This window comes from Macrobrachium nipponense, chromosome 2, assembly GCF_015104395.2.
Source record: "Macrobrachium nipponense isolate FS-2020 chromosome 2, ASM1510439v2, whole genome shotgun sequence".
In the NCBI taxonomy this organism is placed as follows: Eukaryota; Metazoa; Arthropoda; class Malacostraca; order Decapoda; family Palaemonidae; genus Macrobrachium; species Macrobrachium nipponense.
In genome coordinates this window covers 12,408,375-12,467,640 of record NC_087201.1, presented here as the reverse complement: position 1 = coordinate 12,467,640, position 59,266 = coordinate 12,408,375, and the positions used below count along the sequence as shown (strand labels likewise).

General features: G+C 35.7%; 1 protein-coding gene across 1 annotated transcript; it reads right to left on the bottom strand.

Annotated features, from left to right (window-relative positions):
* Positions 1–4,926: 4,926 nt before the first annotated feature.
* LOC135220470 (uncharacterized) lies at positions 4,927–34,622 on the bottom strand. The gene is made up of 3 exons (XM_064257599.1): positions 34,546–34,622; positions 5,866–6,067; positions 4,927–5,724 (listed from the first exon to the last, which is right to left on the bottom strand). Exons 1-3 carry the CDS (start codon positions 34,620–34,622, stop codon positions 4,927–4,929), a joined length of 1,077 nt encoding a protein of 358 aa, XP_064113669.1.
* Positions 34,623–59,266: the final 24,644 nt, after the last annotated feature.

The window sequence follows — 59,266 nt, the reverse complement described above, 5'->3', positions numbered from 1 at the left end:
AGGCAGTTCCAGATTTCGGAAGAAAGATCTGATATAACTTGTCTCGGCAGCATCAAAGGGTGTTCTTCGGAGATGGAATTCTCTTTGATTCAAACAGAAGTAAAACCTTTTGGGGGTCTCTGAGTTTGCAATAAAATGGAAGCTTTGTTTCTCTGGACTTGCTTCCAAGTTCATGACTCAAAATTCTCTCGGGAAAACAGAGATGATGTCTTACACCTTCTTAATTTACGGCTTTGTTGATAATATTAGGTAAGTAAGGTGGAACGTTTATGATGTTAAGTACTTAAGACAATCTTGACGTTGCCCAGCCTACATGACAAAATATAAGTTTATTGCATACAAATACATTACTTTCTCAATCAATAGCTTATAAATTAATACCCAGTACTCCAAATAATGCAGGGTGTCCATAAAGTCCTAGTACCATTCTGAGCAATAAATGTTTGTAATGGTACTGGGACTTTATGGACACCCTGTATGATGCCCTTATAATTGTCATAATCACTAAAGTCAACCCACCCCCTTCCCCCCCACCCAACTTCTTGTAAATAATTACACCGTGGTCAACCACTTAATCACACTTGCAAACACGAGTCACTCAAAATTGTTTATATAGCTATTTATGACGGGAAAACTAATTAGAAATATTGTGAACATAAAACTGATGTCTTTATTATGAGGGTTTGATCTTAGGTTTTGCTCGCATATATACGTGCAGGAATCCATGAATGAAGGATTCTTCGGTTATTAGTTACAGTTGAATGTCAGGAAAACGTCTTTAATAGATGCAGTGAAATCCATGTAGTTTTCATCATTTCAATAACACAATGGTAGACTGGCCTAGGTACGGATTGGTAAGATTTACCATTAGCAATATAATTGGGATTTTCTTTCACTATATTAAGGTTGCATATTTTACCTTAAGTTCATTTTATTGAAGGTCAATGAAATCTGGCTTAAATATTCAACCTAAGCCCTACACCGGCGTTTTACATCATCCACCATATCACTGTATAAAAATAATTCCGTTATGAAAGAGAAGATAACTGAAACAATAAAAGTCAAATAAACGAAAAATAAAAAATATAAACAAAATCTTAAGGAATAGTGATGAACATGAAAATGATCAATTCGAGTTACTTTTCTGCTAGAATAACTTTAAGCTTAATCGTTCACTGGATTTAATGTTTAGAGATGTGATTGATTTCATACGCTACTGAAGGTAATTCCAATGGTATTATCGTCATATTTTGATATTCATTATGCATATAATATCCGAGTGTTCGTGAACATTTCAAATGAGTAATGTTTACTTACTAAAATCACATTTTCACAACTAGTGTACCGGGACATAAGTGTCCAGATTATTGCAACATTGAATTCCCAATTCGGTTAGAGCGAGTAATGCGGAAAATTTTAATTGTATAATATTTGCGGTGTAATTGTATCGCCAAATTGCAAAGAGATCAAAGCCATTATTCTTTGGGTAATAAGCTAAGCCAGCAAAGAGTTACCTTTTCCCCCAATTGTGATAAAATGCGTTTGTTTTTAATGGAAACAGCCAATGCTCAGTCATAAAATGTATTTCTTTTTGCAGAAAGATTAAACGAATCTGTTTTACTCTCATTGGTCAGGAGAGAAGCACAAATAAATGGATAAATTTTCACATAAAGTAACATTAGGATTTTGAAGCTGTAGATATGAATGGTATAAAATCATTTTAAAAAAGGGGGAGGGGGGGATGTCTAGTTACTTACTCCCATTTGCCCATTATTTCCTCTGGCGTTCGGTAGCTCCAGATGTGGTTGTTTGGCGCCAATAATCTAGTTTACGAAAGTTGCGCCATGAATATGCATCGCCTTTACTTCTTTTCCGAAACTTTTCTCTTTATTCAAATCTAGTCTCACGTGGCAGCGATGCTGTTACATGCTGCTTTATTTTCTCTAGCAATTCCGAGTGGTTAAAGCTTCAGTCTGTGCTTTGCTTTCTCTCTGGCCGGAAGGAGCAGAGAAAATAGTACGCACGCTTATGCATCCAGAAATGCGTTAACATATGGGTGCAAATATATGTCTGCCCGTTTGCATTAGAAGCTTTTAGTATATTTGTATAGTTTTGTGCGAGACTTTGTACATCAGTATTTGTATTTCAGGTGATTGTAATCTAAGTTTAATAAGTTTCCTAAAATGGGTCATAAAACAAACAAATATATTTGTATAAACCACTAAATTTCGGCGAATATACGTTGGCCTTCAACTCTGTGGGAGATAAGTAGAGTCTTTACAGAAACACTATATATATATATGTGTGTGTGATTCTTTTTTTTTTCTTGCAGAATCCCTTCGTTCTCTGCAATCCCCTTTCTTGTACCTCCGTTCATAGTCTCTTTCTTCCATCTGACTTTCCACCCTCTTCTAACAATTGATTCAAAGTGCAACTGCTTTGAGGTTTTCCTCCTGTTACACCTTTCAAACCTTCCTACTGCCAATTTCCCTTTCAGTGCTGAATGACCCCATAGATCCCAGCGCTTTGCCTTTGGCTTAAATTCTATATTCATTCCTTCCTTCCTTCCTTCCTTTATTTTCAATAGGCAGGCACTTTTAAATAGTTAGGATGGCTCTTTTACAATGAAGTTAATGAAGTGCCCTAAATCTCGGAAGTGATCGAAAACGCCCAGATATTTTTGGCTATAGTTACGTTTACAGATATTTTGTGTCGTGCTATTTAAGTTTGTTAAACATGAGATTTTAAATTTCTGCACATGGTGCTTCGTAAACGCAATTTCATTTTTAGTTTTCTGCAAAAGAAAGTTTTGAGGTGGCCATTTGTTTGTCCTTCCGCGCTTTTTGGGTCCGTCCTCAGATCCTAAAATCCACTGAGGCTAGAGGGCTGCAAATTGGTAAATTGATTATTCACTCTCCAATCATCAAACATACCAAATTGTAACCCTCTAACCTCCGTAGTTTTTTATTATTTTATTCTATTTAAGGTTATTGTTAGCCATGATTCGTGCATATGGCACTTAGGATCGTGCATATGGCACCGCTCTAAGTGCCATATACATACACAGGCCACCACCGGGCCGGGGCTGATAGTTTCGAGGGACGCGGCTGAGATTATCCTGCGCCGTGGCTGAGAGTTTCATATAGCATCATAGGCTGTACAGAAAACTCGATTGCATTTTTATTTGTTATTCTGAGAGCCACTAATGAGAGCATTCCCTCTCGCACTTGGATAATCAAAAGACGATGGATTTTCATGTTCACTGTTCTTAATTTACATTTTTAGTCCCCTATATTCATCAGAGTTCTACGTCGCTTGTAAATCCTATTTCGTTGCTATTCATGTGACCTGGAAAATATATCTTATTGGGCATATCAATAAAATCTAAAAGACATAGGGTAGTGTAGCTCGCTTTTTTTTTTTTTTTTTTTTTTCTAAGACGATGTCGAATTCCTTGTCGAAGTAAGCTCGAGAACAGCCTCTTCGTCTTCCAAGAAAAAGATTGCAATCTACCCCAGTATTTGCTGTTATGTCATGAGAGGTGAGGAATGATGGTTTCCTATACACGGTGAAACTTAATGTTGCTTTTTCACTTATTGCTAATGATACACTAATGTCTCGTCTTCCACTTCTTTCCGTCCAGGTTTTGAATAATGTACTACGAACTAGCGGACGGAATATGATACAACAGAGGTCAAATCTCCCAGCTACCATCCCACAGCGTGAAAAGGTCATGGAAAATATCGATGCCCAAATTACGTCTTTAGAATTCGTAAGAGTCAGAATTTGGCTTCCAAACTCTTCCTTATACGGATCGGTTCCAAGGGGAGGGCAGCTAGTGGTTCCAGGGGATGGAAGGGGGAGGGGAGTAGTGGGCTACTCAGGCTGCAAACGAATATTCCACTGTAAAAATTTCCCATTGAAAGGGAGTCACTTCTTAATTCCATAGAGCTCAATTAACTTAATTGACTTACCTAAAAAGTCAATTAATCACGAAGGAATTTCGGGACCTCGTTTATGACAACCTTTGTGAAATAATGGTTTCGCGTTCTGACCAAGAACTTTCATACTATGTAATGGAATTTTTAAAGTATTATATTTCTCAATAAAGTCGCTGGCGTGTTTTATGGCATAGAAGCGAAGGTACAAAGTTGGCGGCAAATCGACTGATCATTTTTATACATTCCAAGTGGAGTAACCATTATTTGAAGTGAATGAATCTGTTTATGTCAAATAAATGTCTTCCTACCTAGAAACCCCCTCACTGGACTCATATTTCCAAATCCGGCAAGTCCTTATGCGAATATCAAAATGCATAAACAAAAATAAGATAATGTTATAAAACACTGCCTTGCTCTAATGACACTGCCTATAAGATCATTTTGTATAACAAACAATCGAAAATGTATCTGTCAAAAAATAATAGGCTGAGACGTTGATTGTCTGAATATGTGCTAAGTTAAATTTTTATAACCCTCGAAAACAATTCTAATTATTTTTGTTTACCCCAGGCTACCTGCGTATCATAATGCAACTGTTGCATAATTGTATAATTCAAGTAGGTGGTAGAGCCTTTTACTGCGCACAGGGACGTGCAGAGAACTTTTTCAGGGCAGGTGCTCAAGTGAAAAAAAGGGCAAAAATATAGAAATGAATGAGGCTAAATATATACCGGCTCAATATTCTTTCAAATTTATTTAATCTAGCCATTAATAATTCATGAAAGAGATAAACATGACTGATATCATAGGTACCAGTGGGCTAATGTTTTATATGAACATAAAATCTTCAGTACTGACTATCAGTAGAACTAGGAAATTTAACAAAAGAAAATTTTTATATATTACTTTTACATAAATGACTGCAAGAAAATCAATCAGTATGATCAATACACTTGGCTAATAATCAGACATTATCATTTTATATTTATAAGAAAACCCTTCTGTGTGCCATTTCTTTGAATATGCTGATAACTTCACTGTTGTTGATTGTGATATCCTTTTCAACTGCTAGCAACAAAAGATCAGATTCTAACCTCTCCTCACTGGACAGGCAGCTTAGCTTTGTCTTCACCAGCTTGAGTTTGGAGAAGGTCCTTTCCACTGTTGCAGTTATGACGGGTAGAGTGGCATAAATTGTTAAGAGTTCAAGCATAAGTGGCAATATCTCCTGGACATTGTTTTCTTTCATCAGGTTGAGCATTGTAGCTGCAGTGTTCTGTGGCAGGCAAGGAAATGAGGAATAGAAGATCTTTAATTCCAACCGTAGCTTGTCTACTTCTTCTAACTCATAAAACTGGCATAATTTTTGCAATGACTTGAATGCCTCTTCATTCACAGGTTCTTTCCAGTTATCTTGGACTGTCATACAATGAAAGGCATTTAGGATACCCCATGTTGTGTTGTCTCCACCTTTAAATCTTCTTTGTAGCTCTTGTGATATTGTATCTAAAAACACATAAAATACTCTCACACGGTAGTACTCATCCAAGGACTGATATTGCTGGTCCTCAGTAGCAGATGTAGCACTATACTTGTATCTTTCAGGCATTTTTCTTCTTCTACCTTGTCCAGGCATCCCAGAGGGGAGGTCGATGGCCATGGATTCAGCTCTCTCTTTAACATTTGTAAAAATCTCCAGAAACTTCTCATCGTTTCTTAATTCTCTCAAACTTTGTAGCACTCCATCCACAATTCTGTAGGAGGTAGCCAAATCAAAGTCTTTCTGTTATAGGGCATTAGAGGCATAGGCAGTTTCTTGAAAAACTGGGGTGGCAATCTCAAGATAAACAAGAAATTTAAAGTTAATACTTTGCAGCAATATTGAGGCATCCCCTGCTGATGCATCAGGAGGATGTTTTTGTACTATCTCTTCTAAAAATTGCTTCAGAGCTGGGATGACCTTCCTGATGGTTCTTAGAGCTGACTCTCTGCAAGCCCATCTTGTGTCTGATAGCTTCTTAAGTTCAAGTAGGCGGTCTTCTGGATACATTGCTTTCTGGATCTCCATGAAAGCAGCATGCCGTTTTGATGAGTTAGCAATAAAAGCATACAGTTTCTCCACCAAACTGAAAAAAAGTTACAAACTGAGTACTTGATTTTGCACTTTCGACTAATACTAGATTTAGGCTGTGTGCATGGCAGTGTACATAGAGCGCCTTTGGGTTCTGTCTTTGGAGTCTGGACTGTAATCCATTGTATATTCCACTCATATTTGCTGCCCCATCATATCCTTGTCCACGCATATCATCTATGTTCAGGTTATTTGTATTAAGCATAGAGATCACTTCTTTCTCCAGTGCTTCACCAGTTGTTGATTGCACATTGAATACTTGTATGAAATGTTCTTTTATTTTGAAGTCATGTACATATCTCACAACAAAAGAGACTTGTTCTGTATGTGATACATCAGCTGTTTCATCTATGAGGATGGAAAAGATCTTTACTCGACTCACTTGGTCCACTGTCTCTCTCCCTCTTTTCGTTATTACACTTTTTATAGCTAAAAAAGGAGTCAAAGCCTTAATGCAGAGGAAATACCAGTTAAAATAACTAGGAAAGCTTACCTGGCCTGTTGTCAGTCTAGCTCAGCTGAGCTTGCCTTGGCCCCAGTGTTACCAGACAGTGGGTGACCCAGTGTTGCCAAGATATAATACCCATTTCTACAAGCTCCTGTTTATTATTATTATTATTATTATTATTATTATTATTATTATTATTATTATTATTATTATTATTATTATTATTATTGACACAGATAGGCGGCATAGGCGGCGGGCCTATAATACATCCCTCTCAAAAGGGCACTTTTAATACAGTAGCAAAAGGGGCAGGTGCTTGGGCACCCCTAGCAACCCCCCTCTGCACGTCCTTGTGTAACTGCGAAGTGCATAATCGCAGAGAGAGAAAGAGAGAGAGACGTGGCGATTAGGAACTTCTTAAGCATCCACATTATAGAAACTGTTTAGCTTCAGATTCAAGCTAATTAAGAATTCAATTTTGCATTCCACGTAAACTATGCTTTCCCCCACCCTCTCTCTCTCTCTCTCTCTCTCTCTCTCTCTCTCTCTCTCTCTCTCTCTCAAACGAACCGGAATTAATGAAAAAAAAAAGAATCCATTGCCGGTAAAAAGCAAACACCAGGATTCTGGGAATTCTGCATCGCCGGTGTTTCCTGCCAGCATTTGCATTAGATGTTAGGCCATGCAGTTATTAATCTAGTTTGAATTAGATGTTTGAATTAGATGTTTGGCCATGTAGTTATTGAGCCAGCATTTGAATTAGATGTTTGAATGAGATGTTTGGCCATTTAGTTATTGATCCAGCATTTGAGTCAGAAGTTTGAACTAAATGTTTGGCTATGAAGTTACTATCCAGCACTTGAATCCGATGTTTGAATTAGATGTTCGGCCATGAAGTTATTGATCCAACATTTGAATTAGATGTTTGGCCATGAACTTATTATCCAACATTTGAATTAGATGTTTGAATTAGATATTTGGCCATGTAGTTAATGTTCCAGCGAAGGGTATTGATATTGACCCAGTAGGCAGGGCACCATTACTAAGCAAAGATGTGAACATTCATTCACTAGTTGATATAGGTAAAACTCTTAACAGACGGACAAAGAAAAAGACAACATTGTAATTCCAGCCTTTTTACTAAGACTATAATGTTAGTTTTGAAAGGCTTCCACTTCCATACAAGATTCATAGACAGATAAAGGATAACAGATTAGCATTGCTTTAGAAGTCTGAGTGGCAGTGAATATTCTTCTTCCTGTTTAAATCAGTTATTTTTTTTTTCTTTTTTTTTTTTTTGTAACTCACATCAGAAGAGAATTGCCGTTTTCGTTCATTCTTATCAATCGTTTTGTGACTTTCCTTAGCTCAAAGTATGACGTCAGCTGTTAAAATAAGGGATGTAATTAGAACCCTAATAAAGATCGCTTAGCTTTATTCAAGTTTTTTTTCTTGCATTCAAAATTTACACTTCTTTTTCATAGACGAGAAATATAGTTAACATACACACAAGAAGTACACACACGTGTGTGTACCTGTGCGTGGCGCGTGTGTATGTTATCATTTGATCTATGCAATATATGTATATGTATATGTATATATGTAAGTGATTACATAATAAAAATATGGAATGTTATTCCATATATATAAAAGACTAAAACTAAAGAGGTCAACCAGATTGCTTGCAGGAATGTGATCAGACCAGAGACGATAAAGTATGTAGGCTAAGTTGACATGCTGTCACCTGTGGTCATTCATTTGTTTTGAAACATTAGTCCAAGCTCCCTGCTTGAGACAACTACCGCGACCTATAATTCAAACGGCCTACGTGATCTGTAGTGTGTCTCATTTTGTATGTATGTTCATATGTTCGAGCTACTGTCCTGCTTTCCTTTATGACTTGTAACCGGAGATGGTAGGACAGAACAGAAACAGAAATTAGCCATCATCATTGGCAGAAGCGATCAAGCCATCGTCATTAGAAGACCTGTACAATCCTACCTGATCTTCACCATGTAATCTCAGAGAATATAAGTATTTTTTTATACTTCGTGGTTTCTACTAGAACCTCACATCATTGCCGAATCATCATGAGTTTAACGCATCGTCGTCATAACCACAGAAGATAATACCGACTTTGTAAGTGATCTACAAACCCCAAGACACTCCAATGTGTATGGAAGTGTATTACCAACCGACTTAGCGTAAGATTACCGCAAGTCTAACATTACCTCATAGGGCGCCTTATTATACAAGGTAACAGTCCTAATATTGGTGGCAGACTAATAGAAGAACTCTACAACGTCTTCCGAAGGCAAACCAGAATAATGAATAATGTATCATCAGAAGTCAACGACGACGAAAGCAACAGATTCTTCAAGCAACTTAGTATCATCATTTAGTGAGCGACTTCAGAAACAACGAGAACTCTTCAACGTCTTCCGAAGAATAACGAATAATGTATCATCAGAAGTCAACGACGACGAAAGCAAGAGATTCTTCAAGCAACTTATCATCATCGTTTAGTGAGCAATTTCAGTAGTAAATAACTTCAAGAAACAAACCCGACGTGTCTTTTTCCTACGGCAACGCAAGCTTCGTCTCTCATTAGAATCATTCAAGAAAAAAACATCCGCATTATTGTGCGTTTCCGGCACTTCAAGGGAAAAAACCGAAACCGAACGTCTGCAGCAATCGGATCGTCCAAGGACTGGAAGCCCGAATCATTTTTTTCCAAACAACGCGCACGGGGGAAACTCAAGCCAAACCAGGTCATCCGCAAGGGCACATCGTTATCGGAACACCGTGACTTCCCACAAAAGCAAGCTAAGTACAACCTTTTTATTCATTTGGAGTAACTGAAGTGTTTCCTTTGCAGGTCGAATTTCGTTATTCCTGTGGCTGAAGTTACGAGACATTCTTAATCTTACTTTTTTACAGAAATTATCCACATCAATGGGATTTCGCTACTGCGAGTTTTTATCTTTGAGTTTCTGTTTCCAGAAGTTCTCCTGAAATATCATAATCATATACTGTGTTAATTTTATCATTTTGGGTGATTATTAATCCTTTACGTAACAAATCATATCAAACAGTGAATATGCGTTTACGCAGTGGACGTCTGTATTTATACACCGTAGTGATTAGAAAACACACAAAAACAAGTGGAACACCCGTACAAATCTAGATAAATTAGAGGTAACACTATTTCGGGTCATGACAATAAATGCTCCTTTGCAAAGTCCTGATCGCAGTTTCAGCCTTTAGTTAAGCGTAAAAAAATCTAACCTCAATGACTCAACTTAACTTTAAAAATACGGCTGGATTGCAAGGAATAACATGTCTATAAAAAACTTTCATAAGGCTAAATGCGCTGACCAGGATCCCTCACTATTTCAAATTTTAGCAAAGAATGAAGTAAACAACAGCAAGTACAAAAAGTTAATGTTGAATGCAGTAGAGATAACTTGTCTTAATAGTAATCGCTCAATTCCTAATAGTTCGTCATTCATACATTCGTTGCTTTATACGTAACCAACAACAGAATGCTAAAAACACACAATACGTTGCCGATGGTAAACAGTAGCCCTAAAATACAGATACAAACAAATTGTGCTTAAGTGAACTTGGTTACTGTGTCATCTAGTCAACGGTCAGGGTCAGTCAAATCTGCCAAGTGTAGCAAGCAAAGCACATACCACATAAGCGACTTCAGCGGAGAGAAGAAAAGTGATGTTGGATCATTTATGCCATAACTTTTATTTTTATGCCAATACCTTTTTGAATTAAAAAGGAATTTCCTATGAATCACACGACCGTATCAAGTAATCAGAGCAGGTTTTCGTAATTTTAATACATAAGTTATTATAAGTAATGGTGGGTTAAGCCCGACTGTACGCGCCGTAAAAATTAGAATATCTTGTTTTATTCCTTTAGTACACGTAATATCCTGTATTTACGGATTCACCGTCTGTTGTTCGAACTTCCCTATTGAGAAGTCCGGATAAGCGAGCGCTTACAGATACCTCTATAGTTATAAAAAACATTGATCTGTATCTAGCGTAATTGTTAGATACCCATCTAGGGGTATACAAAATATTATCTTACCTCCTGCAAAATAAGGCGTGTTTATCAAAGGAAAATTCTATAAACCTTCAAACATATTAAGATCCGTTTTGAACAAAAAAAAAGAGACAGTTAATCAAATAATTACTTAAATAGAGGAACTATACATTTGTCTCATAAATCGTAACATTGTTCAAATGACCCAACAGAATTCTCCCACAACCGCAGTCGCAGTTTGCACGCAAAAATCTCGAGACGCATGCACCCTCGAATGTCTTAGTGCGTGTAAAAAGACTTTGCTGGGATCTGAAATTTTAATTCTTCCCGACACTCTGAAATATAACGATTTCCGCGAACAAAGCCCTAGACATGGTTGACTCGCAGCAACAAGTTAATCTAGTAATCCACAAAACCTATACATATAAATATCGCATTTTTTTTTATTGTTGCTAATTTTTAATCACGCCCAATCAGTTGTAGATGAATCTCTCTTATACTCTATCTAAAGTAATATCCGTAAAGTCATTCAAGCAGAGGTGATTCAGCAGAAAAATTTTTTTTATCTTTTATCCCTGAATACCAGGGAAGTTTTCTCCGCTAGCGGGTGATCTCTGGGAGAAAAACGGATGTCATTGAAAACAAAATACGGTCTAAGGACAAACATAAAGCTATATACGTACCTTCGCATAGACTCCCAATGAAATTTCAAAATAGAGATAAATGACGAAGTTGATGATGTTAGTAATAGGAGTCATTAGGAAATCAAATAAGCCCATATAATTTTTCCCTCAAACGTCATGCCATAAAAGATCGGACTTGGCGTATCTGCGTAGATTTCTGTCGCTTAAACAAGGAAACGACACCCGATAGTTTCCAGTGCCATGTACCAACGACATCTTATCTCTGTTAGGTTAGAATAAATTTTTCACCAGCTTGGACTTACTTAAAAGCTTTTACCAGATACCATTACCTAAGTGATTGTACCTCATACCCCGTTTTCAGCACACTCAGGGGACATTATCAATTTTTACGTATGTCTCTGGCTTACGTTGCGCCCCAATTACAATATAGTGTTTGGAGACTTTTAGGGGATACACTACATGCTTATATGGTTGGTCTTGTAATCTTTTCTAATACCTTAGAAGTACATTCACATAAAGTAGAGCTAGTGCTACAGAGACAAAGACAAATAATCTCAGAGTAAAATTTCTAAATGTGAGTTTTTAAAAACCGAACATGTTTATTTACGTTTTATGTGTCTAGTCAAGGTCTTAAGTAGTCCATGGTAAGGTGTCGGCTATTCATAACTTCCGGTACCTATTAACATAAAAAGGGGATACAGCACTTTTGCGCTGTAGTGGGTATTACAATCGTATGTAAATATGTAACTCTTCAATCATGACAGCTCCTTTAACAGATCTTACGAAGAAGGGCGTAGATTTATTATGGTCTGAAAAGCATCAACAGGTGTTCGATATCTTAAAAGCGGAATAATGCAGCTCACCTAACTTAATAATCCCTGATATAAATAACGATTTTTTTTCTCTATTTGCAACAGACGCCTCAGACCAAGGGGTAAGAGGGGTACTACTTCAGCAATATGATAAACAGGTCTTCCCTATAGTTTTTATGCACGCAAACTAAAGCCCTCTGAAAGTAAATATGCAGTAATAGGCAACGGCCCTAATATTGGTGGCAGTGTAAGAAGTCGGAAGGGTTACAAATTATAACAAAAAAGGAATCACGATAAAATCAATAAGCAAAAACATAACCATAGGTTAATTAAATATCCAAATATATATGCGTAAAGATTTGAACTCTAACTTAACGCTTTAGTAATGACAAATAAGCTAAAAGTTCAAATACGTATCAAAACCTACTGACATATTGTCTGTCCCGGTGATTTATATTCGTAGTCAAAAAAATAAAATAAAATAAATAAATAAATAAAATAAAATAAAATAGATTTTAAAGTCAGGAAGTCTAGAAGTGAAAATGTATATCTATGGAATAATCCTATATGGATCTTACAGGGCAAATAATATATACAGAATTTGTATGGAAACCTTTTTTTCATTAGTATGAATAAGGAATATCTAATTTAACATAATTATATTTATTTACAATCATGCAGATTTCCAATATGAAACTAATATATTGTTCAATTTTGGTACTGTTTTTTTTTTCAGACATTCTTCTCATGTGGGTGGAGAATTAAAAAAAAAAAATATATATTATATATATATATATATATATATATAATATATATATATATCATTTGAAAATACTAAAGTCGTATCTTTTACAGCAGGTAACGTAACTCTTAAGCTGGTGACGACGTCATCAGTCTAGAAGGTGCCTGTTGCGTTTGCCGTATCAGCATTGTTCCTTTTAACCTCAATAATCTGCTTGCATAGGCTTCATCTGTGTGTGTCTTCTCCCGCTTGCAAAGCAGGTTAACTGGAGAAAGGAATGCTTAGCTCATGAACTTCACATGTGGTTCATGGGTCATGATGACACGACATAGCCATAACCTATTTTTATCCGTGTGTGCAATACAACTTTAGTCAAGGAACCGCAATCATTTTAAAATTAAGGAACAAAATAAGCAAATAGAATTTCTATAACATCAAAATGAATTATTTTTTTCTGAACATCATAGACAATTAGAGTCAATAATTCAACTTATGATATTGGTAAACGGACATTTATAAGTATCAAGACATGTATATGAAAAATTTACTTGCAACATTAGCCTATTACAATTCAAGTAAATCACATTCATAGGAAAATGTCACATTTTCTTGAAAAACCCAAAGTTTATATAGAAATTAGATACATAGTGGGTTCTTGCGTTGCATCTCCTACCTATTAAAAAAGTTTTTAAAAATTAACCACAGAGGATGCGCGCGAGAAATTTGAATATGAAACCTTTGTTAGGGGCACATAGGATCGGATTGTATCACAGCTTAATTTCAGTTAGCATAGAGAAATACAGAATCATGATTAATATTCTCTTTGACTCTTATGTTGCCTGGCAATCTTAAAAACAGTTCCATTTTCCACTTCTTTGTCTAGTAACTTACTACCAGTAATATCGAATTTTCTTTGATATTCGTATTGATATCTGTTTATTGTTTATAATTATGGATATTTTTACGGTCATCATAGACCTGGATAGGTTCACTCATTGTTAATGCCATGAATAAAAAAGTTTGTACAGCTGACTCTTTTGAATTCCATAAAATATCAGTGAATTCATGTAGGTTAAGTCTGTTCTGAATGAATTCTCCTTCCCGTATTTGATGTTGTCTGAATTCACTTTGCCCTTGTGACAAGTATAATTTCACTTGCAGGCTGATTAATGGAACCTGGTTACAGTATCCTGCAGTACGAGAGTTTCACATCGCAACTTCAAAAAATCGTTCGTCGCTGCGGACGATTGCAGTCAAGTAACAACTGCCTACAATGTGAAAGGAATAAGCACCATCATAAGTGAACAAGATTATTTCATGGACTTCTTCGACCGACACCCGCATCCCGTCGTTAATCTCATTTTAATGCGGAACACTCTGCCGGCTGTCGGAAATCGACTACAAAAGGGACATACTTCCGACAATTACGACCAGAAGGATATTCAACTCTACGTTGCTGGCGAAGGACTCGTGCTGGGGATGATTTTATTCATCGTGAACGTATTCGTGTGGCTTAGGATGCAGAGAACAAGTATGAGCGCAAAATAGAACGTTGGACCCCGCCCAGGCAAATTTTCCCCTTGTTTTAACCATTTGGAATTGGCCATTTCATTTGGCTATAGGTGGTTGTCTGGAACTGTGTAATGGACAAAAAGTTGTTCGAACGCTAGTTAAATTTGAAGTAGTATAACCTCGGTCATGTATCCTATATATAAAGTATCATGTATCCTATATATAAATGATCATAAATAACAGAGTCGAAATATATCTTTGTGTCTACGCACTAGGAATCTATATATAAATGATCATAGTAAATAACAGAGTCGAAATATATCTTTGCGTGTACGCACTAGGAATCTATTTAAAGTGCACATATATTAATCATAATTATATGAATCCATATACATATGTATAAATAAATCAGGTAGCCTATAATCAATCTGTTACCTTTTATCTTACCAATAACTGCAGATATATAACAGTTAGCATAAAAATCAACGAATCAATCAGCATAAACATTAATAATTTTTATCAATTCATATATGAAATTTTTATCAGTTAAAATATGATTTTATCATGTTAATCTTTATTCTATGCGATTATCAGAGTACATTAGTATTTTCTGTAGCATATGTATCTTAAAGAGATGAAGTGAAAAACTGTATCAGTATATATCACATGATCACTATTATTTACAAATATCACCCCATATGCATATATATGTATATATATGCACTTTTTTATCCATGGCATTTACAATGAGTGAACCTATCCAGGTCTATGATGACCGTAAAAATATCCATAATTATAAAAAATAAACAGATATCAATACGAATTCCAAAGAAAATTCGATATTACTGGTAGTAAGTTACTAGACAAAGAAGTGGAAAATGGAACTGTTTTTAAGATTGCCAGGCAACATAAGAGTCAAAGAGAATATTAATCATGATTCTGTATTTCTCTATGCTAACTGAAATTAAGCTGTGATACAATCCGATCCTATGTGCCCCTAACAAAGGTTTCATATTCAAATTTCTCGCGCGCCTCCTCTGTGGTTAATTTTTAAAAACTTTTTTAATAGGTAGGAGATGCAACGCAAGAACCCACTATGTATCTAATTTCTATATAAACTTTGGGTTTTTCAAGAAAATGTGACATTTTCCTATGAATGTGATTTACTTGAATTGTAATAGGCTAATGTTGCAAGTAAATTTTTCATATACATGTCTTGATACTTCTAAATGTCCGTTTACCAATGTCATAAGCTGAATTATTGACTCTAATTGTCTATGATGTTCAGAAAAAATTAATTCATTTTGATGTTATAGAAATTCTATTTGCTTATTTTGTTCATTAATTTTAAAATGATTGCAGTTCCTTGACTAAAGTTGTATTGCACACACGGATAAAAATAGGTTATGGCTATGTCGTGTCATCATGACCCATGAACCACATGTGAAGTTCATGAGCTAAGCATTCCTTTCTCCAGTCAACCTGCTTTGCAAGCGGGAGACGACACACACAGATGAAGCCTATGCAAGCAGATTATTGAGGTTAAAAGGAACAATGCTGATACGGCAAACGCGACAGGCACCTTCTAGACTGATGACCTCGTCACCAGCTTAAGAGTTACGTTACCTGCTGTAAAAGATACTACTTTAGTATTTTCAAATGATATATATATATTTTTTTTTTTAATTCTCCACCCACGTGAGAAGAATGTCTGAAAAAAAAACAGTACCAAAATTGAACAATATATTAGTTTCATATTGGAAATCTGCATGATTGTAAATAAATGTAATTATGTTAAATTAGATATTCCTTATTCAAACTAATGAAAAAAAGGTTTCCATACAAATTCTATATATATTATTTGCCCTGTAAGATCCATATAGGATTATTCCATAGATATACATTTTCACTTCTAGACTTCCTGACTTTAAAATCTATTTTATTTTATTTTATTTATTTATTTATTTTATTTTATTTTATTTTTTTATTTTATTTTTTACTACGAATATAAATCACCGGGACAGACAATATGTCAGTAGGTTTTGATACGTATTTGAACTTTTAGCTTATTTGTCATTACTAAAGCGTTAAGTTAGAGTTCAAATCTTTACGCATATATATTTGGATATTTAACCCAATAACCATTTTCTATGGGAAGCAGGTTTGGTGCCCCAGCTGTCAGCTAAGAGTGCGGGCAGCAAAAATTTACGCTACCCAGATTGTCAGCAAAAAGTAAAAAACACAACATGGCAACTGCCCTCCCGTGTGCGCTATCTTTTAAATGCAGGGGGGCTACATTCGGCTTTTTTATTTTTCAGTTTCTGTATCTTCTCCATATAATTCAACTCATAATAAGTGCAGTAAACATACATACTGCGGTTCCCTTTAACCACTGTCACATATTTATATGTCCTGCTCTTTCCAGCCATGAAATAGTAATAATAATAATTCATCCCTTGGGTTATAGAATTTATCATTCTCTTAGACCAGACACAGTGCATTGTTTCATGTAAGGAAGTTTATTCGTTGTACATAAAACCCTTTTCTTTTGTCGCTCTAGAATTTATAAATAATAGGATACAACAATTGGCCATTCGAATTATTGTTAATACTAATCATCAGATTTTTCTTTGACAAGCCATGATAATAGTATGTAATAAAGTTGGTTCGAAAAGATCTCGCATATTGTAGTCCGTATAATCCAGTCTTTGGGCTAAAGCTAGTTTTGTTATGAATTCTACATCATCCACGATGCATGTCCGTTTTGGACGGAAAAAAATGAAATAAAAGTAAACTGTATAGAATTTCTAAGTGATATATATATATATATATATATATATATATATATATATATATATATATATATATATATATATATATATCTAATAAAAGGAGCCCATAAAAAACACCAAAATGTAGAGAGAAAAGTACTATATTTCAGAGACTGCTGTCTCTCTCTTCAGGTATATGAATGAGAAAAGTTTACAGAAAGGTGGTATTTATACCCAAGAGATTCGTCCACAAGTAAGCCAATTTAGGTCACCCCCCGCTGATAATCTTCCTTTAATCTTCTTAAGCGTTGGTTGAATGAACACTGCGTCGACGATGCTGATGTCCAATTCCCTTTTGAGATGTTCATTACCTGCTTCTCTTTTATTAAGGCCGATTCCATCATTTGACTCTTGTACCGGCAGTTGCTGCTATAAATTACACCGTGACTTATTCCAGTTTATTCTATGGTTATGTTCATTTATATGATTGAAAATAGCCGAGTTCTGTTGTCCATACCTAACTGACCGTTTGTGTTGTATTAATCTCTGGGGAAGTGATTTACCTGTAATCCGATGTAAGATTGGTCACAGTCCTGGCATGGGATCTCATATACCCCCGAGTCTTTGGGCGATGTCTTTTGTTGGACGTTAATCAGGGATTTGGCTAAGGTATTTGGGTAGGTAAATGCAAAAGGGTTGGATTTCCCAAGGGTGTGAGTTACTCTCTTAATCGTCTCCAGGTGGGGAATTTTATTTTATTGTTGGGTGTGTCTCTGGTCTTGTCTTTAGGGGGTCGGTAGAAAATTACGTTTGCTTTTTGAATTGCTTTCTCAATTATATGGTCAGGATACTTTAAAGATGAGAGTTGCTTGCGAATTAGTTCAAATTCTTTTTCCAGGATCTGGGGAACAAATTCGTAAGGCTCTTAAGAATAGGTTGCTAGCTAGACTTATCTTGATAGTATTGTCATGATAGCTAAAGTAGTGAATATATGAAAGTGAGAACGTTGGTTTTCTGTATATGGTAAATTTGTATTCTGTCGTGTCTCTGATTATTAAAACATCAAGAAAAGGAATTTTGTTGTGTTTTTCCATTCAACTTTAAATTTGATGCTGGGCACTAATGCGTTTAATTTTGAGAGGAATTCATTAAAATTACCCCACTTATTATCCCAAAACAAAATGTTAGTATGTCATCCACGTATCTCATCCACAGCATGTTTTTGGGTTTTATTGCATTTATTACTGGTAGTTTCAAAGTATTCCATGTACAGATTGGCTAAAATAGGACTTAAAGGACTACCCTACTACACCGAATTTTTTGCTTGTAGAATATTCCCCGAATGAAAATACGTTATTAGGATGCACTAATCAACTAACTTTATTTTTATTTTGTCAAGTGCCAAAGGGAAATGATCTGAATAGGGGGGATAATTTTTCCCTTAAAAACTGAAGAACGTCTGTACTGGTACTTTTGTGAATAGGGAGTCTACGTCAAGGTTAGGTATGGACAACAGAACTCGGCTATTTTTTCAATCATATAAATGAAACATAACCATAGAATAAACTGGAATGTGTCACGTGTAATTTATAGCAGCAACTGCCGGTACAAGAGTGAAATGATGGAATCGGCCTTAATAAAAGAGAAGCAGGTAATGAACATCTCAAAAGGGAATTGGACATCAGACATCGTCGACGCAGTGTTCATTCAACCAACGCTTAAGAAGATTAAAGGAAGATTATCAGCGGGGGTGACCTAAATTGGCTTACTTGTGGACGAATCTCTTGGTATAAATACCACCTTTTTCTGTAAACTTTTCTCATTCATATACCTGAAGAGAGAGACAGCAGTCTCTGAAATATAGTACTTTTGTCTCTACATTTTGGTGTTTTTATGGGCTCCTTTTATTAGATGGAATTCTGTTGTTACAGAAACACCTTTACCAGTCATATATATATATAGATATATATATATATATATATATATATATATATATATATATATATATATATATATATATATATCTATCTATATACATAATATATATATATCAGATATATATCTATATATATATATATATATATAGTATATATATATATATATATATATATATATATCGCTTAGAAAATAATCTATACAGTTTACTTGTTTTATTTCATTTTTTTCCGTCCAAAACGACATGCATCGTGGATGATGTAGAATTCATAACAAAACTAGCTTTAGCCCAAAGACTGGTTTTACGGACTACAATATGCGAGATCTTTTCGAACCAACTTTATTACATACTATTATCATGGCTTGTCAAAGAAAAATCTGATGATTAGTATTAACAATAATTCGAATGGCCAATTGTTGTATCCTATTATTTATAAATTCTAGAGCGACAAAAGAAAAGGGTTTTATGTACAACGAATAAACTCCACTTACATGATTATATATATATATTTTATATATATATAATACATATATATATATATATCTATATATATATATATATATATATATAATATATATATATAGATATATATATATTATATATATATATATATATATATATATTATATATATATAGATAGATAGATAGATAGATAGATATATAGATATATATACATAGATATTATATATATATATATATATATATATATTTTTTATCTATATGTCTATCTATCTATCTATCTATCTATCTATCTCTATCTATCTATATATCATATAATATATATATATATTTATGATATATATATATAGATATATATATATATAATATATAAATATATAATATATATAGAGATAGATAGATATAGATAATTATGATATATCCTAACATATAATATATATTTTATTATATTAATATATTTTTATTTTTCTATTGTCTATCTATCTTATCGATATACTATTCATCTTCTATCTAATCTATATAATATATATAGTATATATATATATATATATATATATATTTATATTATATATATAATATTAGAATAGATAGATAAGATAAGATAGATATAGATATATATATATATATCTAATATATATGAGACTAGATAGATAGATATATAGATAGAAAAAAAAAAATATATATATATATATATATATATATATATATATTATATATATATATATATAATATATCAGAGAGAGACAGACAGACAGACAGACATAGAGAGAGAGAGAGAGAGAGAGGAGAGCGAGCGAGAGAGAGAGAGAGAGAGAGAGAGAGAGAAAAAAAAAAGGCATATCCAAGGTAATGATCAGTGTTGTTTTTTGTTGTCATCTCTTCGTTCCTTCCACCTGCATCGAGTTTGGTGGGTGGAACCATTCGAACATTAGCAAGAGAATGGTGCTCGATTATCCCTAGTCTTTTGACCTATTCCAATTCCTTGTTTCATGACAATGGCGGATTTAGTGATCTCCCTTGTGTACAGGCAAACGAATTTTACTTTCCCCGTGACATTTGACCGTCGACAAGGGAATTCCGAAACTGGCCATCATCAATGAAAAGAACTGAATCTTTGAAAAGGACTCGTTATAATTCCAAAACCCTCATGCCAAGCGCATCAAATTCGTCACGGTGGGAGTAACGGGAGCAGTAAACAAAAATAACCAATCATTTCGTTCAATATCAACTAAGGTGCTATCGTACAAATTTCTGTATTCGCCAGTTATCCCTCAGCTCCGGCGCTTGGCTATGTGCCAAAAATTTTATAATCTAATCTAATCTAATCTCTCCTTTCATAGTCAAACCAAAATGACCATGCACATGTAGTGCGTTTTAGACGTTGCCACTTTTCCAGGATTTGATTCATAAAACCTTGAACTAAGCTTGGATGTCGTGTAGATGCGGCACCACCCTGCCACACCTTTCCATGCTAGGTTCTGGTATCTAACCATGAAGACGTAAAATTGTCTGAAATCTGAAGAATTTAAATCATTTAGTAAACTGCTTTGATAAAAAAAGTAGGGTGAAGATAATCTAGTTTCTAATCACCTAAATAAATCATACTAACTCCCAATGTCTAGCCCAGACTCACCGATGAAAATAAATGAAACAGTGCGATAAGAAAAAAAAACTGTTATTGGTTCCTCAAGTGATGGCAGATTAACTCGGCCTTGTCCCGGAACGGCCTCTTTCTTCTGGATAGCCCTGGGGAGGGATAAGTAGGATTTTATGACCGGATTAAAGAACCCCGAATTGTGGGTAGAAGTTTGGAAGCGTAGCTAATGACACCCATATTGTGTACAGTGTTTCTGTGTGCACTATAAGTCAAATTATATACATGACACTCATCATACTCATATATATATTGTTCTTTTTCTGTAGTGTTGTTAGAGTTCTCTAACGTTATTTTTTATCATTGTCAAAATTGTTAGGTTTGAATTTCTGTATATGGCATCAGTGTTCAAAGGAGCGTAAAGCAGAATACAAACAAAAGTTCTCTCTCTCTCTCTCTCTCTCTCTCTCTCTTCTCTCTATCTCTCTCTCTCTCTGTACACGACTTAGACTCAAGGGTAATTTGATTAAGAAAATGGTGATAGAGATAATTTCATCATCTGTTTTTATAGATTTTCCTTTATAGATGTGATGAAACTGCCACCGTTGTCAAATACGAAATCTTAGGACCGGAAATTACTGGCAGCCCTTTCCGAATCATTACACATATTCATACTTTATTGTCTTTACCTTGTTTACCCTCTGTTTTCGTTTTCATCACTATAACTGTCAGATGAATTTTCAGCAATGTTTGTTGTGTAAGAATTTTGTACATAACTTTCGTTTAGAATATGGTATCTGGTGCATTGTTTTCATAAATGAAGTTTGCGCGTTCTACATCTAACATCTTGTTCTGTAACATTCCAGTACATTTTTTTTTTTATATTTCAGTGGGAAAAATGTCAATAAATTACAATTACGTACTTATCGTTTTTCATTTGCGCTAGAGCTGGAAAGGAAACAGAAGAAAACAACCCACGACCGATGGTAAGTATGCTTAGAAGGATTATAGCCCCTCTACCTCTTGCGTTGAAAGACCAAAATTCCGTGTAAATGAACGACCAGCCAGCAGCGTGTTGTCTCGCTACATAGCGACTCCGCCAAGTGATTGGCGAATTCCCGCATTAGATATAGAAAATCAGGAAAATTATGATAAAAGGGGTTCGGGAGGAAGTGTTTTTGTTTGGATAAGGTCGACAACATTTCCTCGGACCTAGAGAGAATACATTAGAGAGGATTTACCTTAAAAGAAAGGCAGGAAAAATCAATCGTATATATACGTACTAAACGTCATGTTGAAAACATCCGCTCCCCGTATATATACGTACTAAACGGCTCAGGTAGCGTTGGCGTGCTACGTATATATACGTACTAAACGGTTAAAGAGTTAATTAACCTATGGTTATGTTTTTGCTTATTGATTTTATCGTGATTCCTTTTTTGTTATAATTTGTAACCCTTCCGACTTCTTACACTGCCACCAATATTAGGGCCGTTGCCTATTACTGCATATTTACTTTCAGAGGGCTTTAGTTTGCGTTCATAAAAACTATAGGGAAGAACTGTTTATCATATTGCTGAAGTAGTACCCCTCTTACCCCTTTGTCTGAGGCGTCTGTTGCAAATAGAGAAAAAAAAATCCTTATTTAAATCAGGGATTTTTAAGTTAGGTGAGCTGCATTATTCCGCTTTTAAGATATCGAACACCTGTTGATGCTTTTCAGACCATAATAAATCTACGCCCTTCTTCGTAAGATCTGTTAAAGGAGCTGTCATGATTGAAGAGTTACATATTTACATACGATTGTAATACCCACTACAGCGCAAAAGTGCTGTATCCCCTTTTTATGTTAATAGGTACCGGAAGTTATGAATAGCCGACACCTTACCATGGACTACTTAAGACCTTGACTAGACACATAAACGTAAAAATAAACATGTTTCGGTTTTAAAAACTCACATTTAGAAATTTTACTCTGAGATTATTTGTCTTTGTCTCTGTAGCACTAGCTCTACTTTATGTGGATGTACTTCTAGGTATTAGAAAGATTACAAGACCAACCATATAAGCATGTAGGGTATCCCCTAAAAGTCTCCAAACACTATATTGTAATTGGGGCGCAACGTAAGCCGGAGGCATACGTAAAAATTGATAATGTCCCCTGAGTGTGCTGAAAACGGGGCATGAGGTACAATCACTTAGGTAATGGTATCTGGTAAAAGCTTTAAGTAAGTCCAAGCTGGTGAAAAATTTATTCTAACCTAACAGAGATAAGATGTCGTTGAGGGTACATGGCAACTGGAAACTATCGGGTGTCGTTTAACCTTGTTTAAGCGACAGAAATCTACGCAGATACGACCAAGTCCGATCTTTTATGGCATGGCGTTTGAGGGAAAATTATATGGGCTTATTTGATTTCCTAATGACTCCTATTACTAACATCATCAACTTCGTCATTTATCTCTATTTTGAAATTTCATTGGGAGTCTATGCGAAGGTACGTATATAGCTTTATGTTTGTCCATTAGACCGTATTTGGTTTCAAATGAATCCGTTTTTTCTCCCAGAGATCACTCGCTAGTGGAGAAACTTCCTGGTATTCAGATAAAAGATAAAAAAAATTTTCTGCTGAATCACCTCTGCTTGAATAACTTTACGGATATTACTTTAGATAGAGTATAAGAGAGATTCATCTACAACTGATTGGGCGTGATTAAAAATTAGCAACAATAAAAAAAAATGCGATATTTATATGTTATAGGTTTTGTGGATTACTAGATTAACTTGTTGCTGCGAGTCAACCATGTCTAGGGCTTTGTTCGCGGAAATCGTTATATTTCAGAGTGTCGGGAAGAATTAAAATTTCAGATCCCAGCAAAGTCTTTTTACACGCACTAAGACATTCGAGGGTGCATGCGTCTCGAGATTTATGCGTGCAAACTGCGACTGCGGTTGTGGGAGAATTCTGTTGGGTCATTTGAACAATGTTACGATTTATGAGACAAATGTATAGTTCCTCTATTTAAGTAATTATTTGATTAACTGTCTCTTTTTTTTTTGTTCAAAATGGATTTTAATATGTTTGAAGGTTTATAGAATTTTCCTTTGATAAACACGCCTTATTTTGCAGGAGGTAAGATAATATTTTGTATACCCCTAGATGGATATCTAACAATTACGCTAGATACAGATCAATGTTTTTTTATAATTATAGAGGTATCTGTAAGCGCTCGCTTATCCGGACTTCTCTATAGGGAAGTTCGAACAACAGACGGTGAATCCGTAAATACAGGAATAAAACAAGATATTCTAATTTTTACGGCGCGTACAGTCGGGCTTAACCCACCATTACTTATAATAACTTATGTATTAAAATTACGAAAACCTGCTCTGATTACTTGATACGGTCGTGTGATTCATAGGAAATTCCTTTTTAATTCAAAAAGGTATTGGCATAAAAATAAAAGTTGTGGCATAAATGATCCAACATCACTTTTCCTCTCCGCTGAAGTCGCTTATGTTGAATGTGCTTTGCTTGCTACACTCGGCAGATTTGACTGACCCTGACCGTTGACTAGATGACACAGTAACCAAGTTCGCTTAAGCACAATTTGTTTGTTTCTGTATTTTAGGGCTACTGTTTACCATCGGCAACGTATTGTGTGTTTTTAGCATTCTGTTGTTGGTTACATATAAAGCAACAAACGTATGAATGACGAACTATTAGGAATTGAGCGATTACTATTAAGACAAGTTATCTCTACTGCATTCAATATTAACTGTTTGTACTTGCTGTTGTTCACTTCATTCTTTGCTAAAATTTGAAATAGTGAGGGATCCTGGTCAGCGCATTTAGCCTAATGAAAGTTTTTTATAGACATGTTATTCCTTGCAATCCAGCCGTATTTTTAAAGTTAAGTTGAGTCATTGAGGTTAGATTTTTTTACGCTTAACTAAAGGCTGAAACTGCGATCGGGACTTTGCAAAGGAGCATTTATTGTCATGACCCGAAATAGTGTTACCTCTAATTTATCTAGATTTGTAAGGGTGTTCCACTTGTTTTTGTGTGTTTTCTAATCACTACGGTGCCTAACGACCCTATCCATGCATCTGTATAAATACAGACATCCACTGCGTAAACGCATATTCACTGTTTAATATGATTTGTTACGTAAAGGATAATAATCACCCAAAATGATAAAATTCAAACACAGTATATGATTTATGATTTCAGGAGAACTTCTGGAAAACAGGAAAACTCAAAGATAAAAACTCGCAGTAGTGAAATCCCATTGATGTGGATAATTTCTGTAAAAAAGTAAGATTAAGAATGTCTCGCAACTTCAGCCACAGGAATAACGAAATTCGACCTGCAAAGGAAACACTCAGTTACTCCAAATGAATAAAAAGGTTGTACTTAGCTTGCTTTTGTGGGAAGTCACGGTGTTCCGATAACGATGTGCCCTTGCGGATGACCTGGTTTGGCTTGAGTTTCCCCCGTGCGCGTTGTTTGGATGATTCGAGTCCTTGACGATCCGATCTGCAGACGCGTTCGGTTTGTTTCTTGAAGTGCCGGAAACGCTCAATAACGATGTTTTCTTGAATGATTCTAATGAGAGACAAAGCTTGCGTTGCCGTAGGAAAAAGACACGTCGGGTTTGTTTCTTGAAGTTATTTACTACTGAAATTGCTCACTAAACGATGATGATAAGTTGCTTGAAGAATCTCTTGCTTTCGTCGTCGTTGACTTCTGATGATACATTATTCGTTATTCTTCGGAAGACGTTGAAAAGTTCTCGTTGTTGTCTGAAGTCGCTCACTAAATGATGATACTAAGTTGCTTGAAGAATCTGTTGCTTTTGTCGTCGTTGACTTCTGATGATACATTATTCATTATTGTGGTTTGCCTTCGGAAGACGTTGTAGAGTTTTTCTATTAGTCTGCCACCAATATTAGGACTGTTACCTTGTATAATAAGGCGCCCTATGAGGTAATGTTAGACTTGCGATAATCTTACGCTAAGTCGGTTGGTAATACACTTCCATACACATTGGAGTGTCTTGGGGTTTGTAGATCACTTACAAAGTCGGTATTATCTTCTGTGGTTATGACGACGATGCGTTAAACTCATGATGATTCGGCAATGATGTGAGGTTCTAGTAGAAACCACGAAGTATAAAAAAATACTTATATTCTCTGAGATTACATGGTGAAGATCAGGTAGGATTGTACAGGTCTTCTAATGACGATGGCTTGATCGCTTCTGCCAATGATGATGGCTAATTCTGTTCTGTTCTGTCTACCATCTCGGTTACAAGTCATAAAGGAAGCAGACAGTAGCTCGAACATATGAACATACATACAAAATGAGACACACTACAGATCACGTAGGCCGTTTGAATTATAGGTCGCGGTAGTTGTCTCAAGCAGAGAGCTTGGACTAATGTTTCAAAACAAATGAATGACCACAGGTGACAGCATGTCAACTTAGCCTACATACTTTACGTCTCTGGTCTGATCACATTCCTGGCAAGCAATCTGGTTGACTTTCTTTTAGTTTTAGTCTTTATATATATGGAATAACATTCCATATTTTTATTATGTAATCACTTACATATATACATATACATATACATATATTGCATAGATCAAATGATAACATACACACGCGCCACGCACAGGTACACACACGTGTGTGTACTTCTTGTGTGTATGTTAACTATATTTCTCGTCTATGGAAAAAAAGTGTAAATTTTGAATGCAAGAAAAAAAAACTTGAATAAAGCTAAGCGATCTTTATTAGGGTTCTAATTACATCCCTTATTTTAACAGCTGACGTCATACTTTGAGCTAAGGAAAGTCACAAAACGATTGATAAGAATGAACGAAAACGGCAATTCTCTTCTGATGTGAGTTACAAAAAAAAAAAAAAAAAAAAAAAAAACTGATTTAAACAGGAAGAAGAATATTCACTGCCACTCAGACTTCTAAAGCAATGCTAATCTGTTATCCTTTATCTGTCTATGAATCTTGTATGGAAGTGGAAGCGTGATTGATCTCAGCTAAGGTAAGAATGCGATGTTTATAAACTTCCACATCCAAGATATGTTGATTTTTGTGGATTACTAAAGTGGTATTCAAATGATACAGACTTCGATGTTACATTGTTGTTGTGAGCCGACGTTATAAACATGGCTTGGTGTGAACGGATTAATCCGTCTGTGTTTCAGAGTGTCGGAAAGGATTAACATTTCAGATCCCGGCAGGTTTTACTTTACACGCACTAATATGTTCGAAGTTACGTTCGGCTCGAGAGTTTGCGTGCAAGCTGAATTTTACGGATGTGAGCGAGAATTCTGTTTGGGTCGCTTGGATTATTTTTTGGTTCATGAGACAAGTGATTGGTTTCTTCGAACAATGTGTGACTACACTTTCTGTCTCCTTATTATCTAAAACGATTTTAGGGTATTAGAAGACTTATAGAATTTTCCTTTGATATACGCCGTGGTTTTGCAGGGGCTAAGTAATGTTTTGATTGGCCATAGACGAGTATCCGATAATTACTGCGGAATACATATTAATGTTTTGTACAACGATAAAGGTATCGGAAAACGTGTGCTTACCGACCTTGTACTGAACATGAGTTACTCCTACCACATTTAATTCATTATTTCCTATACCCGAGAGTCTTACTACCGGACTTCTTCTATAGGGAAGTTTGAAAAGAGTAAATGATGAGTCTCAAATCCATGATATTATGTGGACTACCAGAACTCAAAGAACAAAGTAAATGACTTATGGTCCAAATTTACTGCATGTAAGGTTGGTCGTAACTCATCTTGACTTATAATTGCATGAATTTGTTGCAAATCTACTGGAACCTGCACAGATTTTTTGGATTCGGCCGTGTGTTTCATAGGAAAATCGATTGCCTGACAATGATCTGATAAATGATTAAACTGATTATTTGATACAAAAGATGTTGATACGGATGACCCAACATTATCCTCTCCCCCCCTGGAGCTAACTACGTGGTATTTGCTTTGTTTTGTACTCCTTGAAAATTCGCTTGACCTTGCAAGTTCTGACTAGACGGAACAGAGGTACCTGAAGCATGATTTGTTTGTTTCTGCTGTTGAGCAGCATTTCCGTTTGCTTGTTTCTTTTTATAGTACTGAGGACCCTTCTTTTGTTTTCATTGCAACGTTTGCGTGTTTTTTTTTAGGATTCTGCTATTGATTCCGCGAGAAGCAATGATCATATGAATGAGTGGAACTATTATGTATTGAACAAAAACGCGTCCGACAGTCTGAAATCATGTGACCTGGTCGTTTACAGTTATAACAAACCATCCCTGCAGCTTGATTATTATTATGGACCACGTTTACTTGTTGTGGTTTATTCTCATTTTTTGCAAAAATTTGAGTAAGCGAGGGATCAAGGTCAGTACATTTAGACATGTGTTTTTTGATTTGTTTATACACATCTAATTCCGTACTGTCGGGCTGCAGCTTTTTGTCAAAACACCGCACTAAAGCTTCAGGCAACGTGGCTGTAATACTCGTGAGGTATATGAGACGGATAAAATCTTTCACGGCGATTCTGGCACTTGTAACCCACCCGGAGTTACTTAAAGTTACTTGATATTCATTTAGCCGGTCGGCAATTAGCGCCGCCCGCTCGACAACATTAAGCTGAGTCATAGAGGCTTGGTTAAGGATATTTCTTAAAGCCAGTACTACGTCTAAAGCCTCTTCACCGCCATACACAGCACGTAACCTAATTTTGAACTCGTCCCATGTAGCCGCCCCTTGGAAAGAAACACCTCTTAGATATGCACTTGCGTCTCCTTTAGCAAAGACTATGAAGCTTTTGGCTTCCTGTAATTGTACAGCTGGATCTGTGATGCTTTTTGCATTTAAATGAGCGTCTACAGATGAGATCCATGCCTCAACGTTTTGAGGCAGGAACCCATTGACCTGACCTTGAAAAGGGACAATTGCTGACCTCGCGCTGACGAGCGTCACAACATTCGGGTTGCCAGCCGCAGTAGTTGCCATGTTCACTTTTACTTTTTTCTTATCACTCCTATTCCTTGCGGTCCTATCAAAATATCTATAAGAATACACTCGACCACTACGTAAACGCATATGCAATATACTGTATAAATGTGTTGCAAGTAATAGGAAAATCCCCCCAAAAAGATAATATAAATACAGATAATTTGATAAAGATATTATTCGGAGAATTCCTGCAAGAAAAAGCGATTAGCAACAACGAAAAAAAAAAAAAGTCTGCGGGCGAGAACTCGTAGTTGAAGATTGATTCCTGTAATGAATGAAGATTAAGACTATATAACTCACCCCCAGAATACTGGACGATCGACTCTTGATGAACAACACTTCACTGAGAAAAAACCTGAATAGATAAAAGTTCTACTTAGCTCTAGTTAATATGGGGATAGATTGTTGACATCCGATGACGTCACAGCCTCCCTCTCCTTCTCTCGCGTCGGAAGTCGCTCGATGTCGTGATGACGTCACAGCCTCCTCTCTTCCTCGCGTCGCTTCCTCTTGGCCTACTCTCCACGTCCTTGCTTGTGATCGTGCGTTGTTTCCTTTATTTGTTTCTTCTTTCTGTTGATGTTCGATGCTGCTCCGCGTCCGGTTTTGATTCTTGGAGATATGTGATAACAGTCACTCAAACGTCGATGTTGATGCTTGTATTCTTCTTGATGAAGGACATATCTTCGTCTTCATAGAATGTTTACAGTTGCGTTGATTGAAGATCCCGTTTCCTCAGTTTATTATTGACTTATAGCTGGCCCGATGATTGAAATTCTTCGGTCGGCTGATATGGTTCTTGTTAAAGTTAGTCTTCTTTATTGCTGCCACCATTGTAATTTCTTCTGCTTTGGCGAAAGACTTGTTGTCTTTTCTTACGACTGTAAGCATTACTGGTTCCTCTTTTCTTCTCTCCTACGTTGTATCTTAGTAAAGTGGTTCTTCTTAGAATAAGGGAGATGATTCAAACGGAGAAGTTGATAACAGTAAAACAACTTTATTTCTCAACGCCATTACAAGAGAGATAGTTCGGTCAGGAGACCGTTCCGTTTGATCACTAGAATAGAACTGAATTCTCAAAGCATCGCGTCGATAGCGAAACATTAGCTATCTCAGAGATTCACATAAAAAGACATACGTAGTCCGCCAGCTCGGAAGTTACAAGTTTCCGGCGCAGGTTAACAGGTCATAACACCTTCCCATGGAAGGTGTTATGAAAAGTTAACAAATTAAAGAATCGATGATGTTTTCAAACAAACGTAAACCAGGCTACTGCAGGCATTGCACAGCGTGATCTAGATTTGTGATAGTCACGTAGGACGCTCCTAATTCACCAATGACCCCTCAAGTCATGGATTCTATTTACAGATATATAATTATCTGTTCAAATAATGTATTTATTACATATATATATATATATTATATATATAATATATATATATATAATATATCTATATATATATATATATATATATATATATATAATATATGCTTGGATGGTGAGTGTAAAAGGGTTACAATAAATGGATTCCTATGGTCAAAGTGCATTTTCCTACCTTTCAGCTTGATCCATTTCATCAGACTGAATTCCTCGCTCAATGAATCGAGCATCATCCGCGAAAACCAAAGAAGAAGAATTGCTTTCCCCGAAGACATTTATTAGGTACATTTATTCTCCCCGGCAGAGCTCATGCATTATCCAAAAAGCATAATAAATCAGGGAAAAGCACAAGTCACTTTAACCTTCCTGAGAATTTATGCTTTCTGGAATGCTTTCAACTGTCAGATTTGCATATCACTCTTATTTGTGGCTTCTGTTATTGTGAAAGTTTAATTCTTATACATATTGTTTTGTTGACTGGTTCATTACTGTCTAAATAATGGTTTTTACTCTGCCTATAAGAATTTTTTTATGATTAAGCATCCTGTTTAGAAACGTTCATTACATCTTGTCATACTATTCTCTCATTAGTGGGTATTATCTTCTTCTTCTTCTTCTTCTTCTTCTTCTTCTTCTTCTTCTTCTATCAGTAATCCTATTCGACTGGGTGGTTTTTATAGTGTGGGGTTCCGGTTTGCATCCTGCCTCCTTAGGAGTCCATCACTTTTCTCATTATGTCAGCTGGAACTAGTAGCACACTCTTCTGCTTCCATCCTGGAGCTACTCAGCATCTAGTTTTTTCCAGGTTCTTTTTCAGGGATCTGGGATCTTGCCTAGTGGGTACAATTTTCACTTGCATATCCCATATTATTATTATTATTATTATTATTATTATTATTATTATTATTATTATTATTATTATTATTATTATTATTATTATTATTATTATTCGCAAGAAAAGGGTTCATCTTTTTTATTCATTTGTATTCATCTTTCATACTTCACTTCCATAAATGTGATTTGGCCTAACAAGCTCATCAAGTATCCTCACCTTAGTTACCTTGGAAACCTCAAGTGGTTTTGTAACCTACTTTCCTGCTTCATATATCATTATATTTGCTACAGTAATATCTATCTCTTAGTCTACATTAAGGCTGTTTTTGTTATATCTTACACGTTCTTAAGCACACTCCCTCTTTTTTTTTCTTTTTTTTTTTAGCCCACATTTTCAAACCCTTCGGTAGAATCTACAATCTCCAGTCATAACTATTTCATCTACAAACATTGATCAATAACTTCACTGTCCTGTCATGACTCATTATTCACACAACTTTGCAGATATATTTATTTTCTCTCACTATACACATCACGTAGTTATTGTGCAGCCATGGAAACCCAACACAGTAGTGGTTCAAAACTACTTATGTATCAAACTTGCAACTCTCCCATTAGTTCCTTCTAAAATAGTGGTTCTCGACTTTGAGGGGCTGACGCCCCCTTAGAGGGTCGTCAGGAATTTCCTGGGGAGACGCGTGCTCTAGGGAAAAATTTAAAATTATCTAATTATATTCGTTATTCTCTTCACCAGGGTGAGTATCTAATATTCAGAAGCTTATGGAAAAAAATGCAAAGGTGTCGCCTAATAGCGTTAGTGTCCTATAGTCTACTACAGTGGTTAGACTCGTTGAGCTGACCAAGTTTTGTAATCATTGACCTCCCTCCCTGTCCCTCGAAACCCCTTCTCTCTTTCTCCTTTTTTTACCTTTAAATCTGGGAAGGAATTTTACTCATAAATGCAAGGGGGCGTAGAGGGAAGGACCAACTTTTAGAGAGGGGGTGGTAATATAAAGGTTAAGAACCACTATTCTAAAATATATTTTGACCCCTTCACACTTTTTCATCAGTCTTTACAAGTATATTTTATTGGTCCCTCTATTGAGTCACCTAAAACTTTCAATCTTTCCACGTAGTTTTTATGTAAAAAATTATGCATTCTACAAAATTCTTCCTTTATCAATCCCCCACTATTTAGCGAACTTGAAATGTTTTACAAAACTAAAAATATTTCATAGCTAATTTTCTGTCATGTGTAATCTCACATGGACATTACTGGAAAATAACTAAACCTCGCAGCGAACCTAGAGACAACTGAATTACTATAACACGAAGAAAATAATTAGCCTAGAAAAAATACAAAATTTAATAACATTGTCAAAAATAACTCGAGACAGAAAAAAAAAGAGCAAAATCAAAGACAATTCGGATATAAAAGTCACATATTAAAACTTTAAGTACGCTGCCTTCTAATTCGTTGTCAGTTTAAGTGACTCATTTCCACCTAGTATGAGAATTAAAGTAAGACGCAAAGGTCAAAAGTTCCCATGACATTAATTTATGAATGTGCCTTGCCTACAAGACCCGTTCAGATGAGATGCAAATTAAGTGGTGGGATGTGAACGTCGCGATCAAGGACAAGGGAAAGAAGCTGCGGCTGTGGAAGCCTGGAGTGTCTTCTGACTCTGCATTTGTTTGCTGATGACGGCTCTGTTTTTCGCTGAATCTGGCTGCTTTCTTTATTCTACTCGCTGTTTGCTAATGACACTAGACGACAGGCGTTTAACAGGATGTGAGAGATAAATTTGAAAGTATAACAAGGGGGGAATTTCTCTTTATAGAGAGATGCATTAAAGAGGAAAAGTGAGGATGTATTGTAGACGATACCAGAGTATTTCGTGATAAGATTGAAAGAGGAGACTTGGGGAAAGAATCTCGTTAGTTTCAAGATGGGAAGGGAGAAATTTAATATTTGTTAAATTCCAGATTTCAACTTAGGGAAAAAACGTTTCACATACTGAGAGCAACTTAGGAAAAAACGTTTCACATACTGAGAGTTTCCAAACTCTCTCTCTCTCTCTCTCTCTCTCTCTCTCTCTCTCTCTCTCTCTCTCTCTCTCTCTCTGTTTATGTACATGTTTTGTGCATTTGTTTGAGCATTGGAATGTATGCACTGAAACTGGTAAATAAAAACGGTATCATTCTTTCAGTTTTTAGAAATGTATAAATATATATATATATATATATATATATATATATATATATACATATACATATATATCTATATATTGATTGGGCGTATGTATGGACGTATTATGTGTATGCTCCAACATGATCTCCGAAACACATTTAGCAACTTTCATCCAAACTTGGTAGTATACATATGACTACCAAATCTAGGAAAAAAATACTGTTGGGGCCAGACACAGTTTTCTATGTTGCTGAGATGAATAGTGACACTACCTATGCCCTTTAAGTCGAAGTCCAGCTCCAATAGGAATGGGCAATGGTGGTGAGTGAGAAAGGTTAGAATATAAAATGTCAAGAATATTGAGCAATGTAACTGGAGCAACTATCTTTACAGGAAAGGGAGAAAGAGAGAGAGAGAGAGAGAGAGAGAGATGAGAGAGAGAGAGAGAGTTTATTGGTTGTCATATTAGATGGAGCCAGCGTAGATACATATACAAGCCGGGGAGGGGTGGGGTGGGGATTGGAGAGTGTTGCGGCTGGGGGTGTGTATGTAGAAAAAAGGGTACTTGTATCTAGCAATGGTGAAAGCTGTTTTGTGATTAATGTTATTTGTGGTGGATTGTATAAGCTAATCAGTTTTGGTATTATGGTGAAGTTCGTAGTACCTATGACCTGTTATCATGATTCAAATATGTGAATTAAAAAAGAGAGAGAGAGAGAGAGAGAGAGTCCTTAAGCAACGTAAGGCGATAAAGTACATTCCATTGTTATGATGCCCCAATTTTGGACTTTCCTTTAGGTACATTCAGGTAGAATCTTATATTAGGTCACCGACATTATTCTGGCCTGCAAGCATTATACCTTTTGCATTAGGTGGACAGGGAACGTTGGCCATTTTTGGTTTATTATAAATTTCGATTAGAATCAAAGGCTGCAAAAAATAACGGCGTTTAAGGAAAAATAATTAACTCCAGGCAAAGTCTTCTCTGAGGAAAATGCGCATTTTCTAGCGGTCCTCAACATACCTGCCATTCACCTGGTGACAGAGGGCCTCTTCGGAGGGCCAGGGGTAGTTAGCGACTATGGAGGTCTTTGTGCTCATGTTGCCTGCCAAACATTCTTCATAACAATGTCTTACATCGTTATTACGTCACAATTAAATTTTTTTCAGAAAATGGGGGATAATTCGCTATGTCACGACGGAATAAGGGTCAGCTGTGAAAGAAGGCTAATATGATATATCCTACACATCTTAAGATTTACCACAGTTTTATCGCTAATATTCTGGTCTTTGTTCCAAAAAATCTGATTTTTCGTATCGTTTTTCTGAAATAAAATTGACCGGTAATCAAATATTTTAAATCCGTGAAAAATCCCAAGTATTTAACGTTTATTACTTTTACCAATCTTGTAAACCTTTAAGAAATTATATAGAAAAGTAAAAAAAATATTTTGGGTTCAGAAATTAACGTAATGTGAGGACGAAGAAAGTAAAATTAAAGCATAATGCCAAAGTTTCGAATTCTAGAAGTCAGGCACCGTGAGGTGCACCATTTCCTTTTGCAAAAATTCATATTCTAGACTGAGGTATGAATTCCATAGCTTATCCAGTGGATATTTAATAAGTTTATGAACTATTGAATTCCGCCTCCTTTATTTTCTTTTTTGGTCACCCAACCAAGCAATGATATAATTTAGTATCTAAACATCGCTGACAGCAGCCACTGACGATTACATAAATAATTCGATAAATTTTTAGGTAATATTATTCAAGTTTCATCGAAGACATCTTGGGTCAGAAAAGGGGCAGGACACTTGCGTGTATCCAAACCCCCTGATAACGATACGAGAGGCAAAGGATGAAACCAGATATGAGCATCATCAATTTGGCAAAAAAAAAAAAAAAAAAATTGTGTGGTAAATTTCAGTCTGATTCTTTTTTATCAAACCCATAACCCAACGTTTCTTTTTATTTTTTTCTGTGAACTATATTTTTGTATTCTGTTTCTACGTCGGATGTCAACAATGTGACAGATGTATATAAGAAATTAAGCGAGACCATTTTCTTTCCTGAATAAAAGTATTGGTATCAAAGTGATAAACGATTCAGAGTTGTACTTGATAGAAAAATGAGGTAAAATTAATAAAGACCCATATCTTTCCATATTTAATGCAGGAATCTTTGTAACAAGAATACTTAACACTAAGTTGAATACTGAAAAGACAGTCGTAGAAATGGACTAAGCATTTAAATGAGCTCCTACAGAACGGAAATCTTTCCCTCTGTTGCTTCTGAAAGAATGTTTAAACGCCCATCCGTCTTTATCTTTCAACTGCTATCAGTCACTCGAGTTACTTTTATGATGAGGCATTTTGGGAGTTCCTGAATTTTACTTCAACGATACGTTGCGAGGAATTATGTTCAGATTGATTACTTATAGGAAGTAAGACACAGATAAGGAGCCAAATGTATGATGTTCAATCATTATGGCTTGAAAAAAAAAAAATCATTCTCCGACTGATTTCTTATTCAGTGAAATGAAAGGAAGAAGAAAAAATAAACTAAAATCCTTCCTTTCCTCCTCCATTTTTTCAGCCCCCCACCCCCATCCCCCCTTTTTTTATACAGAACTTCCACCTCCTCCGAAGGGCTTCCCAGCGAGGCGGGCTGATTCCAGCGAGAGGAGAGAAATATTATGACCTCGACAGAGCGTTCTGAAGGGATCGTTTTCTTTAAGAAGAATTGCTCTCTAACTGCTTTCAGATCCTGGGAGCAGAGCAGAACTCTATTGGATATTGGAGAATGCTTAGGCAGGACAGAGCGTCTGTATACGCCCTCGCTTTTTCTCTCTTTCTGTGTGTGTGTGTGTGTGTGTGTGTTTGCGTGAGCGCTTATGTCCGAGTGGTAATATTCCTCCCCCTCCCCCGCCTTTTTTGGGGGGAGAGGGTGGGGGGGTGATGGGATAGGGGGAGGTAATTGATGATTCCAATGAAACCGAGAATTGTTCGATTCGCAAAATCTCTCATCGTAACTTTAAACTGGAAATTGAGATGTAAGCTATCCGCGTTACTGAGACTGAAATCGTTGTCATGTCCAAAAACTTGATTTTTCAACGATGTGTTATATTCATGACCTTTCCCATCATTAAGTTTTGTGTTTTGTTTGCAAGAAAGCAACTGCATTACTTTCAGCAATGCTACTGGAGGCAACGAATATTCTCTTTTATCTCGTCTTGATCTTCGCTTGAGATGCTATTACGTAGACTTGAGTCCATAGGACGCTCTGTTTTGTTTTTATATGCTCCCTGAAGCTTGTTGACATCTACCTGACACTTTTGTCTTTCCTTAGGCATAACTTAAATAAAAAAAATAAAATAAATAAAATAAAAACAATATCAAAGGTTCCGTCACATTAACCCCACATCCCAGTACTTCTTTCCCAACAGACTACATGACATATTACATGTCAAACTAGTCCTCATTGATAGCCTGCTCCTCCACAAATATGGTTTCTAGAGCTGTAAACTTATTTCGACGTTCAGTTATAAAAGCCTATTGAAGTTTAGTTTCAGGAGTCTTTATTCCATCGAACCTAAATTCTCTGTCGACATTTTGTTGATTATTTGTAATTTCAACAGATATCAACTCCTATGTAGCTCCTGACATTCTTCAGTTTTCTTTTTCTTCTTCGATTCCTCTGACTGCTATCTGGCGCTGTGCAAGTGTGTCTTAAAATATCGACTCTTAATTAAGATCTATGACGCGCCAAAAAATATATATACATATTTTATTTTAATTATTTTACAGGTCAGTATTATAGTTGTCTTAATATCTCTCACACATTCAAGTTTTCACTTAAATCACTCACCCTGAGAACTTTTTTTTTCGTCCACCTGAGAACATATGAGAATTCTGCTTTGGAAAGTCGCCACCGTGAAAATTGTTCAGGATTTTCCTCGCGTTATTTTTCACCATTTTTTGACAACAGCAACTGATGGCAAAAACGGGAAGGGGAAAAGAGTCTCCTGTTCGACAATTCCTCCGTCACTTTAATTGGTATTGATACCGAGGTTATTGGTCGCCTTCACTCTGCCCTTAACTGGCTCCTTTCAACTTTATGGAGCCGAAAGAAAAATAAATCCAATAACATGATGGCAAAATTTAATAACTTCGGTACTCAAGGTTTATATTTGTTAAACAAGAGGAAAAATAAAAGAAAAGGCTTATTCTCTCTCTCTCTCTTCTCCTCTCTCTCTCTCTCGCTCTCTCTCTCTCTCTCTCTCTTGCTCTATAATACTTAAATTTCTTAATCACATGAATTAAAATCACATCCATGCATTTATATTTTTCATTGTTCTCTCTCTCTCTCTCTCTCTCTCTCTCTCTCTTTCTGTTAAAGAGATATGTACAAACATACATCCATAAATACATACATACAAACAGAAACCAACCATACCCAACTGCATTGGCATCTCCAGTTATTTCAAATGTTTCATAAAAACTCAAGTGCTTGAAGAGCAGGTAATCTGCTTGAACATTTCTTCAGGGCCTTCAAATTATTCTTCTTTAACAGGCCATTCAAAGTTGGTGCAGTTGTGGAATTAATTTGCACGCAACTTGTGGTAATGTCTACTGACACCTGAGATTTGGAAAAAATTGCATGTCATTGGATTGGATAATTGCAGGATAGTTTCGATTTTAGCTTAATCGGGGCAGACAGAACCTCGTTTCACTGCAGGATCGAGATAAGTAACTGTGGTAATACCCATTTTCGCCCAGGTGATTATCCAATTGGTGTCTACCCATAGTTGAAACAATGTAAACAGTCTCTTTGTCTCCTCATAAGTGCTATGTAAATCATGATATTGTTGAAATCAGCCACGACTCCTTCCAAGCATTGTACCACAATTTATCATACACTGAAAATAGTCTGAGCATTCTTCGTGCTATGTGTATAAAAATGGATCCAAACATTCCCTAGGGAGTCACAAAAGGCAATATTTTCGGAGCCTGAGCTGTGAGAGCAACAACCTGACAGCCCTTGAACAAATCACAGTAAGTGATAAATTGTTCGTTTTCAGAGGTGTCACTGTCCTTTGTACGAGTCTCTCTCTCTCTCTCTTATCCTCTAAAACACGTTTTAATCTTAGGAACATTTACACTGTGAGCAAATATATAAAAACAAATGTCCAGTCGAACAGCTACAGAAGAAAATAACGATCAAGGAGCGACAGCTGGGACCTCGTCGAAAAATCATCCACCGTTGTCTACCTTAAGGAATCCAACTTGGGAGGTTCTACGTCGAAATTACACAAAAGGTGAAACACAAAATTCTGTAGTCAATTACAAATAAGTGGGATTTGGACGACTGAGGAAAAACTACTTGATAAACTGGTGCTTTATTATTCGACTTACAAGGATCACCACTAGAAGCAGCAACTACTCACCAGGTAAGTCACCTGATCTAGAAGGGGAAAATGAAGACCGGCGATATACAGAACTACTGAGGAAAATTTTTTGAAAAAATTCGTAACAAAAGAAACAAGTGATAACTTTTATGTCATTAACAACAAAACCTAGAGAAAAGGACATTGGAAATCCAAAGAACTTAAAACTCTAGTCTTATAGCAGAGGAGAAAATCAAAACACTGCAAGAAGCATTACAGAGGAGTGTCGAAAGAAGTGATGGTCATGGCGATAGACTCGGTTCTATTTTAGATGAGAAAGAAACGTTGCTTATAGGAGATTCGAGTTTCCAGGAAGTAAGAAGAAGTGACTTTAAAGAAAACACCCTCCCTGAAGCAAATATGCCTCTAATTAAGTCATGGATAAAGGAAAATCTGGATCACCCCTTAAGCGAATGTATTATCTATGGTGGTGCTCAGGACATTCTTGGGAAAATTATGTATCAGAGATGGTTTTGGTGAAATTGGAGAAATTGTCGCAGAGTTGAAAAGTAAAAATGAACATATCAGCATTTAAAATATGTGAGCTTGTTCCAAGCTTGAAATCAGAAAATCTTGTTAACAAAATTAATGATTTTAATACTAAGTTACTTGGCTGGTGTCAAGACAACGGTGTTATTACATTGGGACCAGAACTATTTCAGGCTTGGAACGGGAGACATAGATGAAAACTGCTATGATAACAAAGATGGTCTGTCATATGATAATTTAAGTAGAATAGGAGCTGTCAGGTTCTTGGATGCAATCGTATCCCATCTCAGGGTAGTATTGTTTGAGAAAACTGGAATGAGACTAAATGGATGGCACACAAACAAAACAATGGTGGAAAAAGATCTGTTATAGAGAATAACTATGGAAATCACAATGTAAGAAACCATAGAAACTTTAGATATGGAAGTGACCCCAGCTATCCAATACGATATAAATTGAGAAACTGGAAATAATAGGAGAGATCAAGTGAGACCCATAGTGTTAGGAATAGACAAAAAAAAACATAGTTTGAACCATTTAATCGTTATCCTCCCAGGAATAATTTTTCTGACAATAGACCGACATACGGAAGAGTCGCTACAACTGTGGTGAATTTAACCACAGACAGTCAAATTGTAGATACGACCATAAACTAAAATGTAATTATTGCCACGACTATGGCTCATAAGAGCAAATTATGTAGTATTTTGCAAAAGAACTAGAAAGATGGCCAAGATGATAGTGCCGAAGAGTTTAGGTCTACCAATTTTACGAAATATGCCTATTTTATACTTGGAGATTTTAACGACGACTTGCTCAAAACAGACAACAAAATTAATAAAGTTGTAAGTAACCTAAAGTTACACCAACTTATTACAAAACCAACCAGAGTAACTTCAGACTCAGCAACGTTTATAGATTTACTAATTACTAATAATAAGGAAATGGTACTCGATTCGGACGTTATTCCAAGCCCAGTAGGCGACACGAAGATATCATAGTTACCTTAAATTTACGTAAACCTAAGAAAACAACCCATTCATAAACTTTCCGATGTCTTAAGAATTATTCTCAAGTAGTATCTGTAATTTGGTGATGAAAGAAACACCCACTTTGAATGGTATTTTAAACACTGATAATGTAAGTTCTCAAGTACAAATTTTAACGAATGTTTTAACCAAATGTATTGATAAATGTGCTCCAATAGTAACGAAAGTAATCACCCGCCCCCTAAACCCTGGATAACTAATAACATCAAACAAAATATAATAATAGGAAATAAATTACAAAACGATATCAAGAAGGATAGGAATAATACAATATTGAGAATTCATTTTAAAGAGAAAAAGAAGGAAGTAAAAATTGAAATGGATAACGGTATGAAACAACAGTACAGGAACGAACTTAAAACGTAATAAGAATAACTTACGTACTTCCTGGAAAATAGTGCGTTCAATTCTGCCCAATAATACTAACAAAGAAATCCAAATAGAAAATGAAGATTTAACTGACAAGGCAGAGAAAATTTAAATGAGTATTTTGCGAATGTAGGAAGAAAGACATATGAAAGAACGCAAGAAGAACTGGCCAGGAATAATAGAAGAGCACAAACCGATGAAATGAATACATTCCCAAACAATCAGTTATATTCTTTTAAACCGTCACCTGTTGACTGCGATACTGTCATTCTAGTCATTAGTTCTCTCAAAGAGTCAAATGCGTACGGATCCGATGGCATACCGCTACGTTTTACGAAAGATACTCTCTATATAATTTTATTTTACATTACTATAATTATTAATACATCTATCGTAACCTAATATCTACCCAGAAACGTGGAAAAATCCCCATGTTGTTCCTTATTTTAAATACGGAGATAGAGACGAAATTTCTATTTACAGGCCAATTTCTTTACTCCCGGTCTTATCTAAAATATTAGAAAAAATAGTATCAAATCAGTTAACTGAATACTTAGAAAGTAATCACCTCATTTCTAAGAGTCAACATGGCTTTCGACCAAAACTATCAACGGAAACAGCACTATTAAAAATATCGGATAAAATCTACGATAACATAGACAAGAAGAAAATTTCCCTTTTACTACTTCTCGATCTGTCGAAAGCTTTAGATGGTGAGAACCATGAAATTTGCTGGGTAAATGTCAGACACTTTATATTAATCCATCCTTTTTCACAGACTATTTACGTAATCGAGTACAATCTGTCAGACTCAAAAATGTTGTCTCAACCCCCAAAAACGTCGGTTTTGGTGTACCTCAAGGTTCAATCCTAGGACCAATTTTATTCAACATCTATGTAAATCACCTGAGAGATTTTTAAGTGACTGTTTCATTGTTCAGTATGCTGATGACACTCAAATAATAATTGATGGCTACATCGATATCTTGGAAGATTTAGTACGCAAAGCTGAGGAGATTTTATATAGAGTGAAGATGTATTTTCAAACAAATGGCTTATTGTTGAGTGAAAGTAAAAACGCAATGTATATTGCTAGGCTCCAGGCAATATCTATCCGAAATCGGGGATAACATCAAAATCAATTTTAATGGGGCCATCATCGAACCTATGGAATCCGTAAGAATCTTGGAGTGCACTTCGATAAACACATGACATTCGAAAAACTTATTGATGAACGGCACAGAAAAGTTATGGGGACACTTATTTATCTCAATAGACTAAAAATTTATTCGTTATTTATCTCAATAGACTAAAAGATTTATTCGAACCAGAAACTCGCCTAATCGTAGTGCAATCGTTAGTATTAAGTTTAATTCAGTACTGCTATATAATATGGGGTTCAACAAGCAACATCCTTATGCAACGAGTACAAAAACTTCAAAATTTTGCGGCTCGGGTGGCCATGGGTACTGTGAGAAAATATGATCATATATCTCCAATTTTACTAGAACTGGGTTGGTTCAAAGTGAAAAGCAAGTACACTTTTGATGTCTGTGTTTATGTTTTTAAAGTTTTAAAAAATGTTTTTTCCGAACTGTCTTTATAATTTTAGAACCGTTGACTCGGTGACATGGATGACTACAAGACAAGCAAATAATCTAGTGTTCAGAAGAGCCAATACCGATATAGGATCAAGGGAAATAAATACTAAAGGTCCACAGTTATGGAATAGTTTACCTGGCTCATTGAAAGACGAAGAATCCCTAAGATCTTTTAAAAATAAACTAAGAAAACATCTTTCTAACAATGATCAATCTTCGTAGATAAGTTTTATAGGAAACAACCGTACCTGATATTAGCCACGTCTCACGTCAATAGCCGCTTTTTAAGACATACCATTATCTATGAAGAACATTTTATGTTGGAGTAATTTTACTAATTCAAGTTTTATATATAGTATGTATGTGTGTATGTGTATATGTATATGTATATATAGATATATATATCTGGTATGTACGTGTGTATAGTGTTATAGTATACTATGATTTTATTGTTTTAATAGCTTTAATGTACGCTTTCTAACCTTGGTTGATGACCTGATGTAAATAGAAAACCCAATGTATTATTGGAATAAAGGTTATTATTATTATTATTATTATTATTATTATTATTATTATTATTATTATTGACTCTCTCTCTCTCTCTCTCTCTCTCTCTCTATGTAGCCTACCACTATTTGTTAACGGTGTGCCATTTACCAATATAATTACCAAAAGCTTTGGTTTGACTACTTTCTCCCAAGTTTTATTTTTTAGATTGACCCAAACTGGAGCTCACTGTACCAAGAAGCTTAATATTTTAACATTTTTAGTCTGGGTGATATGTATCTTTCAAAAACATTCAAAGGCGAGATTTTTAACGTGTGAATATAGTCCCTCACTTTGAATCATTCCCACTTTCTTTAATTTCAAGGCGGTTTTTCTCTGCTCTGTTCCTTTTGTAAGTAACAAGGTTTCACTTCCAAAGAAAAGCGACATAATTATGGCATGCTCTTACTATAGTATATTCACATCAACCGTGCATCTGATGTCTAGGCCAGTCCCTTACGACGCTCCTGATTGGCTGTTGTTAAGCCAATCACAGGGCTGGAGGCTCAGTCTCTCGGGAGAGTTCATATTGGCAAGATGTTATGTTCCACCGCTCCTGAGGGATACTTTTGAAAGACGTATCCCTCAGGAGAAGTAGAACATGCATCCTGCCTAAACGAGCTTTGAAAACAAAAATGATTTAAATCTAACATTTAGAACTTCCAAAGCATGTATTCATCCGCAAGGATATTATTGGAGTATATAATATGACATCTGATATATATATATATATATATATATATATATATATATATATATATATATATATATATATAATATATATATATATATATATATTTCGTATTTAGCCCTCTGGACCTAAGCTTTATTATTATTATTATTATTATTATTATTATTATTATTATTGATTATTATTATTAGTTATTATTATTATTATTATTATTATTTATGTGTGTGTGTGTGTGTGTGTGCCCAGAACACTGTATTTGTCTACAAAAAGTTCAGATCGAAAGCAAAAACGATATATTTTGGGGTAATCAATGAGACGTATATACCTTGGCATTCAAGAACATTCTTGCAGTAATATTGAATATATACTTCTGAGGCAACTACGGATTATAGGAAGAAAGTTAAACGAAGGGGTTGCTGAATTTCACTACAATGACCCAATTCACCGTAAGGCAACTGACGTATAGATTGATATTCCGATTAACTCTCTACGATCGATTCGAGTTCTATTCTGAATTGCCACTAATATCAAGCGGAGAAGTCCATTGATGATGATCACGTGACTTTCTTCATAAAATTTCCCATCTGGTAACCCAGAGATGATGATCACATGACTTTCATTCATAAAAGTTCCCACCTGGTCGAGACCTCGATCCCGACACAGAAGTTAAGTCATACTAACTCCCTTTTAGGAGGCAATTGTTTCTCATTGTTATCATTGTACTTGTACCCTTATTTTTTTTAAATAAAGATATTCAGTAAATTATGAATGATTCCTCTATTTGCTGGACAAGACCAAATTCTGTGATTTGCCAATACATACGAATTTCTCATACTTATATCCACAGATTTTGTCCAGGATTCTTTTCATTGGAAACCACAAGCTAGTAATATAAACCAGGCCATGCAGTTGGGAAAATAATTCATTCTTACTGAAATAAAGGTTCCTTCATAAAGTGAATAGGTTTAATCGAATGCAGTTTTTTTGCTTTTTATACTCAGGCCTTAAGAAGCGGTAAAGGCAAAAAAAATAAATAGATTAACAAAACAAAAAATTACCTTTCAGTTACTAAAGGCACCAATAGAATATTTCAATTATTACATTTACAATATACAGGGTGTCCATAAAGTCCCAGTACCATTACATGTATTTATTGCTTGTAATGGTACTGGGACTTTATGGACACCCTGTATAAACATCCTGGAGGAGTAGCTCTGTCTCCTGTGTAGATCCAATACAAAATCAGATTTGGTATTAGCATAATATCATAAAGAGAGTAATATGATTCGTAGAATGTCGAGGCGAATGTTTAGCTGACAGGAAGACCGTCTGAGGCATTATTTCAAAACTTCCACACGAATTTGTAGTGAAAACCGATGAACCTGTCATTGATATTGGTTAGAACAAACCAATGGTTTTTTCCTTCGTTGATTTATTGGGAAAATGGGAAATTAGAATAAGTATCGTAATCTAATTTCTTTGATCCAAAATGCAATCAGAGTAAGGGAGCTCAATATTCTAGCTTAGTATTAATGAAAAAGCTTGATAAATTAATGCTCCAATAATGAAATGATCACAACAATTGCGAATGGTCTTCATTTATCTGCATAGACGCATAGACACAAAACTAGAGGTAAACAGATACAGGCGCGCACATACACACCCTCCATGGGCGGACAAACAGGTTTGCAGGACGAGGGTGGATGTCTCCCCATCCTCCTGATCCACTACCTTCCTTGCCCCACCAGAGGCGGACAAACAGGTTTGTAGGATGAGGGTGGATGCCTCGCTACCCTCCTGATCCCCTACCTTCCTCGACCCCACCTGGAGCGGACAAACAGGTTTGCAGGAGGGTGGATGTCCCCCCCTACTCTCCCATTCCCCTACCTTCCTTGACCCCACCGGGGTGGACAAACAGGTTTGTTGGATAAGGGTGGATGTCCTCCCCTCCCCTCCTGGTCCCCTACCTTCCTCGACCCCACCTGGGGAGGACAAACAGGTTTGCAGCAGGAAAGTGGATGTCCCCTATACCCTCCCATTCCCCTACCTACCTTGACCCCACCAGGGGCAGACAAACGTGTTTGCAGAGGTTGTGTGGCTGTGTCATTTCTTCCTTACTGTCACCAGGGGGAGGGCAAACATGATCCACTCGAATTTTATTATTATAGAAGGTAACAAAACATTAAGTTTCAACACATAGTAGATTCTGCAATTGAAATGCAAAATAATGTATTAATATTCTCTATAGGATTAGCAAGTACTTCCTTGATGTCCATGGAAAGAATTACTGTCTTTTGCAGCTGAATAAACTTTCTTGTATTTTTCCGCCTTCCAAATCGGATGGCAGTAATTGTAACATATCCAACGTTTGGAAGAATTTTCAGAGTAATAAAGTAAAATGAAAAACGTATAACCTTTTTTTATTCAATTTATCGGAAAGGCAATTCAACTGCTATTGATTTTGCAGGACCTGTCAAAAAATGGAATGAGAAAAAATATATGAGAGCGAGTTTATTATTAAAATTTTGTATTCACGAACATGATAGAAACAATTTTTTCAACTTTTTCATCGATGTAAATAATGTTCCTGGATGTAGCTGTTGATTCGTCCACCGATCGAGCAACAGGTATTTTTTTTTTTAAATTTTTATTTCTATGAAACGGACCGCAGACTTATTCAGATACAAAATGCTTTCCATACAGTATAGACCCTTGGAATTACCTAACCTTGCAGTTCCTCAAAGGATGAGTGGGTTTCGTACTCGCCTATCGATTCGGTAGCCCGAGTTCGCTTCCCGCTCTGACTATGCAGAAGCAGAGGAATTTATTTCTGGTGACTAGAAATTAATTTCCTTATATAACGTGGTTCGGATCCCACAATAAGCTGTAATCCCGTTGCTAGGTAACCAACTGGTTCCTAGCCACGTGAAAATATCTAATCCTTCGGGCCAGCCATAGGAGAGATGTTATTCAGCTCAGTGGTCTGGTTAAACTAAGACATACTTAACTACTTTATTTGCACATAACCAAAGGTATGTAGAAAAAAAATTGAGTAGATGGTTTCGTTAAAATTCCTATATTGGAAACACACATAATCAAATCACTACTGTTAGGACCAATTCATATTACGACAAAAATCGTCTTTTCCAACATCCAACAGGACCCTTTTCTATGTACAAAGACGTGGAAATTGTTCAAGCTTTCAAATCTGTGATTGTGAAAAAATAAAAAAAAAAAATACACCGAACATTCTTTTATTCCCTAATGTATCCGAAATGTGACAGCTAAGACTAACAAGGCATGATCCGACCTCCAGCTTATTCGAAATGTATGGAAGATTTCCCCCTAACGCATAAGTTGTAAACATTATATTCCTAATTTTTAACGTAGGTTAAAACGTGCTAAAATCTACCGTCAAATAGAGCCTTGTTTCATGAACGAAAATTAAAATAAATACACCATATTTTATTAGAAATAATTTTCCTGTACTGTTCAAAATGCACATTATTTACTTTTTACATGTCCATTCTAATAAATAAATCATAAATGTCCTTTCCTAAAATTCCTGTATCTTTAACTCGATACAAAACACCTTTTTTTAGACCTTTTAGGCTCTTCCATAGAACTTCCCTATGCCCCCCCTAACAACAACAACACAACAACAACAAAGTAGTTTGTAGGCTTACTCCCAGGGGTAAATCAACGTTCGAAGTTACATCTGAACCGAAGGTCTGTAATTATAAAAACGCAAGGCCTACAACAATATTGCGTATCGAAATTCGATATTCAATGCGATATTATGCATCTCATTTTGCGCATCTTTAGTAGGTTTCAGACGGAGAGACTAGCCTAGACATCAATCTAAAATTCTCTGCTCATTACCATGTACCGCTAGATAACAATTTGATGTAACTATAGCCGGTGTTGTGCAATCATGCTATAATTTTCAGCATCACCTGAGCTAATTATTCAATTTGCAATGTTCATTAATGTAATTGCTAAAAGGACCTCATTGAGAGCGGATGGCATCTAGCGGATAAATTTATTTAAAGAAAATAGTTACAAGCCTTCCAGAACTAACAGTCTTCATTGCCAAGTCCTGGAAAGCTTTTTTTTTTTTTTATGAATTTCTATGCTAGATACCATCCACTTTCAATGAAGTCCCGTTAACGTATGTACGTAAATATTATATATATAAGATCTGTCGGTATTTTATTACGATGGACAAATTAATATCCGTAGAAAAAAACCAAGGCTCTACAATATTATCACCAGAGATGATGACAACCTAGAAACTCGAGAGCCATTGTCACGTATTAAGGTGACTTGGTTACATTCAACTGTAAATGGTGAATAGACGCCATTTAACAATGGACCTTAATGCAGGTCCATGACTACCGAATAATGTTCTGAGTTAGGATTATCGTTAAAATAGCACCGACACTTCTTCAGAGCTTACAAAGACTCTCTCTCTCTCTCTCTCTCTCTCTCTCTCTCTCTCTCTCTCTCTCTCGTACAAACTTCATTCCTTAGGTTACATTATCGTAGACTGTAGAGACGAATATAGCATTCAATTTTAATTGCACCAATCCACTGAATTAATACTGGACAGCATCTGCATCCAAAGTTAATTACTCTTCTTTATTTGGTTATTGTTTGCATACTGCCAAGATCAAAATCAAAGTTATGCTTTCATTATTATTATTTTTTATTACTATCTTAATGTTTCTGTTTTAATTTATATCATTTATACATTTTTATTCATATTCGTTTAATTATTATTTTTTACTTTATACTTCGTATGTTTTTTTTTTTTCACATATCCCATTCGTTCTCCTAATTGCTCTTTGCCTACGTTTTATCAGGGATAAAATGCAGGTTAGTGGAAAAACGTGAATCAGTTAACGAAAAAGAAGAAAAATTTTGTCTCTGTGAAAAACATCAGACAACAAAACATCTAACCTATTAGGTGGGCGTTATGTCTTGTCAGTCCGTCTGTCTTTCAATCACGGGGCCAAAACGGCTGGTCCGATGGGCATGAAACTTGCAGGGTTATAGTGGAGACCACTAAGATGCTTTATAATAGGATATCATCCTACCTCATCCCCAACCCCTTGGGGGGGTGGGGGGGGGGGGGGGGGGGGTGAAGGTATTCCTGCAACGAGCTGGTTCTGCCGGTTAACGAAACTGGTTGTGCCCGCAGACTGATTACTTTACGAATTTCCATACATAATTTTTGTATACATATGTTGACTAGTTTATGAAATAAAGCCTTGTCCCTTCCTTCCTTCGTTTCTGAAATAACACCCCTACTACTTCTAATAACTGAGCTGATTCATTTAAGTGTCTTCGCCATTAGCTTACGCACATTTTGTTTCCAATAGATAACGCCCGGCGGGGTCCTTTCAGGAATTGCGGGCAATACCATAGCTCATAATATCGGCTAATGGGCGCGTTATTCTTCCTAAGGGAAACGCCCATCCTACAGAGCAGATTTAACCGGTTCTTCTTCCCCGTGACGCAAAACAAGCCTTTTCATTTTCTCTTATTGTTACTCTACAATTTTCTTTCTGTATTGGAAGAATTTGGTAATAGGTCGGTGCGCACTTCCATCCATTGCTGATTGCCTCATTTTCTCTATAAAAGAAAGCTATTGAGATAGCTATTTCGTCTGTCCGTCCGTCCGCACTTTTCCTGTCCGACCCTAAAACTTAAAAAAACATACTGAGCTAGAGAAATACGAATTGGTACGTAGGTCATCAATCCTCCAATCATCAATTATGCCAAATTGCAGCCCCTCTATTCTCAGTATTTTTTTTTTCTATCTGAGGTTAAATCTAGCCATGATCATGCGTCTGGAACCGCTGTAGGTGCCATCAAAACGGGCCACCAACGGAGCGTGGCTGAAAGAGAGAGTGAGAGAGAAGAAGAAGAAGAAGAAGAGAGAGAGAGAGAGAGAAAAGAGAGAGAGAGAGAGAGGGAGATAGAGAGAATTACAGGGATTAGGATGTCTCACAGACTTATTAGTGCATCCAAGGAGAGATCATGACATCATGTGCTCACTTATCTCTATGGAGAGAGAGAGAGAGATCGAGAGAGAGAGGAAGGAGAGATTCCAAGTTCAATGTTGATATTGTTCTTTTGTTAGAAACTGCTGGCAAACTAATACGTTAGCATGAGAAATCGTTTCCAGACAATCTTCTAAAAATAAAAAGTGGGCAATACAGGTGAGAAAATGTACATATTTGACCCAATTTAAAGACAGGCCACCGTTTCCTGCTCAGACGACTGACCATAATTCTGTAATTCCTGGTCTTTTTTTGTACAGCACAAGTGATGACTCTCTTTAACTGTTGAGTAAATAAGCACTACTGAACTGTTTAAAATTATTACTTTGAAACCGATAGTAAAAATCATTGAACAGGGATAACGAGTATAACTCTGTCAAAATAAAATCCCGGGATACAGCTGAATGGAATTCATTGTTGCCTGTCAAAATCAGTGAAGGAAGATATTAGTATTAAAGGTATAACATAAAAAGAGGGAATAATAAATATAGGACAATGTTGATGAAACAATCAGACTTGTGAAATTCTGCAACTAATGCATGAAATAAATTGGCTAGATTGAGAATGAAAACGTTATTCAAAAATAGTTTTTGTGTTGGAAAACAAAACTGTAGATGTGGTAAAAGCAAAGTGAAGCAATGAATTAGTAAGAATGTTTTTGTAGTTTGGTAAATGAAAGAAAGAGGAAAAATAAAAGCAATAACAATAGCGTATGTAATCTTCTAATAAGAAATCTTATTAAAATAAAGAGTAAATAGCTTGTATGACATCAGACTAAACCTTAAAATTCTACCGAAAGGAGTTGAGTTATATTTTTAATCCAATGGCAAAAAAATCCGTAAAATACTTTGTTGTTGAATTAAAAAACAAAACAATGGTTACATTTAAAAATAATGCATTACAGTCCCCTTGGAAATTTGAATCTATCGCTATGAATGTTGAAAAAAAGAATGAGATAAGAAGCAAAAATTGAACTTCACAATTGGCTTTTGTTCGTCTATCATTTCCCGATACTTATCCACATTATTGCCTTTCATCTCAGAGCAATGATCATCAGTAATGCTTAAGCATTATAGGTAAAATTAAAAAAAAAACAGACAAGCTCACCTGCAGCGTCATTATCGTAGTGATAATGAGGTTCTCACTCCCTCTCATGAATGGCGAGTTACTAGGTCCAACGATCAACATTTTCGTTTACTCAGGGAGTAAGCTACAAACTACTTTCTTGTTGTTGTTGTTGTTGTTGTTGTTGTTCTCTTGTTGGGGGGAGGGTAGGAAAAGGTCTATGGAAGAGCTTGAAAATATCTGAAAAAGGTGTTTTGCTTGTGTTAAAGATACAGTAATTTTAGGGTGGGATATTGATGATTTATTTATTAGAAGGAAGATGTAAAAAATAAAGAGCATGTTAAACAGTACAGGAAAACTATTTCTAATAAAGTATAGCGTATTTATTTAAATTTTCGTTTGTGAAACTACGCTCTGTTTGACCGTAGATTTTAGCATGTTTTATTGTATGTTAAAAGTAAGAACATAATGTTATAACTTATGCAGGAAGGGAAAATCTTGCATGGATTCAGTTATATTTAGATAGATATAATGAATTTCGTTGATTGAACTAATTAAACAGGAGGAGAAAACGCGTTGGAAGATAGTCAAGATAGGCCGTCTTTAGATTGAGCTATATATTTGAAATACTACGAATATGTTAGTTACAAATGGACACATTCCAATGCTCTCAAAATAAATGTAAAAGTTATCTTCATCCTATAAAATGATATTTCTGCTGAGTTTCCAATTCCAATGGATATTTTCACATAGCGGTTCTCGATTGGAATGGCAATGCGGTCAAGCATCACGTTAATGGTGTCATCCACTGACACGTTTGTAAACAAAGTCTCTTACATCGAGAAATACTATGTCTTTTTCCGGTTCTGCGTTATGGAGTAAATCGATGACTGTGGTCGACTGTACTGATTATTTTGATGGGAAGCATATTAATGCAATTCTCGTTCAGTTTCTTTGCTGATTGGTAGGTGGTTCTAGGTTATTTTGGGATATTATGGGCCTGATGGGGTTCCCTGGCTTGTGAGTTTTTTTATCGTTCCATAACAATATCAAGATTTAAAATCACCAGTTATTTTGGGGAAGTGTATCTCATTTGGCATTTTGTTGGCATATTTTTGTAAGGTGATGCACCTTGGTTTTAAATTCAAGAGAACTATAACCAATTGTTCCACGAGGCGGCGCGCGGGAGACAACTGGAAATCGAGCGAATCCAGCAACTCTTGATCAAACAACGAATTTCAGGATAAACTAATGCAAGATGTAACTAGGAGGAGAATTGAAATGTAGCGAAAGATTTGAAGAAGATAAGAAGGCGATCACCAGCATAAACAGCAGAGGGGCAACGCCCAAAGCCCCCTTCGAACGGGTTCAAGTTCGCATCTATTGCAAGCCTCATTTGACTGCTTCCCTCGTAGTGAGGAACAACCGCAACCAGAACCCGAACAAAGAAGACAGTGCTGACGTCGTTAACAGATTTACTTGCCCAGAGAGGACGTGTCAGTCCTCCAAAAAAAAAAAACGTACGTCGGACACACTTCTACAACGTTGAAAAGACGTTCACAGGCACGTCGTAATAAAGGAGCCATCCACCAGCACTACGTCGATCATCACAACCGAAAACCGACGACTCAGGAACCAGTGGAGAATACCAACATCATCTGTACGGAACCAAATCTCCAGCGATTAATCATAGCATAATCGGTCTTCATTTTCTAAACCAACCAAGAACCGCTAACTGGAAGCAGACAGATCGCTCCCATCTTGTAGGCGGCCTATATTATCTAACACCGATATAGTAAATAACTCAGATACCTCTCTCTCTCTCTCTCTCTCTCTCTCTCTCTCTCTCTCTCTCTCTCCACATCCTTGCACCCCTATTTAAATTTTCCGTTGTTGCCCAACAACCAGAAGACGTGGTTTTTGTTTCCATTATAGTTCACCCAAAATTTTTTGGTTATTGTAAATCTTATTGTAATGTGTTATTTTTGCATAACTTGAATTCCATTTTATTGTATTGTATCTAAATGTATTGCTTATGTTTATGGACGCTACAATTCCGTCCGCATCATGTAATAAAACCACAGAAAGACATAATGTAGTACACTTTGTAGAGGTCACGGATTAGTTAGATTTCTGATCTTTTTGTTGTCTTGATCCCATCAACTAAACATTTGGGGAGAGACAAAGTCAGCAGAAGATTTAGAAAGTATTGTAAAACTAATGATAAAATGTTGACCAGCAATCAAAATGCCATCGAATTCATCGATATCTCGCCCAGGTGCAGTTAGTTATAGAGGTCCCAGCTTCTTTTATGACTTGTGGGGCTGGGTGACAGCGGTCATCGCCTTTCAAATGAAGACCTGGGTTCGATCCTGAAGTGAGACATTCCTGCCTGTCCTTCGTAACTTTTTTTTGGTATATATTTTTTTTGAAAAGAAAAATCAGTACGCTGATGAGGACTACTGATCAAGAGACGAAAGCTCCCGTCTTTTGATGTATTTTTTAATACATTTTACATAATTGTGGACCTTTGATTACTTCAAGTACTCATATATATATATATTATATAATATATCTATATATATATATATATATATATAATATATATATATATATATTATATTTCTATATACTATATATATCTATATATATATATATATATATATGATATCACTACTATATGGTACTGGGCGTCATTTATAAGATCAGAATTGTAAAAACTTCAGCTCGTTCTGTTCTATAAATATTTTAAACAATAAATGATATTCATTCCTAGTCCTGGGATACACGAGGCTTTGACGAAGTCCCAGTAAAGTAGATGAATTATTCCCGATATCTAATGACGATTTGTTACGAGTGATGTGTTTACATATTCATCAGTAGTTGGAGCTCCGATGAAAATGATTTTCCAAATCGTACATTATATAAAAGCTATTGGACATATTCAGCATAAAAATTAAAAAAAAAAATTTGAAAATCTATTTTACCGTTAATGGATGTGTGATATACTCGCTTTCGGATTTTGTTTGAAGGTAAATCCACTTGTACAAAATGCATATGAAAACAAATATTAATTAATAATATTCTTCCATACTTTCATTGTTAATTGTAAACCATAAACACACTTATTTCCATGTTGAAGAAAGTAGCAGTGACAACTGGAATAGTGGTCATAGCGGTGGTGGGAGAACTATTCACATGATATAAGATTTCCTGACTGGGAAATTAGAAGTTCTTTAAAGATCAGACGACGGTCGAGAGTGAAAATGGGTCATTCAATCGTCCTTTCGATGGTGTGTGATGAGTCAATGGACACTATTCCATCCTGAGCTCTTTTTTTCTTTCCCCTCAAGACACTTGAGCAGCTCCAATCACTGAGCAAAATACCTCAGAGCCATTCAAGGCAAAGAAATTATGCAACACTCTTAAGACAATATTTGATTCAATTTGATTCAAATGGAAATGCTATAAATCTTCCAAAAAAAATAATCTAGACACTAATATACAAAATAATGAATATTGGCCCCTTACAAAGTATATAAAAAATAAGACTCATTTCGACTGTTATTTCATGATCAAAATATCTAGTCGTTTATTTACCATTCATTTTTGGATCTAACGCAATCAGTACATTAAATTGTTTGGGAGTGCCTCCGCCTGTCATTCCAAAAATTAAAATTATTATCAATTAGGAAACTCGCCAACGTGTAGCCAATATATATATATATATATATATATATATATATATATATATACACATTATATATATATTACTTGTATAAATGCATAATGAAAAGAGTAGCTGCTCTTGGTAACATTTGCACTGAATAATTTTACAGATTTCTCAACCCCACTTGGAAAATTTCCCATAAATGGTTTTAAATCATTTCATATTCAAGACTCCACGAGGTTTATTGGAACTTTAATATGCATAGTTCATCGTCCAAGGTAGTGAGATTGATGTTTTGTTTTTTGTTTTTTTAGGAACCGGTTTGGTGATTAGTTTTTTTATTTAAATATAAGCATTTCATGTTGCTTAGTTAGAAAGCTCGGTATTAGCAACGGCCTATATGCTACTTTCCGAAACATGCTGTCCACGAATGAACCCACGTTTTTGGGGGACAGAATTGTTGCTCATTGCAAATAGTTACAAGAAATGGACACCTGGAAAGGATTATTAATTGGAGTCAATTGTTTTTCTTTTTCATATTTCTTCTAATTTTCCTTCGTTTCGGATCTTAATGCTGATGATATCTTTGTCCAGAGGGGCGACGCTTCCTGATTTTCGAACTTTGGGAAAACAAACTTTTCCTTTAGACGTATTAATGGAAAATTTCTGAATAGTTGCCAAATCCCTGTTATGATGTACGTTTACGAGATAACCAGAACTAAAGCCTGGTATTAACATAAACCGATATCAACTTATATAGTAAATGATTTGCAGGTAATGTGTACCAGACCGATGGACATAACATGTCAAAATGAAGCTTGAGAACGCAGGGTAAGATTCAATCTGAACAAGGCGTGATCTGACCTCCAGCTTACTCGGTAATACGTGCAAGATTTTCCCTTCACGCAGAAAGTTCTTTATATTTCCTAACTTCTAACGTAAATTAAAACGTGTTATGATCTATTGGTCAAATAGAGCCTTGTTTCACCAACTAAAATTAAAGTAAATACGCTATATTTTAATAGAATCATTTTTCTGTACTGTTTAATATGAACATTATTTATTTTTTACGATTTCATTCTAATAAAATCATAAATATCCCATTATAACCCACTTTATCAGACTTTTTAGGCTCTTCCGTAGATCTCTCCAACAACCCCCAAACAACATCAGCAACAACAACAAAGTAGTTTCTAGGCTTACTCATCGAAACAAGCGAAAATAGTCATCACGGTTGAGCAGGTCAATGTAGCAGACACGTCTGGAAGCACTGGAGATGGTAAAACTGGAATTCAGCTGACTTTGATAGCGATTCCAGATGCCCAAAACGTTAATGCTTCTAATATTTAGTTACTGCCTTTAAGCTTTTGGTAGACACGTTAGAATTTCCAAGTTCCGATGCGTATCAAAGCTATTAGATAAAAAAAAATTCACTACACTGTGACTCGCACGTAAAGGCAGTCCGATTAGCCGAGCGCTTAAGTTAGGCACGGAAGTCAATAGTAAATTGTTTTTGTTATTGTTATTTTGCCGGTAGATTTGTTTTCCTCTTGTTGACGTTGTCGCTTCGTATGTATATGTATGAACATTTTTATGCCATAAAAGCGGTTGACAAGTCCTCACGAAGAGATTAGTGAGACTTTCGACCAATTGGTTCACGGCATAATCTTGTTGTTGTTGTTGTTCTTACTGTTGTTGTTCTAGTTGAGGGTGGGAGTTGGTTAGGAGAGCTCCATGGAAGAGCATAAGGTCTGAAAGAGGTGTTTCGCGTTGAGTTAAAGATACAGGAATTTCAGGGATAGGATATTTATGGTTATCTATTAGAATGCACGTGCAAAAAGTAAATAATGTGCATGCTAAACAATAGATAATAATCATTTCTAGTCAAATATAGTGTATTTATTTGAATTTTCTCTCGTTGCAACCCCGAGTAAGTTAAGCAAAGAGTTCGGATCACGCCTTGTTGACGAAACAGATCAACTTCCTTGCGTCCTGTGCCTTTTCAAAATAGCTTTGATATTTTCATTTATGCTTTGGGATTCCTCTTATGCAAATGAATAGCTCCAGATGGAGTTGTTTAACAGGATTAAAAGGGAAATGGCGTGATCCGAACTCCAGCTTACTCGGGACGCATGCAAGATTTATTTCCCTCACGTACAAGTTGCAAGCATTACGTTCCTAACTTAACGTTAAGTGGTCTTCGTAATTAATACTCATATTTAGTAGTACTCATACTAACAACAAGGATCAAATAAAAAAGGACACAAATTAAACACGTTCATAAACTCTCAGTTATAAGTGGAAACACAAAATAATCGAACAGGAACACTGTTTGAATTCAGTACACCAATAAATTAAAACGTGCTAAAATCTGCGTTCAAACAGAGCAATGTTCCACCAACGAAAACTAAAATAAATACACTGTATTTTATAAGAACTATTTTTTTTTTTACTGTTTAACATGCACATTATTGTTTATATTTTTCATTTTCACTCTAATAAATAAAATTCCTGTATCTTTAACTCGACGTGAAACCCTTTTTCAGCTCTTTTAGGCTTTTTCCATAGACCTTGTTTCCTACCTCCCCAACAAGAACAAGAAACAACAACAACAAAAAAGAAAGTAGCTTGTAGGCTTACTCCCCGAGTAAGCGCAAACAGCATTTCTATGCATGACGCTGTAGCATTTTTCTCAGGAATATTTTTTTTCTAGTTTTATTTCTATTTTTTTTTTTAGATGGGACAAGCGACTTTGTATTGATCTATTAATGCTGTAATCATTTATTAATCTATTTTTGATGGGTTTCGGGAGTTTTTGTGTTAAACAGAAAGGCAATGGATTCATTAGTCGTTTTTTCTTTACAAGACAATGAATTCGTCATCTGTTCATTCACACATTCATTATCCGTTTATTTCACAAGAGAAACAAATCTCTTATTCAGTACCTGGTTAATATACAAATTAACCTTTAAAAATTATCATTTTTGTTCTGTTTTGATTTAAATACTAAAGATTTCGGCTTAATTAGCGATATGTCTCTTTTATTATTATTTTTTTTCTATCACAGTCATCCTATTCGACTGGGTGGTTTTTGTAGTGTGGGGTTCCGGGTTGCATCCTATCCTTAGGAGTCCATTACTTTTTCTCACTATGTGCGTTTCAAGAAGCACACTCTCCTGTACGAGTCCTGGAGCTACTTCAGCATCTAGTTTTTCCAGGCTCCTTTTCATGGGACTGGGGATCGTGCCTAGTGTTCCTATTATTATTATTATTGCTATTATAAAATAGTCAACATGATATAAAAGTATCATCACCTCTACAGCATCCATAGCATTCATTTGTGTCTAATAGCAAATTGCTATTCTGTGAGTGCCTGCTTCGGAACATATCGGTGTTTTTCTCGTTTCAAATGAATATGGAACACATAATAATAATAATAATAATAATAATAATAATAATAATAATAATAATAATAAATAAATATCTGGATTTCATAATCATGTAACATAGCAAATGACTATTTTCACTTGTGCTGTCACTCTTGACAACAACAGTCCACATCAGCGAGCGATGCTTTGTGGCTCAAAATCAAAATATTTCAAGATCGGCTGAGAGCAGGTGACTCGGAAGCATCTTCCCGAACTATAACCAAGAACCGTCACATTCCCTAAAGCGGAGCGCCATATCTTAAAAACTCATCATAAAATCTTCTTAGAGATGATCTCATTACGTTTCCCACACCCAAATTACATGTACGACTCATTTGTGAACTAACCTAACCTAACCCAACCTAAATTAACCTAACTAACCTAGGGCATGGCAAACAAAACCAAGGCTGGTGCAATACTAGTATACATCTCGGGGGAATTTGCGGACCGGAACAGGAAAAAAAATATCATTAACTGGTTTGTCATTTAAAAAAAATATTTTAATGGTTAAGAATTTATAGAAAATTAAGAGCTTGGTTGAATAATAATATGGAAACATCAGAACAACTACAAGGTGTCCATAAAGTCCCAGTACCACTACAAGTACTTATTGCTTGTAATGGTACCGGGACTTTATGGACACCCTGTATGATTCCTCATTTATTTGAAGAGTTTTTTCAAATGTTACCCTAAGTATCATGGTCTTCAAATCTTAAAACCATCCCTCCTTTAAAAACGACACAAGCAACATCTTGCCTAAACAAAACATTAGCCTGGAGATATCTATGCTTCAATCGCAACCATATTTGGGATTCACACATTATCAAGGAGAAAAGGTTGCAAAGGATCTTTTATGAGCTGATGAGACCTTCATATCACCACAGGTCATCGTGCAAAGGTGAGGTAAAGAGATCGCTTGGAGATTGGAAGGAATAATGTGGATCCATATTTGACAATCGATTCTATCAGTGGAAAATTGCTTGATGTTCTTAGCTGCGAGTCATCTTGACTGATCTTTTTTTTTTTTTTTTTTTTTTTTTTTTTTTTTTTTTTTGCCTTTATAAATTACGTGCGTCATACATTTTCTGAATTATATTAAATTCCTTCAATCTAATTCACAAAGCCAATACGGCCGACTGAGTTATTTATAAACTGGAATATATATTCCTGATTGAAATATATCCGTAATAAGAATGAAGGTGTTGTTAATACTCGGTCAGTGCAAGAAAGTGACTGATAATTAAAACAGTAGAGATATGGTGTTTTACTTAGCATACTGGGTAATGTAAAGAGAACTGCTGTACTAACAATGCAGTTATTTAT

Coding starts and splice junctions, on each gene's coding strand:
- LOC135220470 (XM_064257599.1), bottom strand. CDS start 34,622: ATGAGCACAAAGACCTCCATAGTCGCTAACTACCCCTGGCCCTCCGAA. Junction 6,068..34,545: donor TGTCACCAGGTGAATGGCAG/GTATGTTGAGGA, acceptor ACTTTTTTTCAG/TTTGGTGGAGAAACTGTATG. Junction 5,725..5,865: donor AGCAATTTTTAGAAGAGATA/GTACAAAAACAT, acceptor GCCCTATAACAG/AAAGACTTTGATTTGGCTAC.